At 47.7% G+C, this 69048-nt stretch overlaps 8 protein-coding genes and 1 pseudogene across 10 annotated transcripts; 4 read left to right on the top strand and 5 right to left on the bottom strand.

Moving 5' to 3' along the window:
• Positions 1-6081: 6081 nt before the first annotated feature.
• Positions 6082-7575, bottom strand: LOC136479153 (uncharacterized). Its single transcript, XM_066477112.1, has 3 exons — positions 7339-7575; positions 6628-7184; positions 6082-6544 (listed from the first exon to the last, which is right to left on the bottom strand). The coding sequence occupies exons 1-3, from the start codon at positions 7573-7575 to the stop codon at positions 6082-6084; spliced, it is 1257 nt and encodes a 418-aa protein (XP_066333209.1).
• A 6994-nt stretch (positions 7576-14569) lies between these two features.
• LOC136481266 (uncharacterized) lies at positions 14570-19623 on the top strand. 2 transcript variants are annotated; one of them, XM_066478630.1, is made up of 9 exons: positions 14570-14925; positions 15016-15140; positions 15953-16062; positions 16137-16193; positions 16559-16702; positions 17837-18130; positions 18235-18304; positions 18410-18502; positions 19375-19623. In XM_066478630.1, the coding sequence occupies exons 6-9, from the start codon at positions 17898-17900 to the stop codon at positions 19486-19488; spliced, it is 510 nt and encodes a 169-aa protein (XP_066334727.1). In that variant the 5' UTR covers positions 14570-14925; positions 15016-15140; positions 15953-16062; positions 16137-16193; positions 16559-16702; positions 17837-17897; the 3' UTR covers positions 19489-19623. The 2 variants fall into 2 exon arrangements, with proteins under 2 accessions (XP_066334727.1, XP_066334726.1); XM_066478629.1 differs by having other exon boundaries at positions 14571-15140.
• A 5362-nt stretch (positions 19624-24985) lies between these two features.
• LOC136481267 (ethylene-responsive transcription factor ERF095-like) lies at positions 24986-26120 on the top strand. Its single transcript, XM_066478631.1, has one exon. It carries the CDS (start codon positions 25109-25111, stop codon positions 25760-25762), a length of 654 nt encoding a protein of 217 aa, XP_066334728.1. The 5' UTR covers positions 24986-25108; the 3' UTR covers positions 25763-26120.
• Positions 26121-27836: 1716 nt separating this feature from the next.
• Positions 27837-39581, bottom strand: LOC136483355 (cysteine desulfurase 1, chloroplastic-like). Its single transcript, XM_066480380.1, has 10 exons — positions 39326-39581; positions 38694-38827; positions 38151-38310; positions 37596-37782; positions 37187-37332; positions 37021-37093; positions 36824-36887; positions 36220-36319; positions 35968-36126; positions 27837-28211 (listed from the first exon to the last, which is right to left on the bottom strand). Exons 1-10 carry the CDS (start codon positions 39512-39514, stop codon positions 28041-28043), a joined length of 1383 nt encoding a protein of 460 aa, XP_066336477.1. The 5' UTR covers positions 39515-39581; the 3' UTR covers positions 27837-28040.
• Positions 39582-39701: 120 nt separating this feature from the next.
• LOC136483356 (mannan endo-1,4-beta-mannosidase 8-like) lies at positions 39702-41563 on the top strand. The gene is made up of 5 exons (XM_066480381.1): positions 39702-40103; positions 40326-40520; positions 40657-40779; positions 40864-41075; positions 41201-41563. The coding sequence occupies exons 1-5, from the start codon at positions 39702-39704 to the stop codon at positions 41547-41549; spliced, it is 1281 nt and encodes a 426-aa protein (XP_066336478.1). The 3' UTR covers positions 41550-41563.
• An 806-nt stretch (positions 41564-42369) lies between these two features.
• On the bottom strand, positions 42370-45201 carry LOC136483357 (methylesterase 17-like). Its single transcript, XM_066480382.1, has 5 exons — positions 45176-45201; positions 44059-45083; positions 43523-43663; positions 42957-43085; positions 42370-42649 (listed from the first exon to the last, which is right to left on the bottom strand). The coding sequence occupies exons 2-5, from the start codon at positions 44281-44283 to the stop codon at positions 42386-42388; spliced, it is 759 nt and encodes a 252-aa protein (XP_066336479.1). The 5' UTR covers positions 44284-45083; positions 45176-45201; the 3' UTR covers positions 42370-42385.
• LOC136479154 (methylesterase 17-like) lies at positions 44811-45329 on the bottom strand. Its single transcript, XM_066477113.1, has 2 exons — positions 45234-45329; positions 44811-45083 (listed from the first exon to the last, which is right to left on the bottom strand). The coding sequence occupies exons 1-2, from the start codon at positions 45327-45329 to the stop codon at positions 44811-44813; spliced, it is 369 nt and encodes a 122-aa protein (XP_066333210.1).
• LOC136479155 (methylesterase 18-like) lies at positions 45224-46089 on the bottom strand (annotated as a pseudogene).
• A 5019-nt stretch (positions 46090-51108) lies between these two features.
• LOC136483358 (uncharacterized) lies at positions 51109-56119 on the top strand. 2 transcript variants are annotated; one of them, XM_066480385.1, is made up of 4 exons: positions 51109-51139; positions 51379-51860; positions 52356-52543; positions 52631-56119. In XM_066480385.1, the coding sequence occupies exons 3-4, from the start codon at positions 52426-52428 to the stop codon at positions 55729-55731; spliced, it is 3219 nt and encodes a 1072-aa protein (XP_066336482.1). In that variant the 5' UTR covers positions 51109-51139; positions 51379-51860; positions 52356-52425; the 3' UTR covers positions 55732-56119. The 2 variants fall into 2 exon arrangements, with proteins under 2 accessions (XP_066336482.1, XP_066336480.1); XM_066480383.1 differs by having other exon boundaries at positions 52359-52543.
• Positions 56120-69048: the final 12929 nt, after the last annotated feature.

The raw sequence follows: 69048 nt of genomic DNA on the forward strand, positions 1-69048 counted from the left end.
GTTTGGCAATACCGTCGCCGCCTACGCTTCTGCCTACGCTTTCGCTCACGTGGAGTCCTTAGGATGCCACCAGCGCTTTGCCCTCGACCTCGACACCACAACCTCGACCCACTCCCACGCTGACTCCTCGGAGGAGGACGAGGCGTGGACCAGAGCGGACTTCTCCAGGCTTCGTGATCTTGGAGCTGCTATAGAAGGAGCCGGTCCTACTCGACCTTGGCCTGGAGCTCTCGGAGCTGCTCTAGGTCGAGGCATCGAAGTTCCTCGTGGGTGGGGTTCTCGTTCCGTGCTACCGGAGGCTCGGTGCGTGGAGGTGCAGGGTTGCCTGCCCCCTCGCGGGGTGGGCAACGACTACCTGCCCCCTTCATCCTCATCGCCTGCGCTCAGCATCCCGAACTCGACGTAGAAGCACTCACGAGTGGGATCATAAGCGCCTTCGTCGTCGGAGTCGGAGTAGCCAAAGCAGTGAAATGTTAGCTTCGTCACGCATAGACGATTAAAGGGTCTAAGCGATCTTTTCGGCTCTTGCTTAGGGAACCCCTTTTTATGGTACCCGACAGTAGCCCCCAAGCCTCGGGGAGAGTGTGAGCGCTCTTCCTAAGGTTTTGATGAGACTTGGCTCGCGGCAGCTCCTGACGGGGTGGTGTTTCGTACTCGAGGCTTCGGTGGGTGCGCTCCGAAAAGATCACTTAGACCCTTTAAAAATCAAAGCCAAGAGACAGCTACTGGCTAACCCCCACCTTGTCTGAGGCTATCGATTCTCCGCCTCGCTCGAGGCCTTGTATGTAAGGCCTCAGACAGGGAACCAATTCTCCGCCTCGCTCGAGGCCTCACACGAAAGGCCTCGGATGGGGTACCGATTCTCCGTCTCGCTCGAGGCCGGCTCGTAAGGCCCCGGACAGGGAACCGATTCTCCACCTCGCTCGAAGGCCGGCTCGGCAACAACCCCGTCACCTCTGCCTCGACCGATCTCCCTAATAGAATGTCATGTCCAACTAACGTGACCAACTACTCCCGCGACGTCAGCCGGACGATGGCTCGACACAGTAGAGTGGCCGACAAGATGGGAAGACGCATCAACACCATCCTATCTGGGACAGGACGGGGCAGGGGTTACCGGCCGCTGTGCTCGGTACTGTGCCCACGACTGACGCCCGCACTGCACTGTGCTACCTAACCCCTGCTCTGAGGACAATGCGGCATGGGGAGTCAAGTCCGGGTCACTGTAAGCCTCGGAATCAGTATACAGGACCAACTGCCCCCTCCGAGCCTTGGCAATCCACATCAGGGTCTCAGCAGCCTCGGGATTTGTGCCCGCCGAGCCCCCCAGGATGGCTCGGCCTCGGCACCAACTGAGCCTCGGCTCTTTACGTTGTCGATACACAGCGACCGGCACGTCGTCCGCCATGCCCTACACCAAGCCATCACAGGGCCTCCCATGTCGCATAGGGTCGGGCGTGACCGGCGCGTCGCTCTAGTGCATCAAGGACAAGATCGCTCCACCGACCATGCTGCCATAGTGACAAGCTACAGGGCTCGGCATGCCGCCTCCACTCATGAAACAACACGTAGCAAAAGCATGTAGTGCCCCTATGCCTCCATTCGACTATAAAAGGGAGTGACCAGGGCCATTTCTAGGGGGAGTTTAGGTCCACAAACACGCTCACATGCACAGACGAAAGAACTCACGAAAACACACACTGACCCACGAACGAGCAACTCACGCCACTAGGCAGAGACCTGGGACTAGCTCCCTCTCTCGCCCAGCTTGTAACCCCCTACTACGAGCACCTCGGTGCAAGGAATACAAGATCGATCTATCTGACTGGACGTAGGGCACCTATTGCCTGAACCAGTATAAACCTTGTGTCTCTTTGCATCACCATCCGGGATTAGGGGCACGCAGTACATTTCACTAGTTGGTTGAGGACCCCCTGGGTCCAAAACACCAACAGTTGGCACGCCAGGTACGGGAATATCCCCACCTGATTCCTTTCAGATGAAGGAACTGGGCACCGAGCCTGTTACGGTCTAGGGGTTCGAAGGCTGGGCCCCCGAGGGTTTCGACAGACGCCCTAGGACAAACAGAGTCAGGGACGACTATGGGCGAGCCCGTACATGGCTGAGGCCCAAGCAAGCGAACACATGGGATGCCCTAAGTCGTGTCCGAGACCGGCAGGGAGGTCTCTGAATGGGATCCCACCGTAGGAAGGCGCCGAGCCCTCGGGGCCAATCGAACGGCCCTAGGACCCACTGGAGAAGCCCTCTGGTACTTTTGGAGTGCGTCTCTAGATCGCTAGCCGACCCCTATCGAATGGGGCACGGGCCTCCACTCGGACTTACCCGATAACAGCTCACCGGAAGTGTCACCGCTCGCGCCCACCGAGGGTAGCCTGGCATATTCCACCCCTCCTTCCGAACGAAAAGGATGCGTGAGGGTCGCACAAAAAGCCAGGGAAACTCCTGATCACCCTCTCACTCCGTGCAGAGGCTCGGGGGCTCTTCCTGCAACCAAGCCGAGACCCGGCGACCCAAGCTCGCACTCGTGGACTCGGCAAACGCAATAAAACCCTTCGCTCAATATGAGAAAAGCCCCTGGAGGAATAAATCCACACCTCTAGGGCCTTGGGGGCTACACCCGGTGGGTGCGCTCGTGCGCACCCACCGAAGCCTTGAGTACGAAACACCATCCCATCAGGAGCTACCGCGAGCCAAGTCTCGTCAAAACCTCAAGAAGAGCGCTCACACTCTCCTCGAGGCTCGGGGGCTACTGTCGGGTACCATAAAAAGGGGTCCCCTAAGCAAGAGCCGAAAAGATCGCTTAGACCCTTTAAAAATCAAAGCCAAGAGACAGCTACTGACTAACCCCCACCTTGTCCGAGGCTACCGATTCTCCGCCTAGCTCGAGGCCTCGCACGTAAGGCCTCGGACAGGGAACCGATTCTCCGCCTCTCTCGAGGCCTCGCACAAAAGGCCTCAGACGGGGAACCAATTCTCTGCCTCGCTCGAGGCCGGCTTGGCAACAACCCCGTCGCCTCCGCCTCGACCTATCTCCCTGACAGAACGTCACGTCCAACTAACGCGACCAACTACTCCCACGATGTCAGCCGGACGACGGCTCGACACAGCAGAGTGGCCGACGAGATGGGAAGACGCATCAACACCATGACGTCCAGGACAGGACGGGGCAGGGGTTACCGGCCGTTGTGCTCGGTACTGTGCCCACGACTGACGCCTGCACTGCACTGTGTTACCTAACCCCTGCTCCAAGGACAATACGGCATGTGGAGTCAAGTCCGGGTCACTATAAGCCTTAGAATCAGTGTACAGGACCAACTGCCCCCTCTGAGCCTCGGCAATCTGCTTCAGGGTCTCGGTAGCCTCGGGATTCGCGCCCACCAAGCCCCCCATGATGGCTCGGCCTCGGCACCAACTGAGCCTCGGCTCTTTACGCTATCGACACATAGCGACCGACACATCGTCCACCATGGCCTACACCAAGCCATCACAGGGCCTCCCACGTCGCACAAGGTCAGGCGTGACCGGCGCGTTGCTACAGTGCATCAAGGACAAGATCGCTCCACCGACCATGCTGCCACAGTGACAAGCTACAAGGCTCGGCATGCTGCCTCCACTCACAAAACAACACGTAGCAAAAGCATGTAGCGCCCCTGTGCCTCCCTTCGACTATAAAAGGGAGTGGCCAGGGCCATTTCTAGGGGGGAGTTCAGGTCCACGAACACGCTCACACTCATAGACGAACGAACTCATGAAAACACACACCAACCCACGAACGAGCAACTCACGCCACTACACAGAGACCTAGGACTAGCTCCCTCTCTCGCCTAGCTTGTAACCCCCTACTATGATCACCTTGGTGCAAGGAATACAAGATCGATCTCTTCGACTAGACGTAGGGCTTCTATTGCCTGAACCAGTATAAACCTTGTGTGTCTTTGCATCACCATCCGGGATTAGGGGCACGCAGTATATTTCACTAGTTGGTTGAGGACCCCCCGTGTCCAAAACACCAAGCCTCCCTCGGGGTCTAGAAGGGGGGCGGTCTCCCTAAGTCCCAGGCACCATTTTTTAATCGTTTTTCGAAAAAATTCCTACGCCAAACCCTCCAGCGTGCTCTGACAAATCGATTGTAAAAAACCTAATGACCGAAAGTCTGTCTCAGGGCCAAAAGGCCGGCCAAGCCGCGAGACGGCCTATGCCTCCGGGCTACGGCACTCCCTCACCACCTTTTTGCCTGAGGGGCAGCTTAGGCTCCATGGAAGTTTTTTGCAAAGCGATATGTTCAGAGACGAGACAGAGGGCAGAGGCTCAGAAATACCATAAAAAACGATTAAAACGCGTAGGCGCATAAGTGCTTTAAAAAAGGCCTCGACGGCCACAAGCGCCACGGCGTGATAATCTTAATCCGTTTACATGGCCTCTTTGGCCTAGGTCAAGGCTCAGGGTCGCCAGCGTCGGCAGATGGCATGGGAGGGACCACCTCCTCTTCGAACAGCTTGGCCAGCGTCGTGCCAGGGCCCTCAGCCGCCTCCATCAGCTTCGCCACCTCCACGTCGGCCTCCTCGTCATCCTCAGCTAAGACATAGCCATCACTGATGGCCTCGAGGTTGACACCGGCGTAGTGCAAAGAGACGACGGCTAGGGCACGCTTGACGCTCGTGTGCAGCGCCCCCCGGAGTCGCTCGCGCGCTTGGCCGCTCAACGTGGTCAAGCGGCTCTTAAGGGAGCTGCCTGACTCGACCCCCTCAACCTCCAGGGCCTTGTAGATGGTACGGGCGGTGCTCTACAGCACATTGTGCTCCCTAATCTCAGCCTCGAGCACCACCTACACTGCGACAGAGGCCTCAGCTGCCTGAGAGACCTCTTTCTCCAACCCTACGCCAAAACAAGCAGGATGGGGTTAAGCGCAAAGGAAAACAAGCCAAACAGGGGCGGAGGCCTATAGGACTCACCCTCGGCTTTCTCTTCCCAGTGCTAGGCCTTGACCCGAGAGGCCTCGGCTTTCTCTTTCCAGCGCTGGACCTCGACCCAAGAGGCCTCGGCCGCCCTGGAAGCCTCCTTCTCCAGCTCTACATCGCATCGAGGAGTTAGGGGTCGAACGCAAGAAAAACAAAGAAAACAAGGGGGACGAGACTCACCCTTGGCCTTTTCCTTCAAAGCTAGGGCCTCGACCCAGGAGGCCTTGGCCACCTTGAGGGCCTCGGCCAGGGCACCTTCCATCAGCAGGTGCGTGCCCTGCTCCTCTCCCAGCTGCCCGGTGACGGCCTTGGCAGAGGCCTCTACTTGTTCGGCCTAGGACCTGAAGGTGTCCCGCTCGCCGGCCGCCTGGGTGAGCTCCTCCTCCAACTCCTTGATCCACGTCGCCAAAGGGGCGGCCTGCTCTCGAACAGTGGCCACCTCGGCCTTCGCATTAGCACAGCGAAGGCGGAGGTCCTCCACCTCCGCGCTCCGTGCCGACAGAAGCTCGTTGGCACCGGCAAGCAGGTCCTTCTGCTGCCGGAGCTGGTCCCAGATGCCCCTCTCCCGCCGTAGGAACAGCGACTTCCCGAGGGACCGATCCTCGAGCTCCTGGATAGGCAGAACAGACGTCAAGCGCTACGAGAGAACTCGGGAAAAAGACGACACCACACGAGAAAAGAAGGCGCGTACCTGGGTGACGCCGGGCAGATCGTCAGCCATAACGGACAACACTGTCTGCAGTGACCACTCCGCTAGATGGCGGTATTGCTCGGAAGTGCTCTAGCGCCCCCCCTCGGCCATGTCCTCAAGAGCGAACAGAGGCTCCCCCTCATGGTCGTCCCGGCTCTGCCACAAGACACGTGGGTGATCCCACCCATGGGGCTTGGGTTGTACCCGCACGAGGGCCGAGCTTCCCTTGCCAGAGGTCAGAGCCAGCTGCTCCGTGGTGCTGGCCGCCTCGGCATCCGCCACCTCCTTCCCCCGAGAAGTATCGTCGGAGGAGATCGAATGGACCTCCACTTCCTGGGCGCTCTCCTAAGACAGTGGTGGGCCTTGGACCGGGGGTGGCACTGAGGCTTGCCCCGCCTCCATCTCCGCTTCCTAGGCCGCTGGCTTTGCCGTGCCCATGCCGGCCTCCGCCACCCCGGCCTCAGTGGTCCCGGGGGCTCCGGCCTCCGCCACCTCGGCCTCAGTGGTCCTAGGCGCTCTGGCCTTCGCCACCTCGGCCTCGGTGGTCCTGGACGCCTCGACCTCCGTCGCCTCGGCCTCAGAGGTCTTAGGGGCCTCGACCTTGGTCTTGGTGGCCTCAGCGACTGAGGGCGCCTCGGCTTTATCTGACCCGTGGGCCTCGGCCTCGCGGGGCGTAGGCTCTTCCTCCGCTTGCTCCGTGGCTGCCCTAGTAGCCTCTCCCTGGGTGACCAGCTCCTTCGGGTTGGCCCTCGCCGACGCCATGCCACGTTGTATGGTGGCCTGCGCCTCCACCACCCATTGAGCGGTGGAGCCCGTGCTCACCTTGAGCGACTTACGCGGCGCCAGGGTAGGCACCTCCCCCTGACGCTTCCGGCTGAAGGCAAAACACTCACTTGGTCAGCATACGACCAGAAAGCGAGCGGGAGACGATACGAACTTCGCTGAAAAAACACTCACCTTGAACGGGGACACAACCGCTTTGGCACTACGTCCCTCCTCCTTTGCAATGGTGGTGGTGGCGGCGGTGGCACGGCCCCCATGTCCGTCGGTGCCGGCCGACCCTCGCCGGACTCCGGCGTCCCCTCGACCCTCTGCGGGGGTAGTTGCGTCGCCCCCACCGCCGCCTGCTCCACCTCCACCGTCGAGCCCACCAGGCTGACGGCGCGCTTCCCTAATGCCCGGGCCTCAGGCGTGTCGGCCTCAGCCCCGGGGCGGGCGATTGCCGGCCCTGAGGCGTCTCCTCCTCCTCCTCCTGGAAACACCGGGCTGCTCGCCGATGCCCCGAGCGCCATCCCTCTGACGTCAGGGAGATGGTCCAGGGTACCCCGCCCCACCTCGCTCTCGTCATCGTCGCTCGAGGAAGCCAACAACGACGGTGATGGAGACGACTCCAACAGGAGACCATCGTGCCTCTGCTGCCGGCGACGCTTCTCCAGCTCTTCGCGCTCAAGGTTCTTCCTCTTGTGCTTTGCCTCCTTGGCGTCCTTCCGCTTCTTTTGCACCTCAGCATGTGCCTGGTTCACCGCCCACCACTTTGCGTCCTCGGGAATGGGCGGTGGGGAGGCTCACACATCCCTCATCCCCTGCAGGAACGGCGAACACAAATAAGGGAACAGGAAACGGTGAGGAACGAGGAGGTCTCAGGGGCTACAGTGGCGAGTGACTTACCAGGGAGAGGTACCCCCACGATGGGCGCATTGTGATAGGGGTCAGACCACCGCTCTTCAGCCACCCCTCCACTATCTCCCTCACCCGACGTAGAATCTCCTCGTCGGAGAGGGCGACGACAGACATCCGGATGCCCTCAATCGGCTCATCTGGTGTCATGTCGAACAGGCGCCGCCACCGAGCCATCAGCAGCAGCACCCTCTGGCGGTGGAAGGCCGCCACGACAACAGCCGCCATAAGGCTGCGGCTCCGTAGCCTCTCCAGTCCCTCCAAGAGTGGCTGTAGCTTAGGCTAGTCCTCCATCGAGACGCCATACCTCCACTTCTCTGGCTAGCTCTCCACGACCCGCCCGGTGTAGGGGGGAAGTCCGCCGTCGTCATTGCGGAGGTAGAACCAGCTGTTGTACCAGCGGCGGTTGGACGACACGAGCTAGGCCAGGATGTAGAGGTGCTGCTGGTCTTGGTGCACTTGGAGAGTGCAGCCGCCGGCCCTCATCGCCTTCCTCGTGCCCATCGGCTTGGTAGTATGCCCCGCCCGGAAGAGGTGGAGCCACAGCTCCTAGTGGGGGGCAATGCCCAGGTACCCCTCGTAGACAGCGACAAAGATGGCCGCCTGCGCAATGGAGTTGGGGTTGAAGTTGTGAAGCTCCACACCGTAGTAGTGCGGGAGCGCCCACATGAACCGGTTCGCCGGCAGGCCGAGACCATGCTCGTGGAAGGACACGAAGCTCATGATGTAGCCAGCGCATGGCCTCGGCTCCTGCTCGCTCACCGGAGCAATCCACTAAGGCCTGGTGGGGTCGGTAATCGGGCGGAGGAGGCCATCATCGACGAGCCACCGCAGCGTCTCTACGGACATGTCGGACGGACGCCAAGGATCCACCGGAATGACAACAACGCCGCCGGCCATGAGTGCAGTGGGAATGTGGCTACGGCGGTAAGGCTCGCCCTCTCCCTCTCTTCCTCCCCCTTCTCCCTTCTTCTCCCCGGTGCTCTCTGTTCTTAGCGACGGCTCGAGGGCAGAAAAGGCGAATGCAGGCAAGGTAAGGAGGGGAGGGGCGAGGCTCATCACATATTTATGCAGGAAGGGGGTGAAATGGATGGGCAATGAAACCGAGGAAGTTTCCCTTAGATCTGGCGCAGTTAATCCAGATCCAATTAAACCGCCCATGCGTCCACCTTTTCCTCATTAATCACGCACACAGTAACGTCCCATCCACTGACATCACATCGCATCCGACTGCAACAACGGCAGGTGCCATTCTGTCTCCCTGAGAAACCACCTCAAAAGGCGCACCTGCCATTGTCAGCCGATTGGAGGGGAATATCCCCACCCGATTCCTTTTAGACGAAGGAACTGGGCACCGAGCCCGTTACGGTCTAGGGGTTCGAAGGCTGGGCCCCCATGGGTTTCGACAGCCGCCCTAGGATAGAGTTAGGGATGACTATCGGCGAGCCCGTACATGGCCGAGGCCCAAGCAAGCGAACGCTTGGGATGCCCTAAGTCGTGTCCGAGACCGGCAGGGAGGTCTCTGAATGGGATCCCACCGTAGGGAGGCGCCGAGCCCCCGGGGCCAATCGAACAGCCCTGGGACCCACTAGAGAAGCCCTTTGGTACTTTTGGAGTGTGTCTCTAGACTGCTAGCCGACCCCTATCGAATGGGGCACGGGCCTCCACTCGGACTTACCCGATAATAGCTCACCGGAAGTGTCACCGCTCGCGCCCACCGAGGGTAGCCTGGCATATTCCACCCCTCCTTCTGAACGAAAAGGATGCGCGAGGGTCGCACAAAAAGCCAGAGGAACTCCTGATCACCCTCTCGCTCCGTGCAGAGGCTCGAGGGCTCTTCCTGCAACCAAGCCGAGACCCAGCGACCTAGGCTCGCACTCAAGGGCTCGGCAAAAAACCCCTCCTTCTGAACGAAAAGGATGCGCGAGGGTCGCACAAAAAGCCAGGGGAACTCCTGATCGCCCTCTCGCTCCGTGCAGAGGCTCGGGGGCTCTTCCTGCAACCAAGCCGAGACCCAGCGACCTAGGCTCACACTCGAGGGCTCGGCAAACAACCCCTCCTTCTGAACGAAAAGGATGTGCGAGGGTCGCACAAAAAGCCAGGGGAACTCCTTATCGCCCTCTCGCTCCATACAGAGGCTTGGGGGCTCTTCCTGCAAACCAAGCTGAGACCCAGCGACCTAGGCTCGCACTCGAGGGCTCGGCAAACAACCCCTCCTTCTGAATGAAAAGGATGCGCGAGGGTCGCATGAAAAGCCAGGGGAACTCCTGATCACCCTCTCGCTCTGTGCAGAGGCTCGGGGGCTCTTCCTACAACCAGGTCGAAGACAAGCAACCCGAACTCACAGGGAAAAATGCGATAAAAGGCACCAAGCCTGTTACGGTCCAGGGGTTCGAAGGCTGGGCCCCCGAGGGATTCGACAGCCGCCCTAGGACAACAGAGTTAGGGATGACTATGGGCGAGCCCATACATAGCCAAGGCCTAAGCAAGCAAATGCTTGGGATGCCCTAAGTCGTGTCTGAGACCGGCAGGGAAGTCTCTGAATGGGATCCCACTGTAGGGAGGCACCAAGCCCCCAGGGCCAATTGAACGGCCCTAGGACCCACTGGAGAAGCCCTCTAGTACTTTTGGAGTGCGTCTCTGGACCGCTAGCCGACCCCTATCGAATGGGGCATGGGCCTTCACTCAGACTTACCCAATAACAGCTCACCAGAAGTGTCACCGCTCATGCCCACCGAGGGTAGCCTGGCATATTCCACCCCTCTTTCCGAACGAAAAGAATGCACAAGGGTTGCATGAAAAGCCAGGGGAACTCCTGATCGCCCTCTTACTCGGAGCAGAGGCTCGGGGGCTCTTCCTGCAACCACGCCGAGACCCAGCGACCCGAACTCGCACTCGTGGACTCGGCAAACATGATAAAACCCTTCACTCAATATGAGAAAAGCCCCTAAAGGAATAAATCCACTCCTCCAGGGCCTCGGGGGCTACACCCGGTGGGTGCGCTCGCGCGCACCCACCGAAGCCTCAAGTACGAAACACCATCCCGTTAGGAGCTGCCGCGAGCCAAGTCTCATCAAAACCTCAGGAAGAGCGCTCACACTCTCCCTGAGGCTCGGGGGCTACTGTCGGGTACCATAAAAAGGGGTCCCCTAAGCAAGAGCCGAAAAGATCGCTTAGACCCTTTAAAAATCAAAGCCAAGAGACAGCTACTGGCTAACCCCCACCTTGTCTGAGGCTACCGATTCTCCGCCTCGCTCGAGGCCTCGCACGTAAGGCCTCGGACAGGGAACCGATTCTCCGCCTCACTCGAGGCCTCGCACGAAAGGCCTCGGATGGGGTACTGATTCTCCATCTCGCTCGAGGCCGGCTCGTAAGGCCTCGGACGGGGAACCGATTCTCAGCCTCGCTCGAGGCCGGCTCGGCAACAACCCCGTCACCTCCACCTCGACCGATCTCCCTGACAGAATGTCACGTCCAACTAATGCGACCAACTACTCCTACGACGTCAGCCGGACGATGGCTCGACACAGCAGAGTGGCCGATGAGATGGGAAGACGCATCAACACCATGCCATCCGGGACAGGACGGGGCAGGGGTTACCGGCCGCTGTGCTCGGTACTGTGCCCACGACTGACGCCTGCACTGCACTGTGCTACCTAACCCCTGCTCCGAGGACAATGCGGCATGGGGAGTCAAGTCTAGGTCACTGTAAGCCTCGGAATCAGTGTACAGGACCAACTGCCCCCTCCAAGCCTCGGCAATCCGCTTCAGGGTCTCGGTAGCCTCGGGATTCACGCCCGCCGAGCCCGTCACAATGGCTCGGCCTCGGCACCAACTGAGCCTCGGCTCTTTACGCTGTCGACACACAGCGACCGGCACGTCATCCGCCCTGCCCTGCACCAAGCCATCACAGGGCCTCCCACGTCGCACAGGGTCGGGCGTGACCGGCGCGTCGCTCTAGTGCATCAAGGAGAAGATCGCTCCACCGACCATGCTGCCATAGTGACAAGCTACAGGGCTCGGCATGCCGCCTCCACTCATGAAACAACACGTAGCAAAAGCATGTAGCGCCCCTGTGCCTCCCTTTGACTATAAAAGGGAGTGACCAGGGCCATTTCTAGGGGGAGTTTAGGTCCACGAACATGCTCACACGCACAAACGAACGAACTCACAAAAACACACACTGGCCCACGAACGAGCAACTCACGCCACTACGCAGAGACCTAGGACTAGCTCCCTCTCTGCCCAGCTTGTAACCCCCTACTACGAGCACCTCGGTGCAAGGAATACAAGATCAATCTCTCCGACTGAACGTAGGGCACCTATTACCTGAACCAGTATAAACCTTGTGTCTCTTTGCATCACCATCCGGGATTAGGGGCACACAGTACATTTCACTAGTTGGTTGAGGACCCCCCGGGTCTGAAACACCGACACTAGTTATCTGGTGATTTATCCTACGTAGTGAAGATCAGTATACCGTGACATATCATATATAGACATATATGTAAACAAAACTAAATTAAGGAAGAACACAACGAACCATAAACGTTTGCGGTCATGATGGATTGATTTAATGTATTTAACTTGGTAGCCTTAGCCTTCATACACGATTATGTTGATATTTACGACGTAGCCCGAGATGTCTCCTTCTTATCATCAGATAATGCAGCATACTTCTCTTTAGCACGTTGATGTCTAAGTCGATGCTATGTTCCAAATTTCTGGTGTCTAAGTTTCTCTCCTCTACAAATCTTAATAATTAATAAAAAAAGTATATATTGATCTTAATAATTAAAGATTGATATGTAAAAACTATCCTATTATGACTGTAATAAGCTACTTATCACCCCTTGTACATTATTCACCTCACTAGATGGACAAAGATGCAACGACCAGGGAGACAACCATCATACTACTACAAAAATGATTTTTAGAAACATGACCATTTTTACTATAGAGGCGGCTCTTGATTTAGCCGCCTCTAGAGTGCCCTGTGAATCAATCCGCCTCTGTAGATGCATATTCAGAGGTGGCTCACTATCCAGTCGCCTAGAGTTACCAACCGCCTTTAAAAATGCACTCATTTTCATAGGCGGTTGGTAACTCCAGCCGCCTCTATAGAGCCAATTGTAGAGGCGACTGGATAGAGAGCCACCTCTCGTTCTACTATAAGTAATACTACCCTCGCCCACTGCGCCTCCTCCTCTCCTACAAACCCTAGCCTCCTCTTCTCCAAACCCCCATTGTCGCCTCCATCTCCCCTCGCGTGTGCGGCAATGTCCAGCCGCCACGGCTAGAACACGAAGACACAGACACGCAATGCCAAAGGCCAATTTCCCCTCAAGCGGTGGCACCGGCGGGAGCGGCTGGATCTCGGTGCGCGGTGAGTTGTTATACCTCATTGACTCCGGCGAGGAGGTCAAGCCATCCATAATGCGCCTTGCCTTCAATGGCATGGCAGAGTCCTCCGTTGGGCAGGGCAATGGAGCTATGACGACAACCCCTACCGTCGGGCGGAGTAGAGGTGCGGCGATGCCGACCCCTGCCACCAGGCGAGGCAAAGGCATGGTGGCGCGGACCCTCACTGGGCGGGGCAAAGGCACCAACACGCAGGATTTGTTGCCGTCCCTCAAGAAGCTAGGTCCTTTGAGCGTCGGAATCAAAAGGCTGCCGACAACGATGAAAGGTGATGGATGGTGCTCAGGCAAGAAGAAGGTTTGCATATTTGCCACCTTTGTTTGGGTTAGGGTTTTAGGGTTCATCAGATTCAAATGTTCGCTTCACTGCTCCTAGTTTGTTAGAGTTTTAGGGTTTTATGTGCTTCATCAGACTTGCTTTAACTTAACTGTAATTTGATGATAATTTGCTATGACTTAACCAAAATTTGATGATAACTTCCTATGACTAAACTATAATTTGATAATAACTTGATATAACTTGTAACTTAACTCTAATTTGATGATAACTTGCTACTGACTTAATTGAAACCTTGATGATGACTTCTTATGATTTAACTGAAATTTGATGATAACTTGATATGACTAAACTATAATTTGATGATAACTAGCTATGACTTAACTGTATTTGATGATAACTAGCTAAGACTTAACTGTTATTTGATGATAACTTGCTATAACTTAACTGTAATTTGATGATAACTTGCTTTGACTAAACTGTAATTTGATGATAACTTGATATAACTTGCTTTAACTTAACTGTAATTTGATGATAATTTGCTATGACTTAAGTGAAATTTTGATGATGACTTCTTATAACTTAACTGAAATTTGATGACAATTTGATATAACTAAACTGTAATTCGACGATAACTAGCTATGACTTAACTGTAATTTGATGATAACTTGATATGACTAAACTATAATTTGATGATAACTAGCTATGATTTAACTGTAATTTGATGATAACTAGCTAAGAATTTGATGGCAACTAGCTATGACTTAACTGTAATTTTATGATAACTAACTATGACTTGACTGTAATTTGATGATAACTAGCTAAGACTTAACTGTTATTTGATAATAATTAGCTATGACTTAACTGTAATTTGATGATAACTAGCTAAGACTTCACTGTTATTTGAAGATAAATTGCTATAACTTAACTGTAATTTGATGATAACTTGTTATGACTTAACTAAAATTTGATGATAACTTGCTATAACTTAATTGCAATTTGCTGATAACTAACTATGACTTATCTCTAATTTGATGATAACTAGCCACTATGCCAGAAAAGCTTATCAGTGACACCTTGATTAGTGACTCAGAAACAAAACACGTCACTATAAGAATATTAGTGACGTGGGTAAATGAGAAGAATCACTGATTAGTTGTTGCCCATACTCCAGGAACAAGACGCGTCACTAATAACAATATATCAGTGACTCTTGCAAAGAAAACGCGTCACTGATAAAACCTGTGACGCGTATTGCTTAGCCGCGTCACAGATATATGGCTGTATTGGTGACGCGTATTGCTCAGGCGTGTCACTGATAAGGCAAGTGACACGTTTTGCCTAGACGCGTCAATACAGGGACATATCAGTGACTCTTCTCAACAATCCGCGTCACTGGTACAGCCGGCTGGACAACAAGTCAGATGTATTTGGCATTTGGGCTGCAAGGCAGGACCAAGTAATACGCGCAGGCCCAAGTTGGGTACATACGGGTTGCTCAAAAAAAAAGTTGGGTACAGACGGACTCAACTCCGTTCTCCACAAGCCGCCGCCCCCGTCTCTCTCGTCGCATCCCTCTTCGTCTCCTCTCGTCGCTCCCCCACCGCAGCAATGTCACGAGCAGAGATCACGACTCCGCCTTCCCCCGGTGCTACTCCGAGGTCCCAGCCCTTCCCTGCAGCCCGTCCGCGCCCCCCCTCGCGCCACCCCCGCCGCCCGGTCTCATGCTGGCTGTCCGCTACCTCCACACCGATGCGGCTCCCCAGCGCGCGGACAGCAGGTTGCCGCCCCTCCGCGACTCCACGACGCCGCGGCTTCCCCGCATCTGCACCGGATCTCGTAGGGGCAGGAGGCGCTCCATCCAGTCCTCCACTACTCCAGGTGTGGCCTTCTCCATCCCCATTCGTCTCACATCCCCAAACCCTAGATGGCGCATCAGCGGTCTAACGGTTTCGTCCTACTCTTCCGGAGGGGCGCTGGCAAGGAAGCTGGATCTGAGACGACAAGGACGTGCATGAACTCGCACTACTCTCAGCCAAGTTCAGGACCTCAATTCAGTCAAGCATGTCGGCACCAATATTCCATCAGGCGAACATGTAAGTAGCTAATCAGCCTGTATCTTCTTTGTTCAGTTGCAACAGATTGTGTTTTGTTTAGGCCAGTTATCTTGGCTTTTTGAACTAATCAGTTCATTTTTTTATGCAATATATAAAAAATTGTATGAAACCTGAACATATGCGCAGATGGCAATTTGATAGCTAAGTATTGAAACTAATCTTTACTTTGCGCTACATACATATCTAATTCAGTTTTAAATTTTAATTGAGTTGGAATTTCTGTAGTGTGGCATTAGTTAATGGGATTGCTAGCTTAGTTCCTGATAGAGCGGTATTGAGTTGCCTGATCCATGAGCATTATTGGCATGATGCTGTTATGCAGCTCAGCCAAATTCATAAATCGTCCATATTTAGATAACAGGGCAGGTCCTCTGGAACACCATCTTTTGATTGTATATATATGAAATAGCAGGTCCTCTGCAACCATATGGGTTGCTTAAGTATTACTTATGGAATGATTGTTTTTTGCTGACAAGAGGTACTTGATTACTGCCTTGATGAACTGAGTTCTAGCATAACTGAGCATGAAGAAACCCGGATGTATGGTTGTATGTTGATGAATCGGCTGAGGGTTCTGCTTTACAGTTTTAGTTTGAGTTCTAGTCTAATAAACAAGCTTTAGAAATTAATGCTGGTATACTAAGTATATGCACACTGAACTGCCACACAACAGTCTTCAGCAAGAAGCACACTGTGATTAGATGCATCATCATACAAGAATATGTAATGCTGAAACTGATTAGTTTATTTTTACATAATCAACAGACCATATATTTATTCTTTTTTTTCAGTGCACCGAGGAAGCTCATCGTCCAGTAGAATGTGTGGAGTGGAATGTGAGTGCTCAAACTGAATTAGGCACCTGAAGTACTGATCTATAAAGGGACAGTTCTTGTGCGAGGTATAGTATTGAAGACATTGACCTGTGAGCACATGACTTGTAGTCAGCCTATACTTAAATTTTGATGTTTGCAGGGCTGCAGGTAGCTATGTTGGCTTCTAGCTGGTAATAAACCACTCTAGCAAATGCAGGTAATTAACGAACATGCTTATCTTGTAAATATGTGTTAATGAAGTTACAACTTTGAGTAGTATTGCACAAGTTACAACTTTCGAAATCCACACCATTCAGTACGCACATTGTGCTGCTCTGTTTACTAAAACCCACGTAGCAATGCTTCAGTGCCTCAAAGTAAACACCAAACAAGGTTTGTGAATTTAGTTTTCCATTTTAAGTCACACACTCTTTTGTCTGGTCTATTGCTGCTCTGTTTATTAAAACAATGGCTTGCATTTTCATGGATGCACCAGTGTTTGGATGCCTCAAAGTAAAGAATAAACCAGGTTTGAGAGTTTGGTTTCACAATTTTCGTCTAATTTTCTACACTGCAATGCAGGCCTTACTGTTTCAGCTCCAGTGTACAGTGCCTGCTAAGATATACAATCATTTCTTCCTGTATATACGGGCAACCATTTTCTTTTCTCCAATGATATTGGAACAAAAAAAGAGTCCGACAGCCATGACCATAACACAGTAGCAGGTTAACTCACTACTTGACAATTCTATATGAGATTATTCTACTTCCATATTTCATATAGAACACTGCATGCTCTGTTGTTTCTTTACCCTTTTCGACAGTGCCTATCCTTACTATGTACCATCTTCCAAAGAACTGTACTTATTCAATATTCATCTATATATGTAGTGTTAAGATCTTTTTGTTCTTTCATCGATGGAATCTGATACAGCTAGTTTCAGGTGCCCTTTTTTAAAATTAGGCTTTACGGGAGCATGGAGCCGTTTTACAGTTTTATTTTACTTATATTTAAACTTAGAATTTGCCATGGAGCAGTCAGCCTATAGTACCATTATTACTGTCAACAGTTATTTATGCTTATATGCTTAAACTTTGCTGATTATTAGTCTAGCTCTTGCAAATTAGAGTATTCTAGTCATGTGTAGGTACAAGGCCTCTGCCTCGTCAATGGTTTAGGTACAAGGCTCGTACCACTTGTTTGACCTGTGGATTTGTTTGCTCCATCATACCACTTTGAAACGACCCGGATTTTCCACGAAGGGGAAATCCACGGATTCGAAATATAATGTGATAGTCCCAAGAGATCACCCCATCACATTATCATATAACAGTTGATATTATAGTCATACATCGTGAGATTACAGGCTTACAAGATATTACATTACTTGGGAAAACACCTAATACATGGTTAGTCTAGCGGGGGCATATCTAAACGTCATCAGAGCTGGCGAAACATGTACTTACATTTAAAGTAACCATCTAATAAATAAATCATCCACCTATGTCATTATGAAAACTATCTATATCATCCCTACATTTGTATCTAGCCATCTCCATATAGAGTATTTGGTAACTAAAATTTATAACAATCAGGCAAAGATAGAAGGTATATATATATATATATATATATATATATATATAATGTACTATGAGCAGTACAGACGTTAAACTTCAATTTTCATGCTCTGCATCATGTGTATTCTAGCTGACCCAGATAAAATGCAATTAAGCTGGTTGAAGTAGCTGACCCAGATACATATGCTTGCAGTTCATCGGCTGTTCTGTACTCATTTTCTCTAGGCATATCCCTTTTGGTTTATGTACTCATGTTGTCTACATGTTCTTTCTTATTTTTAGATCACTGGTTGTGGAAGCTAAGGCTAAGGACATTCATGTGGGCTTTCTAGATCCACGAGTGATGTCACTGGACAGCATAACATTTGATAGAGACAAAGTTCTGCAGTATGTACAAAAGGCCTTCACCAAGTATACCAAGAATGACTACATAATGTTTGCCTACAACTCTGGCGGCTTAGCTGGTGATCATTGGATCGTCGTGGTAATAATTCAAAAGTGGAATAAGGTCATATACCTTGATTCCAACAGATCTGAAAACCATGATTTCAGCGTGCTAAAACTGTTGATTGACGAGTGAGTTGTTTGCTTACCTACTATTGACTTGTTTCATAAGTGCCAATATCATTGAACCAACATAATGAGCCATATATATGTGTGTGTTGTACTCTTACATGTAGGGCTTTTGCAAGACACACAAACAAGCTGAAAGACAGACCACAGCCATTGAAACACGCTTTTAAATATGCGGTAAGTGCTTCCAAAAATAAAAGTCAATATTGTGCCTCTAGTATATTAAGTACTGTGTTCAACTTCCATTTTCAAATTATTGTGTTCTATATATATTTGTCGCAGTGCCTTCAACAATCTTCTGCTAAGTCATCTGGCTGGTATGCTGCACACCACTTGTTTTTAGCTATGAGAAAGACAAACTTGGAATACTCTGAGGTATTCATATCTAAACTTTGGATGTGCAAATATAATGGCCCATGGTTGTTTGAGTGTGTGTGACTGTGTCATGTCCTAGTATAGTTTTTAGCCCATGGTACTTGTTCTGCTACCTGTCTTTTTCTATCTCAAGAGAAGAGAAAAGGTGGAGGCTTTATTTGTATTGCTACCTGTCTTTTCGTTTTGGGGAGTGATCTGATGAGGGTGGAGGAGCAGGTGCCAGCTCTGTGCTTTTGCAGCTGAACCTCCTTATGCTCCAGGTAGTTTAGTGATTGGATTAGGAGCATGCAGCTAGCTAACAGATTATTTTCTCTGATTGCTTATTTGTTTCCTAGCACTCGGATATAGTGTGGCCATTGTCGCAGTGGCCAGTTTGTGTTTCAATTTGAGTATCATTATTCGGTAATAGTGGCACTAGCCGATTGCTCATAGTCTTGATGAAAAAGTTTGTGTGGCCTCAGCATTCTGTCTTCAAATCAGTCTCAAGGAAACAGTCCTGCGTGTCCAGAAAAAAGTCTCAAGTAACAGTTGTATTTCAAACCTTAATGCGATTTCACTACATTTGTAGGCTATTCCCTTGATGTAGAAGAAAACTCTGCAGTTTCTTTTCAGTGGAAACATGCACAGTACTACTTTAGTCATAAGCTCGAATGCTCGATGCTTTACGCTGCCTATATATTTTACTCAGTGATAGACATAGGCTCAACACCATCTGCTTGCTAATGAATTTCCACATCTGCGGATGTTCCTATGTCCCTTGATTGTTTGCATCAAGCTTAGCAACTGTGATTTTTTACATTGATTGTCTATATTGTCCTGTACATTGTACTGTACCATGTTTTCTTTTTTACCAAAGTTCTATCTTGACACAGGAATTTGAAGTGTTGACGACGCCCATCAATATGCTCATGATTAGAGAAAAGCTAGCCAGGTTCTTAGTGGAACAAGTCATCGAGAAGAAAGGAGAGTTCCATCATGACCAGTGATGTGTGTTTGCCATTATCAGTGTGAGTCCAGTGATGTAGTGTGTGACTAAATAAATTAAGCCCAATGTTTAGATGGATTTCGAACAAGTTGTGATGGATTTTGAACAAGTTGTGAACATTTGATATAAATGTCAATCTGTTGAACTTGATGTCTATCTCGTGTGAACATGTTACATATTGATGACTTGTTCTGTGAACGATGTGGGGTTCTGATGAGCAATGTGTACATTTGTTATATGCTATCAGTGACACATTAGACAGACATGAGTCACTGATATCAAATTATCAGTGACGCAAATCAGTGACGCATATTCTTAGTATGTGTCACTCATATATCCTTATTCGTGACGTGTGTTACCACAACGTGTCGCTGATATAGACTTATTAGTGACGCGGGTTCCCACAGCGTGTCGCTGATATGGATTTATCAGTGACGCGTGTTCCCGTTTTCAGTGACGCGTGTTCTGAATAAGCGTCACTCTATTTCCTTATCAGTGACGCGTCTTACAGTTATCGGTGACGCATGTTCGCGTTATTAGTGACTCGTGTTCTAAATATGCATCACGGATAGTTTTCTATCAGTGACGCGTTTTTACGCGTCACTAATGTGCCCTTATCACAGACGCAAGAATAGTGACGCGTGTTTTACGCATCACTGATGACCCTCTACACGCGTCACTGATAAGGTTTTCTGGCATAGTGAGCTAAGACTTAACTGTTATTTGATGATAAATTGATATGTTGTGATGATATATTCGTATGGATGAGGTGACACTAGCTATCATGTTCTCCCCTTCTCATATTGAGCCTGTTCTCATATTGAGCCACCTCTTTCCCAAAACTTGCTATGGCTTACCTGAAATTTGATAATAACTTGCCGTAACTTGCTAAGTACCCTTTCTTAGCATTTTGTTATATTAGGCTTTTGTGACTAGTGCCAACTATGATTTCTTTTTCAAGTTGTCCTTCTTCATTTGTCTAAGGCCACAAGCAATTAGTTCTTAGTCCTCTTTCAGTTTGATTCATGTATCTTAGGACTGCCTATAGAGTTTCCTATATAGTTGCATTGGTTCTACATTTTCAAAGTTTCTTGAACTTCCTGGTCTATGTGCATTTTGAGTGTACATTTTCACAGTTTTCTAGGTTCACAGTCCACTAAAGATGTTGGTTAACTTGAATACTGGTGAAAACTGAACTCAAACTTTATGATAACTTGTTATAAATTAACTGAAACTTGATGATAACTTGCTGTAAATTAATTGAAATTTGTTGATAGTCCTACATCTATGTGTATTGGCTGCTTGGAATGAAATATGTTTTTGACCACATACTTCTGTAATGAAGGTATCTGCTGAGTGAGGAGGAGAAAACCGAGGAAGAGGAGGATCCTAAAAGGAGTCTGAAGAGGACGACGATGGCTTGCGAGACATCTGCTGGAGGCTCATGTTGGCGAGGGACGACATTAACGACCTCTTTGATAGGAACTGCAAGGCAATGAAGCGTCATGACAAGCTCTACATCCAGATCATTGACGACTGGGAGGAAGAGAAGAAGTTTTGCTTGTACAGTGGTGGCTGCGCGCATGATGTAGTGGTTGGTGCATGCATGATGTAGTAGTGTCTGAAACTTAGTACTCGGAAGTGGCTGCATGCATGAGAAAGGATGTATGGTATGCTTGGAACCTATATATAGATGAGAGCTATATATATATATATATATATATATATATATATATATATATATATATATATATATATATATATATATATATATATATATATATATATATATATAGTGGTTGGTGCATGCATGATGTAGTAGTGTCTGAAACTTGGTACTCGGAAGTGGCTGCATGCATGAGAAAGGATGCATGCTTGGAACCTATATATATATATATCATGCCATCTATTTACTAGTTATGTGTAGTTTATCTATGTGTATGTATCTGGAATTGAATCTTTTAGTTGTGTGTATGTTTTGGAATAGTGGTATGTCAGAAATGAAAACAGAGGCCTATAAAACTTATTTGTAGAGGTGGCTCTAGATCTCAGCCGTTTCCGCAAAATAAATTTGTAGCGACGGAGGAAGATCCACCTCTATAAAAATACATTGCTAGAGGCGGCTGGGTGCCCGCCCGTATAAATCGTTTATTTATAGAGGCAGAAAAGTAGAGGCGGCTAGGAGAACCATCTCTATAGTGGCTTTCCAGCCGCCTCTACTGCGAAAAACTGTAGTAGTGTCGCTTGAGTTGCTCTCCTCTACAAATATCAATAACTATTAAATACTATATACTTCATCCGTCCACAAAAGAATGCAATTCTCGCTTTTTGAGAAGTCAGATAGTTTGAACTTTGACTAAACTTATATAAAAAAAAGTACTAACATTTATTATACAAAATAAGTACCATTAGACTTGTTCTAGAATATATTTTCATACTAAATTTATTTGGAGACATAAATGCTAATATTATTATTTACTATAAATTTGGTCAAAGATGAGCTAGTTTGATCGATACGGATCCCATAATTGCATTCTTTTTGTGGATGGAGAGAGTATTAATTTTAATAACTGAATGTTGATGCATATAAAACTTCCTGTTATAACTTGAATTAATAAGCTACTTACTCCGGCGGTTGTTGATAATCCCCTTGGGTGCAGAGATTTTAGATTAGTTCGGGCTCTCATAGGACAATTATTGGTAGATCAAGTATAGCGACCTTCATGTGTTGTCCAAAGTCAGGATCGTTTCTGGTGACAACATGGCATACAAGAACGACAAATCAATCGGCATGATCTCATCCATGGTTTCAGCCGGCTTTTAAGTTTATTCTCTGTCACATAACACTGTTGAATAAGCCGCAATAAACCAGGAAAACCACCGGCCGAACAGGGTAGCCGGCAGCGATCCGATCATCTCTTCTTCTATTCCATTCCATACATAGAAGTGGGGCATGGTCGCCATGAACTTTCTTCATTGTCATGTCACGCCGTGTGGTGGTCAGACGTGGCTTTCTCAGAGCGCGTTCCAGCCATGGCACGCCTCGGTGGCGACCGGCGCGTCGAAGGCTCGCTCAGGCCACACAACGCGTGCAAGGCCTGGGCGGAGCGAAGTCGGGGGGGGGGGGGGGGGGGGGGGGGGGGCAAGCCCGGCAACGCTCCGGTACTTCACACAAGGCGGGGGCCTGTAGGGCGAGGACTGCCGCTCAGGCACCTGGCAACAAGGCCGACCAGCTCGCGTGGCAGATTCGGCCCTCGCGCTCAACCTCGTAAGCTACCTCTATTTTCCTTGTTCCTCGCCGTCGATTTCGTTCGCTTTTGCTCGCTGATTCGGCCCGGCGTCGGCGATGAGTGATCAATACTTATTTGATCTTGCCATCTTGGTGTTGCAGACCAAGCATGCAAACTCGGAGGTGTTGGTGCACGTACTGATTGTTGGTTAATAATTAATTAATTCATAACCAATCAGGAGGTGAGAGGTTTGCATTTTTTTCCTTTTCGCTGAATTCACTCATCGGGGGTTTTGAAAACCATGACAAACAAAAGATGGCTATCAGGTTTTTCCTGGATGTGTAAGCCCATTCACCTAAGAGCATCTTCAATTTACTTGGCAAATCTTGTGATTTGCCAACTCCCAAAATTATATGTCAAGTAAAAAAACAATCCATCTCCAAGAGTTTGGCATTTTTGACTTGGTAAAATAAAAAAACCCGTTAACAAAACGAAGAGGCCCGCTAAGCGAACGAAGAGCCCCGCTAAGAAACGAAGAGCCCCGGATGCCAAGCCGTATACGCGCGCGCGGAGGGAAGATTTGCCAAGTTGCTATTGATGCCAAGTTGTTTTGCCAAACTGTTGGAGGCTATTGTTTCTTGTTTTGCCAAAATTATATGGATGCCAAGTTGAGATAGCAAATTCTTGGAGATGCTCTAATCTCTGCTAGCTGTGTAATAGCAGCTTGTGTGATTGTACTACTAACTTATCGGTGAAGAAAGTTAATGAGAATATATGCGTGTGTAATAGCAGTCATGTTCGCTCGAACTTATCAGCTCGGCTTATCAACAATGGTACAATGTTTTTCTTTCACGACAAAACAGTATCAGCTAGCTTATCAGCCGCAGAAATCATCAGCCATACAGGTTTGCCTTATTTGTAATGCTGCATGTTGTCAAATTGACTTATTGTATAACGGATGTTATTGACGCAGCAAGGAAACAGAGAGGCATGACTCAAAACCAATGGAGGGGCAAACATGTCTTTTTTGCCTTAGATTAGACTTAACATCGTTAGAGGTAGGGATGAAAACTGGAAAAACTCGTCCTTGTATTTGTGTGATTACGTTTTCGTATTTGTGAAAATAGAAGATGGTGTTTTCGGTCTCTTTTATTTGGGATCTCGTTTTAATACGGGATGGACCTGTATCCCTTTTTCAATCTATGCTTGATGTGCGTAACAATCACGTGTCCTTGATTTATGTTAATACACTTATTAATCATCAAATATGCATGTAACATGTTAACACACATGACATGCAAGTGAATATTAGATCGATCGTTATATGTGTATAATATTGTGTGACTTTATACATGTATACTTGAGAATATTAGATTATGTGATCTTAATTTAATTTTCTGGCTCTTCGTCCGTATTTGTTTATTTTTTCAGATGTCCGCATATCCCGATTCTGTTTTCGATCCTAGCTTTTTGAACCCAACCCTGCTTTCGTAAAAAAAGATATAGAAAAGGAAACAGGAGAGAGGTTTCCATGTTGTTTCCGTCCGTTTTTATCTCAGTTAGAGACCCGAAATCACCTAAGTGTCAGCTACTCCCTTCCTTCCATACTGAAATATAAGGAACCAAGGGTTTAAAATCGGTACAAAAGCATAAGATATTCTAGGTCCTCAGCTCCTCTCTCTATCTTTATTAACCGAGCACCCCTTTCCTTTTAAGTACAACTTATCTTCCCTTCTAATTCTTGGCAAGAAATAATACCATGTAAATATTCCTTTTAAACTAGGAAAGCAATAACCGAACTACTCACACTCTCCTAATTAGTGAGGGGGTAATGCGGTATTTTGCCAAGCTCTTTATTTTGTTTGATTGAAAATGTCTTCGATTCCTTGTATTTTAGGATGGAGGGAGTATAGGAAAGAAAAGATAAAATATATGACATATATAAAAAAAAAGATTTTGAATTTAGGTGCTAAATAGAAAAAAAGAGAGTTTTTGTGGTGTCATACACAGAATTTTCTGTTGAACAAAAAGTCGTAAAAGAGCATGCTTCAAAAAAAAAAAGTCGTAAAAGAGCATGGCTGACGTGGCACAAGCCTCTACTCCAGTCGGTCGCTCTCCTCACCTCACCTGCTCCGCACCGCACCAAGTCCCTGACACGAGGGGCCGGACTTGCAACGGGAACCACGGGCCATCAGTGGATAGACGGACTACCAGAAATGCCCCCGTGCCAAACGGATTCTCTTCCCCTTCGTCTGTACACAGCGTCCGTCGTCCTCTTTCGTCTCCTCTCCTTTCCCCACTCTTCTCCCTAAAACCCTCCCAAAACCACGCGCTCCTCCGATCCGCACCCACCCATTGATCCGCTCCCCCCACCACCCGCGCGATCTCGCCATGGACGACACGCACCACCACCTCCGCCCGCGCCACGCCGCCGGGGGCCGCGTGGTCCGCGTCCGCTTCGCCGATTCCGACGCCACCGATTCTGATTCCGACGAATGCCACCGCCTCCTCCACCAGATCGGCCAGCCGCTCCCCTCGTCCCCCGCCCCCGCCCCGAAAAGGAACCGCCTTGGCGACCGGCCGTTCCGCGGCGTGCGGCGGCGGCCGTGGGGCAAGTACGCGGCGGAGATCCGCGACCCGGGGCTCGCGGGGAAGCGCCGCTGGCTCGGCACCTTCGACACCGCCGAGGAGGCCGCCGCCGTCTACGACGCCGCCGCGCTCCGCATCCGCGGCCGCCACGCCGTCACCAACTTCCCCTCCTCCCCCGCCGCCGTCGCGCCGGCGCCTGCCCTCGCCGCTCCTCCCGCTCCGTCCCCGGCACCTGAGGCCGAGACCTCCTCGGCGTCCACGGTGGTCGACGCTGGCGCTGGCGGCGACGACGAGGTCACCGGGGTGCCGCCGCCACCGCCGTCGTGGTTCGGGGAGGGCGGCCCGCAGGAGCTCTTGGACTTCGGCCTGCCCCCCGCGGCGGCGAAGCGGGGCCAGTGGGAGGAGGAGTTCGGCGATCTGGGTGACCTCGACCACCTCTTCGACCTGCCTCTCTGACCCACCAATTTTGCCCTCTGAAAATGGGACGGGACGCCGGTGAGAATTTTCTGTTTATAGTATAGTTGGAATCGAAATGAAATCCAGAGATCAAAAATCTTGTTTTTGTTTGCGCGGCGGTGACCGGTGAGCGGTCAGTGAGTGAGCAATTCAGTTTTGATTATCTGACGAGTTGTTTTGAGAGCGCATTGTTTCTGGCTAGTATGAGAAATCATGCTGAAATGCAATTATTATAAATTTATCTCCAATGATGAAATTCGATAGGTCAGTGCAATGCAACAGCTTTTGTATGACGATTGATCTGTCGTCGGATCATTTGCCTTGGCAAACAAAAAGATGGGTGTAAATAGTATAAATAAATTCAGTAATTCAGCAAAATGCCTTTTATCAGTCGTCAGTGTCCAACACTGGTCAGTTCTTTCATCTTCAGTGATCAGTTTAAGGCCCTGTTTGTTTGTGCTCATACGCTCGTTCGCGATGGGAGAAGCCGGATACGCCCGCCAAACGGCTCGCGACGGCATCCATCGCAAACGTGGCGTCCGCGTTCGCTTTCCTTCCCGCAACGGCGATTGGAAAAGCGCGAAGGGCTGCGATTTGGAAATCGCAAGCGCTTTTCCTCTCCCTCCCAACCTGTGCGCGCTCACGACGCCGGCTTCCCTCCCCGCCGCTGCCTAGCTCTTCCCACCCCGCCTCCCTCCTTCATCCCCTCCGGGGCCAGATCCAGCGCCAGCTCTCCTCTCCGCTGTCGCCTCCCTCGTCCGGACCGGCAGCCTGCACAGGGCTCCCTCCGGACCGGCAGCCAGCGGCCCCTCCCCGCTCCCCTCCCCTCAACTGGACACTGGATCTCACACCAGAGATCGCGAATACAAGCGTGCCAATTTCTAGATGTCAGCTCGCAGAATTAGCTATGTTCACCGAGGTAGCAATAACCTCAAGGGCACGTTTAAATTGCAAAAAATTTCAATCCGATGAATAGTAGCACTTTCGTCTTATTTAGTAAATATTGTCCAATCGTAGACCAACTAAGCTCAAAAGATTCATCTCGTGATTTTCAACTAAACTGTGTAATTACTTATTTTTTTACCTACATTTAATGCTCCATACAAGCGGCTAAAAATTGATATGATGGAGAGAGAGTAAAAAAACTTAGAATTTGGAGGTGATCTAATCAAGGCCCAAGTTAGCTGTACACATCACCACTGACAGAGTCAGATTAGTAGTAGTACAAATCATTGTGCCAACAGTTCACTGTCGCCTCATCTTCCTGTATGCTGTTCGTTTTCGACACGCTGGACGCTGTAGTACAGCAGCTGCAGGTCACAACATTATAGGGAACCCAACCCAAATTGCCCAATCCTGCCTCCCCAGAACCCCGCTACACCTACACTTGTGCATCATCTGCTTGCACTTGTTTTAGCGTTGGTGATGAATTCACGAGGGCACCAGCAGTGGCGACTCATAAGCCAGCAGCTCTAAGCATTTTTTTTTTCATATTTTAATAGAAGAGAGAGATCAAAAGCTAAACTCATACACATATTCTAAGATCATGTGAGAGTGTCATGTGAGCCTAATCATACTATAAGACATTGCTAAAAGCTAGCACCGGTGGAGAGGTTGGCTTGTCCTAATATGCTCAAACCCAGCCCAGGCATGTGAAAAGCGACACCTAATGATTCAGTGCAAGCATGGAACCCAAGCAAAAGGAAGATGCAGCACTAGAGCACTATGGTCTGTCTGTTGTGTAAACAGTGGACTTAGTGTTGCCTGTATGGACTCCGAGTTGCAACACCAAATAGCTAATTGAACAAAACTTCCATCTTACTATACTAATACATAAAGCAACAGCAAACGGCTCTGCACCGTATGTGATGTAAGTAATATGGAGTATGTACAAAACAGGCTGCTAAAACCAGGATCGCACATCCAGAACAAGCTGAAATAATTTGCCATGCAAACCTCAGCTGGATATACTTCACGGCAAGTTGTTAGAGTCATGTGCAGTGCAGGACACAATATAACACAGAATTCTGCTGCATAACAGTGACCTAGGACTTCTCATGTGGATGCGGTATACTGGTTAAAATGGTCGTTTGCACTCTCTGCATTCTGAACTTCGTTTAACAAGAACAGACAAATAAGGAAGAACAGTTTGAGAAGATGTACACTCTGGATGTTTCCTTTGTACCAAATATATGTATACTTTTTTTTGTACAACAGCTCAAATGAGAGTGATGAAACTGCCAGAAGGGGAGAACTTAGGAGTACTAATCAAACCACACTAGTATCGAGTCGTGAGGAAATCAATAGTGGATTTAAGTGCATTGATGAAGGTATCCACCTCATCTTTCGTATTGTAGAAGTGAAGACTTGCACGAGCACTTGCAGTGATACCAAGGGTCCTATGCAAAATCTGTGCACAATGATGGCCTGATCGAATTGCTACGCCGTGCTGAAACAAAAGGGTCAGCAAATCAATAATGAATTACCAGTGCTGATGAAGATTCGTTTCATGGAATAAGCAGAAGCATCATACCACTAAATCATTTACTGGAACCATTTAGTTTTGGTAACAGTTATTTCAGGGCAAGTCAACCAGACAACACGAAATCAGAGACAAACAACATGGTATGACAGGTGATTGCTCGTTCGTTGCAACAGATTTCAAATAAAAAAGTGTATAAAGTTTTAAGCTCTAATAGTTGAATCTATACAATAGTATAATAAGCGTGCAATCCAAAAACTCCGTCTCCTCTCACAGAACACTGTTACCGGCACAGTCAACGCGCGATGTGTTTTCCCTGCTGAACAGTAACGGGTTTTCGTAAACAGAAACCGGGTTTTGGAACAGTAACGGGTGCTATGAACAGCATTTACCCGTTAAGGAACAGTACCACCCTGTTTTTCCCTTTTTTTTTTGGACACAATACAAATATTTTTTCCCCACTATTACCCGCGCAAAGCGCGGGGTTCCCTGCTAGTGATATCAGGATGATTCTGCTGCGTCATCATCACCGAGGTGGCGTTTGGATTAGGGGAATGAGAGGTGGGGTGGGACAGGGAACCGATCAGGGAAATGGGAAATACAGGAGATAATCTTATCCCGTGTTTGGAGGGGAATGGGAAATGGAGGAAGAGGAATGGGAGATGAGAGACTCTTTTCCGATGTTTTAAACCCAACGGCAGGGTTACGTATACTAGTGTCGGTGTTTTTGGACCGGCGAGCCCTCAACCAACTAGTGAAAGTGTACTGCGTGTCCCTAATCCCGGAGGGTGATGCAAAGAGACACATGGTTTATACTGGTTCAGGCAATAGGTGCCCTACGTCCAGTCTGAGGGAGCGATCTTGTATTCCTTGCACCGAGGTGCTTGTAGTAGGGGTTTACAAGCTGGGCGAGAGAGTGAGCTAGTCCCAGATCTCTACGTGGAGCGGTGTGGATTGCTTGAGATGTTGATCTCTTGCAGTGAGGGAGCGTGCGTATTACAGAGTGTTGCGCATTGCTTGCGCGTGTGTCTGTCTGAGTGATGTCTCCGCCTGTGTGTGCGTCCAGCGGCGAAGCTACGTCATGGGTTGTGGGTGCGGCTGCACCCATAGAAAAACGAAAATCCAATACTATATTCAAATTTTTACCATGTTTGCAACCCAAATTCAAGTATCTATCTAACAAGCGCACCACCCTTTGATTCGCTCTAGCTTCGCCACTCTGTGCGTCTGTGTTTTGTGAGTTCGTCTGTGCGTGTCTAGAAATGGCCCCGGTCACTCCCTTTTATAGTCGAAGGGGGAGACAGGGGCGATACATGTGTACGCTGCGTGGCGTTTTGTGAGCAGAAGCGGTGTGTCCGTGCCCTGTAGCTTGTTACATATACAATTAAGCCACAACAAAACTATATAGGTGGTGGAAGGCCATCAATTTATCATCTGATACACAGATCATTGCATAGAATATGCGAATGTAAGAACCAACTACCATCACAGCATCAACTGTGTCAGTAAAGAAAATAAATTGTAAGAACAAATTAAAGCCACCGCTGGATGCTGAAAGTTGCAATTTCTCCTTGTGATCGATTTAGAATGTCTAAAATTTTATCTACTCTCGAATTACATTTTGTTAGTCGCTGAATTCTCATTCTTGGTAGTAGAAGAATTCTTACTCTCATCGAGAGAGGATGACACTAGGAGTTGGGACAATTTTCTTATCTATTTCTCACACAAGCTCACACAAATGCCATACCAACCTGAGGGGTTGGGGTTACATATTTATAGGCTGCTAGCCAGCCAAGCATATGCCAAGATGCTAGTCTAAGATGCTAGTCTAAGATGCTAATATGCTGTCCTAGCTAAGATGTTGTCCTCTAGTCTAAGATGCTGTCCTCTAAGATGCTGTCCTCTAGTCTAAGATGTTGTCCTAAAAACAAAAAAACAGCCACAAGGACCATGACCATGTGAGCATCATAGCCCCACAAAGACCAGCCACACATGAGACTTATCCATCATTCTCCCTCTAAGTCTTGTGCGTCGTCTTGTGGGAGAGTTGAACCATCCCGGTCCTGGAGCAGAGCTCAAGGAACTTGATCCTTCCAAGGGGCTTGGTGAACAGGTCCGTAAGCTGGTCCTTGGTGTTGATGTAGCTCGCCTTGATGCTCCCTTCCTCCAAACAGCCTCGGATGAAGTGGTACCTCACCCGGATGTGCTTGCTGCGTTCGTGGAACACGGGGTTCTTTGCCAGGGCCAGAGCGGACTTGCTGTCCACCCTGAGCTCCACCGCTCTAGTGTCTCCGCCGAGGAGATCACCAAGCAGTCGAGCGAGCCAGAGCGCCTGAGTCGAAGCGGTGGAGGCCGCTATGTACTCGGCCTCGCAGCTGGACAGGGCCACCACCTGCTGCTAACGAGGCACTTGCCGAGGAAGAAGAGGATCCCGCTCGTGCTCTTGCTGGTGTCGATGTCGCCGGCGTGGTCGCTGTCGCTGTACCCGACGAAGTGTGCCGCCCCAGGACACCTCGGGTAGTAGAGGCCGTGGTCGAGAGTCCCCGCAACGTAGCGGATGATCCTCTTCACAGCCTGCTGGTGCTCCGTCGTCGGTCGCTGCATGAACCGACTAACGTAGCCGACGGAGAATGCCAAGTCCGGCCGTGTGTGGGCGAGGTAGCGAAGGCTCCCCACAAGACGCCGGTACTGCGTAGCGTCCACCTCCTCCGTCGTGCTGTCGCGGCTCAGCTTCAGCCTCTCCTCCATCGGAGTGAGAGCTGGGTTGCAGTCGGTGAGCCCAGCTAGCTCAACGACGCGCTTGGCGTAGGCGGTCTGTCGAAGCGTGATCCCAGAGTCATCCTGGTGTACCTCGATTCCCAGGTAGAAGGAGAGAGGCTCCAGGTCACTCATCTGGAAGGTGGCCTTCATCTCTTCCTTGAATGCCGCCACCTCCGCATCCTTGGTGCTGGTGATCACCAAGTCGTCGACGTAGACACCCACCAGCAGGGCATTACCTCCATTGCCCCGTCGGTAGATGGCCGCCTCGTGCGGGCTTTGCTCGAAACCCATCCCCTTTAGCGTGGAATCCAGCTTGGCATTCCACGCCCTCGGTGCCTGCCGCAAGCCATAGAGGGCCTTGCGCAGGCGGAGCACCTTGCCCTCCTTGCCGGGGATCGCAAATCCCGGCGGCTGGTGCACGTAGACCTCCTCCTTCAAGTCGCCGTTAAGGAACGCCGACTTGACGTCCATGTGATGAATACGCCAGCCCTCCTGGGCAGCTAGCGCAAGGAGGAGTCGCACGGACTCCATCCGTGCCACGGGAGCAAAGGCGTCGTCGAAGTCGACCCCCTCCTGCTGCACGAAACCTCGTGCCACCAAGCGAGCCTTGTGCTTGACGATGGCGCCGGCTTCATCCCTCTTCAACTTGTACACCCACTTAAGGGTGATCGCGCGGTGACCACGAGGAAGATCAGCAAGCTCCCAGGTGCGGTTCTTCTCAACCGCATCCATCTCCAACTGCATCGCGGCGCGCCATGCCGCGTGTCTCTCGGCCTCTGCAAACGACCGAGGCTCGCCGTCGTCACACGCAAGGTGCAACTGCGCCTCCAGGTCGTGAGGCACCGGTCCCGGCACCGGCTGGTCGCCGAGAAGGTTCTCCACCGTACGGTACCGCAATGGCTCGCCGTCGTGGTACGCGTCGACGCGCTCCTCGTCGTGAGAGAGCGGAGTAGCGAGCTCAACCGGGCCGTGCTCGACACGAGCTAGTGGTGGAGTAGACGTGCCCGGAGTGGTGCCTGTCGGTGCTGGAGTGCGTGGCGTTGCCGGCTGTGGTGGAGCCGGCGAAGAGCTCATCGCAGCCGAGGTCTTGGCTGGAGAGCGTGGTGCTGTCGGAGTAGCAGGTGCCATGGTCGGTGGAGGCTCGGAGACGGGGGTGGACGCGCTCGCCGAAGAAGAACTACCTACTCCCCCAGCTCCCTCGAAGTGGACGTACTCGACAGTGAAGTCGTCGTACGTCGGAGCCGAGCCGTCGTCCACTGCCTTGTCCCACGCCCATCCTCGCCCTTCGTCGAACACAACGTCGCGCGCCGTGCGCACACGCTGTGTCTTCGGGTCGAGGATGCGGTAGGCCTTCGAGCCCTCCGCGTAGCCGATAAACACTCCCGGAGTGCTCCTGTCGTCGAGCTTGCTGATGTGGCCAAGCTCCTTGGCGAACGCGAGGCAGCCGAAGACCCGCAAGTGGGAGACCGCCGGCTTGCGCCCATGCCAAGCCTCGTACGGCGTCCTGCCGTCGAGCGCCTTGGTAGGCGAGCGGTTGAGGATGTAGACGGCCGTCACCACCGCCTCTCCCCAGAAGACAGCCAGCATCCCCCTCTGCTTGAGGAGGGCCCGAGCCATCCCCACAACCGTCTGGTTGCGCCGCTCGACGACGCCGTTCTGCTGCGGGCTGTACGGCGCGGAGTAGTGGCGCTGAATGCCCTCGTCAGCGCAGTACGACGCGAATTCAGCCGCCGTGAATTCGCCGCCGTTGTCGGTGCGTAGCACGCGCAGCTTGCGGCCGTACTCCGCCTCCGTAGCAGCCTGCGCGCGTCTGATGGCGTCCACAGCCTCTCCCTTGCTGCCGAGGACCATCACCCACATGTAGCGGGAGAGGTCATCGACGAGCAGCAGGAAGTAGTGTCGTCCTCCTGGTGTGGCCAGTGTCACCGGGCCACACAAGTCCCCGTGCACGAGCTCGAGCCTCTCCTTGGCTCGAAAGCTCGCCCGCTGGGGAAAAGGGAGTCGCCTCTGCTTCGTCAACACGCAGACGTCGCAGAGCTGCTCCACATGGTCGAGGCACGGCAGGCCTCGCACCATCTCCGTGGCACTGAGCCGCTTTAGGGCCTCAAAGTGAAGGTGCCCGAAACGCTCGTGCCACTGCCACGCCTCATCGTCCCGACGAGCAGCGAGACAGAGGGGTTGTGCCACCTGCACGTTAAGGACGTAGAGTCGATTTGCGCTTCTGGATACCTTGGCAAGAAGGCGACGACGACGATCCCAAATCCTCATGACTCCGTCCTCAACCACCACGCGCGAACCGTTCTCATCCAGCTGTCCCAAGCTGATGATGGAGTTCCTCAACGCGGGGATGTAGTAGACTCCGGTGAGCAGCCTGTGCTCACCAGACACGGCGGTGATGATGGAGCCGACGCCCTTGATCTCCACGCCGGAGGCATCCCCAAACTTGACGGAGCCTCGGACGCTAGAGTCAAGCTCGGTGAAGAACTCCCGTCGACCGGTCATGTGATGGGTGGCGCCGGTGTCGAGGCACCACCCGTCAGTCTTGTCGTTGCCGGAGCTATTGCCGAGGAGGGCGTGTGCTTTTGGCTCGTCAAGGTGGAGGAGAGCCGCTGCGGCCGGTGCCGCTGGAGGTAGCTCGATGCTGGCATGTGCCATGAACAGAGCCGGCTCCTCCTCCTCCGCCTGTGCGACGTGGGCCTGGCCGCGTCGTGGCTGTCGACAGTCCTTGGCCCAATGGCCAAGCTGGCCGCAGTTGCGGCAGGCGTCGTCTCGTGCCGGCTTGTGCCTGCCGGCGGCGCCGCCCTGGGCGCCTCCGCGGGCATCACCCTCGGCACGTCCTCGCGCCCCGGCCTGGGCGTCTCTGCGCGCCTTGCGTGGCTTGCCACGCTTGCGGCCGCCTGTCGCGGAAGAAGGCTCCCCCTTCCTCCGGTCACCTTGGCTGGCAAGCCACTGCTCCCGAGTGAGGAGGAGCTTCCCGCCAGTGGTGATGGGCCCCGAGAGGGACTGTGGCTCATCGCTGTCGACGACCTTGAGGCGACCTATCGCCTCCTCGATCGACATCGTGGAAAGATCCAGCAGAGACTCGATCGAGCGAGCCATCTGCTTGTACTTCTCAGGGACGCAGCGGAAGAGCTTTTCGACAGCTCTCTCCTCGCCGTAAGTGTCGTCGCCGAACTGCACCATCTTCTGCAACAGAGTGTTGAGACGGAGAGCAAAGTCATCAACGTCCTCACCTGGCTTGAAGGCCAGGTTCTCCCACTCCTTGCGAAGTGCCTGCAGTGTGGACTTGCGGGCGCGGTCGCTGCCGATGCGTGCCGCAGCGATGGCGTCCCAAGCCTCCTTGGCAGTCCGCTTGCTGGTAAGCGAGAACTGCATCTCGGGCGGGACTGCAGCGATGAGAGCATCCAGCGCCCGTCGATCTAGGTCGTAGTCGACGTCGCCATACCGGACTGCCTCCCACATGTGCCGCACCTGGAGCTTTACCCTCATCACCGCAGCCCACTCGACGTAGTTGGTCTTGGTGAGGGTAGGCCACCCACCACCGGGACCGACGTCCCTGACAACAGCCTGGAGCCCGTGGTAACCACGGTACCGATCCGGGGAGAGAGAGCCACGCTGCCTGTGAAGGCCGCGCTCTCCATCGACCCGTCGGTACCGATCCGGGGAGAGAGAGCCACGCTGCCTGTGAAGGCCGCGCTCTCCATCGACCCGTCCGCCATCGTTGCCGTGCACGCCTCCTCCGGGAGCGCCACCGGCGCGTCCGCGCCTGTCTGGGCTGCCGCCGCGCTCGTGGGCGTGCACGGCTGCCCCAGGAGCGCCACCGCCGTGCGCGCCTCCTCCAGGAGCGCCGCCGGCGCGTCCGCGCCTGTCTGGGCTACCGCCACGCTCGTGGACGTGCGCGGCTGCCCACTGCGCCGCCCGCGCTCGCGCTGCCTCCCTCCCTAGCAGCTCGAGGTCCGCGTCGGCGGTGTCGTCAGCGGAAATGGAGCTGCCGATGCTGCCGCGCAGAGCCTCGACCTCCGCTGCCGCCGCACGCGCTGCATTCGCCGCCGCCGCTGCCTCCGCCTCCGCTCTGGCTGCTGCCAGCTCCGCCGCTGCCAGCCTCGACGCCCTTGCCGCCGCCGCAGCGGTCTCTGCCGCCGCTCGCTCGCGTTCCTCTGCCGCGGCAAGTTCGGCCTCCTGCCGACGCCGCGTGCTCGAGGCGACCGAGCGCTGAGACTGCCCTGCGGACATGACGCGCTACCGGAGGGCTACTGCGTGGGGAGAGGGCTGCTTCAGACGAGCTAGGAGAGGAGTGAACAGGAGCGGCCGGAGGAGCTGCTGCTGCCAACAACTGGGGCTGTTGTGGGGCTGGGAGAGAAGATGAGCAAGAGATGCTCAGGCTACAGGATAATACGGCTCCGATACCAGTTGTTAGTCGCTGAATTCTCACTCTTGGTAGTAGGAGAATTCTTACTCTCATCGAGAGAGGATGACACTAGGAGTTGGGGCAATTTTCTTGTCTATTTCTCACACAAGCTCACACAAATGCCATACCAACCTGAGGGGTTGGGGTTACATATTTATAGGCTGCTAGCCAGCCAAGCATATGCCAAGATGCTAGTCTAAGATGCTAGTCTAATATGCTAATATGCTGTCCTAGCTAAGATGCTGTCCTCTAGTCTAAGATGCTGTCCTCTAAGATGCTGTCCTCTAGTCTAAGATGCTGTCCTAAAAACAGAAAAACAGCCACAAGGACCATGACCATGTGAGCATCATAGCCCCACAAAGACCAGCCACACATGAGACTTATCCATCACATTTAAAAGCTAGGCAATGCAGAAGAGCAAGAGCAGATCATAGAAAGATCAGTAATATGCAACAGGAACGGAGTGGAGTTATAAAGTTATCTGAGAAGTCCTGTTATGCAGTCTGAATAATGAGCTCAGAGCAAGACTGACAAAAGTACACAACTAGAGCATACCTGCAGATCAAGAATTTCTGCAATATCTGTAGGATGAACATTCTCAATATTGAAGGAACACAGCGGAGCACGGTGAACAGTTTGGGAAGGTGCTGGACCATATATCTGAATATTTGGAACAGAAAGAAGGCTTTCGTAGAGATATGTCCCCAACTCTTTCTGGACAGCAAAAATTAACAGGAGTGAGAATGCTATCACAGGAATAGCTCTTTCTATGGAGCACAATAGGAGCAAGATAGATGTCATATTGACCTCATATTCATGGATCTGCTCCATGCCGATGCATGATAAATAATCAATGGCTGCTCCCAATCCTATAGCTTCTCCAATTGCAGGAGTTCCAGCCTCAAATCTTTCCAAACCATATAGTAAGACATGAATCAAGAGCATTATAAGAAAACAATAACAATAGGAGACATAAATGAAGAACATTATAACAGGGAAATTTGTCTATGCATTTCTGCGATTTTGTCTATAGCACACTCTTTTGTCTGGGACAGGGGTCATACAGAAAAGCAAATTTAACAGTGTCCTACTGACAGATCCAATTCTATTAGTATCCTGGATACAGATTTCCCCAATAAGAGTGATGTGTGGCCTGTTAATAATTCGGGTACAGGTTAACCATGGATATTCAATGTGTGCCATATCAAGATGGAAATAGTCAAATTCCACATCAGAAAGCTGCAAACAAAAGCAGAATCAATGTTTGATCATTAACTTGTAAAAGGTGTGCCCTGTTGTCTAGTAACTTTTCTATCACTTAAGATACTACATACACTGTAACGACTTTCCTCAAAACATATGATAGCACCCAATGACAGATCTTGAAAGATCAAAGCAATGAGTTCCTCACCTAGAGGGAGGCTCGGCGTATGTAGATTTGTCTTGGAATACATCTGCAATCATTTCGCCACCACCTGCAGCAAAATCAATACAAGCCTAAGTAAAATGCAAACAGGAAACTGAGGCTTACCCAATGCTGTAGATTTAGCTACTGATTTTATCCTCTGACAGTGAGTGAACAAGTTCATTCACCTTGCAGTATCTTACCTAAGAAAGGCTCCATAGATGACAAAATCTCAAATTTACCATGCAAAAATCCAACGCCTGTAGGGCCACACATCTGAGAAGTTCAGCCCATAATTTGTGAAGGTCAATTGTTGTGTATTCCAACATGACTAGAAATTAATTTATAACAGAAATTTTATGATAAAACCTTATGAGAGGATGCGACAAGAAAGTCTGCGCCAAGTTTCTGAACATCAACTGGCATATGGGGAACACTTTGGCAAGCATCTACAAGGACTTTAGCTCCAACTCTGTTTGACCATGTTACAATCTCCTCGATAGGAAGCATGGAACCTGGAAACCATGAAGGAATGTAGTTGAATGCGGCTCAAATTGTAGTTTTAAGATAATTGATAGGAATAACATCAGTTGCATATTTACTTTCAGCCTCATTGGGTACGAAAGAAACTACAAATTATCATATAAAGTTCTACACAGCTATTTGATTAACAATTATGTCATTAATACCAATATATTAATAGCTTTTCACAAAGACCATAAGTTACAGTATAATTATCATGACCTTTAAGAATATTTCAAATAAGGCATTAGCTTACCTAGAACATTTGCGACATGATGAACAACAACTATCTTTGTCTTGCTTGACAGAAGCCCTTTAAACTGCTCAATATCTGGGACATTTTCTCTAGTCAATCCAACATACTTTAAGGTAGCTCCAGTCTTCTGGGAAACAAATTGCCATGGAACAATAGCACTATGATGCTCCGCAACTGTAAGAACAATCTGGCCAAGAAAATAGGGGAAAAAAGGTTCTTATCAAGAATATACAAAATACTGCATGTTTCCCAAGAACACGTACTAGGTCATACTACTTGGTACAATTTGGGATCGACAAACCAGCATTGTTCTCTAGCAGTCATTAGATGGGCACTTTACTAACAAACAAACTACAAAGGAATGAGTGGGACTTTTAAATTTTATTTATTGTTGTTTTTGTTGTTACAATTATTATTTTTGCATAAGGCCAAAACCCAAAGTAGTGATAGAGGCACAACTTCTACGGTTGCATGAATCAATATAGAAAGTTAGGATCATAAACAGCAGGTACAGTAAACGATAATGTAACAGCAGGAACGAGATAGAAGCCTCACTTCATCTCCTTCTTTCAAGTTAGACAGTCCCCATGAATAGGCTACCAGATTGATAGCTTCAGTAGCATTTCGAGTGAAAACAATCTCTCTGCTATCAGCTGCGTTGACAAAATTTGCAACTTTTCTTCTTGCATCCTCATATGCATGAGTAGCCTTCGCGCTGGTGCCAAAGAAATCAGCATGTCAGTTAACTTACAACATGTGTACTGTGTACACATATATTGGTACCGGCTTAAACACCCAAAACTCAAACAGATGAAGGAGCTCATGCACATTGGCCAAAGAACACCATGAACCGACTAATCTAGCTTTCTTTGGATAGTGTTTCAGTTGATTATTTTGCGCATATTACTGAAGAATCAAGGATCAAGAACATTAAACACTACATAGTTTTACTTCTATAGAATCAAAATTTGGTATTTGAGATCCACATGAAAGAGCTTACCAAAATCAACAACAAAGCGTTAACAAAATGAAGTGAAAAAAAGGATTTATAGTTTAGACACACTTCATGGAGAAATAACATATAATTGTATATACTACCTGAGTGCATGAATACCACGATGAACATTCGAATTGTACGATCGGTAGTACTCATCTAATGTTCTCATCACACTACAGGGTTTCTGTGATGTTGCACCATTGTCGAAGTAAACTAATTTGGCACCATCGAATTCCTGCAAGTTCCAACAGTAAAAATGAAATCAGAGTCTCCTAAGTCCTAACTAAAATGTTACTAGAAGCTACTAGTATCCAACAGACAGTAAGACTACTTTGCGCACCGTGTCCCGTGGTATGGCACTGATTCTCTAACGAGAAGGAAAAGAAAAACCTTATGATAGTAGTAGCAATTCACAAGCTACTAAATCCAACTGCTGGAGTTACTCTAAGAATGTAAGCATGGTTGTATTTTCACCTCGAAAGTTACTAACTTCTGAACATCCAACTGCTGGAGTTACTCTAAGAACGTAATCATGGTTCTATTTTCACCTCCAAAGTTACTAACTTCTGAACAATCAGAAGTTCAGAACCGATGTGCAGCTGCCACACACACAGAGTCTGAGTAGCAGGAACTCAAATGAAGACTAACTGAGCTCAAAGGCTTAAGATTGATTGAACTGTAATATAACCCGAGCAAAGCGGCAGATAAAACGGGCGTAGGCAGCACGACAAACCTGGTGAAGGATGGGGAAGTCGACGCGGGTGCGGTGCCCCAGCGACGAAACCGGCTCCGCCTCCCGCGACGGCGCCGCCACGGCCGCTGCGCACCAGCCTCGCCTGGAGGGGGTGGGCTTGACGAAGCCACTTCCGACACCGGAGGAGCCGGGGAAGCAGCACCGGAGCGCCGCCGCCGTCGCCGCCATGCGCGCCGTCGCGGCTCTCTTGATGAATGACGAGAACGATAGCTTTTTTGTTCGGTTGCGGCTTCTTTCTGCCGCTGTGCTGTAGGTCCCACGTGTCAGCCTCCAAACAAGAGCAAGCCTCGAGATGCCGCCGTTGGGGCGGGCGTTGACCGGCCTGACCGTGGCCGGACCCACCTGTCACCCACCCATGGAATCGGCGTGGGAGTGGAACAGCCCGACGTGTCCTCGCCTGGCGGCGCCGCCGCTCCGAGCGACGCCTCGCGTGTCGCTCCTCCGCTGCTTCCTCCTCGCGGCCTCCTGCTGCATCCCCCGCGCCATGCCGCCGGGCGCCGGCGAGGGCGAGTGGGCGGCGGTGGAGCGCCGGGGCCCGCACCTGTGGGCGTCGGGGCGGCCCTTCGTCGTCCACGGCTTCAACACCTACTGGCTCATGTACTTCGCGGCCGACCCCGCCACGCGCCCCGCGGTCACCGCCGCCCTCGCGGACGCTGCCCGCGCCGGGCTCAACGTGTGCCGCACCTGGGCCTTCAACGACGGCGGGTACCGCGCGCTGCAGCTCAAACCCTTCTCCTACGACGAGGAGGTCTTTCAGGTGCGCGCCCTGTCGCTATTCCTGTAGCATGCGCGGCGCTTGTTCGATGAAATGCTTGGTGCATGGGCCTCTCGTCTTCATATCATTTATTATTGTCAATCGTCCAGCGTTTGTACTACATTCCCTGTATCTCTCAAACAGAGACTCATATCTGTGCAGTAGTACTAGTTACTAATTAATTAAGTGACAACTAAGCTTAGAATTCCATTTATTTTGTTACAGGCATTAGATTTCGTGATCAGCGAGGCAAGAAACCATAAGATGAGGCTGATACTGTCACTGTGTAATAACTGGGAAGATTATGGAGGTAAGGCACAGTATGTAAGGTGGGGAAAGGATGCTGGCCTGGATCTTACTTTCGATGACACCTTCTTCTCTGATGCCACAATCAAGAGCTACTACAAAGCTTTTGTTAAGGTAAACGTTCCGCTTGCATGGCTCAAAATGGAGAAGCGAGTCTCAATATATTCATAGCTTCGTGATCTTAATTCTTATCAACATCTGTTTTTAGGGCACTTTTTTTTTGTTTGTTCACCGTTCTTTCATATCTTAGGCTGTTTTGACAAGAAAAAATACAATCACAAATGTCGCCTACATGGATGACCCTACGATTCTTGCCTGGGAGCTGATTAATGAGCCACACTGCCATTCAGATCCATCAGGCAACACATTGCAGGTCCTTACTTTGCTTTCTATTTGTTACAGCTACAGTTATGTTTCCTTTTATTTTTCGTGTTTTAACACTTGGAGTTTCTTGTAGGCATGGATAGAAGAGATGGTGTCATATGTGAAGTCTATAGACCCTGTGCACCTTTTAGAGATCGGCGTTGAAGGGTTTTATGGTCCGTCGACTCCAGAACTTCTGCATGTGAACCCAGATGCTTATTCTGGAACTATTGGGACGGATTTTATCAGGAACCATCGTGCACTGGGAATTGATCTGGCTTCTGTTCATATTTATTCTGACAATTGGTAAGTCCTCATGTAGACATGCTCTTTCCACTGTGAGTTCTGTAGCTGACCAGCTATAAATGCTTCATCTAGGCACTTCATGAGATTGAGTTGATTATCATGACTGAGTGAGATCCTTTTGCCAGGTTGCCTCACTCTGAAGAGGACAGTCACCTCCAGTTTGTGAAAACCTGGATGCAACAGCATATTGATGATGCAGCCAACTTGCTTGGGATGCCAATTCTGATCGGGGAGTTTGGGGTATCACTTAAGCATGGAAAGTTTGGCCATAAGTTTCGCGAAGCTTTCATGGAGACAGTCTACAGTACTTTTTTGAGCTTTTGGAAGAGTGGAGTGATTGGAGGAGGCTGCCTTGTTTGGCAGCTTTTCCCTGAAAGCACTGAGCACATGGATGATGGTTATGCAGTCTTTTTTTCAAAATCACCATCCACATTAAAATTACTTACAGATCACTCGAGGAGTCTAGAATCTTGAAAATGTGTTGCCTCCCTACTTATAAGAGTATATGACACAGTCCATGCTTTAAGTTTTTGCAAGCCAAAAAACATGTCCCAGAAAGTTGAAAGTTTAGTGTTTAAATTGTAAGGCACGTGTGATTATGACAATAATATGTACTGGCCTCTGGATCTGAAAAATAATGTGTTTTCATGTAAATGAGAGGGTAGATATTGAACTTTGGAATGAAATTTCCTGTGTCATGCACTTACCGAATTGCATTCCACCTATATCCTTATACAATGAAGTGATTTCTTTGTCACGTCCCGTATTGTTGTTTGAGTCTTTATGTGTCATGAGGTGATTATCTATTATGAAACTTACTGAAGTGAAAATCTATTGTTCGAACTTTTAGGGATGTCAGAAGTTTGCTTACTTTATACTTTATGAAAACAAGAATTCTTGAATTGCTCAAAAGAGAAAAATAATAACTCTTTAAAGGTCTCAGTTAGATTAATAAAGACTGGCCAAAACTATACATTGTTATCAATCACCGGTGCAGTTAAAAGTGCTTCCAAAGTAGCATCTATATTTTACGTATTTTTCTGTATGACATGTAAGAATTTTTGGAATGGAAATTATAAAGGCTCTGACTTGAGTGAATTGTTCAAAAAAACTGAAGGTAAGTGTTTGCGCTGAGCGATGTTTTACTTGCAGTCTTGCAGCATTAAACCATTTTTGCAGATATGCCTTGAAGATTCACTGAGAAGGATGTTTGACAAATCTGAGGTCCTAAATCTTGTGGTGATTATTGTTTGTGGGTAGTGTTACAAGAATTCGGGCAACCCCAGTCTGTAGCTTTCTGCATTTGCGCATCATAGAGATTTGACTATTAAATTAAACAGCTGTTCTGGTGCAGAGAAGAAGGGACTGTGATCTGTATCTATGACCAAAACCTCACTGGGTGGCCACTTCTTGATCATGGAATCTTGCTGTTGAGGATCCAGCATGTGGTCACGCTCCGTCTTTATGAAAATTCGTTTGATTCGGTTCAATCTCTCATCATCTCCTTCAAAGCTTGCTGTACTGATAGCTGTTGCAGGCCACGGACGCATCAGCATTGAAGCAAGTACTGATTCCTGTACCAGATAAAAATTAGGATGTAAGTAAACTCTGCATCATTATTCACCTTTCATTGGAGCACATGTTTAGTTCAGGAAATGAATGCTCATGAAATAGAAAGGGAAATAATAAATAAATATCCTTTTACGATGAATTATGCTAATACAATGTTTTGATTTTTGTTACATAATCAGTCGTTTAGTAAAGAGGGTGGCTTTGGTGAGCACATCCCCACATATTACAATGTGCGGTGAGATTATGTTTTCTATTCTTGCTTCAATGTTTCTCCCAAGGCACATTTCATACAATATAAATATATAATACCTCTTCAGGGCTTTGTTGTGATAGTCGATCACGCTGGAATTCTAGCCTCAAGGCAATGGTTGTCGGAGGATCATCTGCTCCTGCACCAAGTGTCAACTCAATCTCGTTCTCAGGCAAAGTTGGTAATCCCTGTTACATGTTAATATGAAAAGGATGTAATAATCATACACTGTATTATAACAGAAGATTAATCACAGTAAATTCATCACGAGCTAAGGTAAGTTCATATAATTGTTTCAGAGTTCTTCTCAAATTTCCTGAACTTTCTATTTCGTGTCTCTGCATATGACTATGCTGATAATAAGTCAGTTTTTAAAGAACTCGGTGCCTGGTTGACATTTCCACCATATTACCTTACTTTTGATCAAATACAGTTTAGTAGCTACTGCAACTAGGTGGGTCTGTGCTCATATGAATTATTACATTTCTCTTTTTATAATAAAAACCTAAATGTTTGCACTATATGTATATGTTTGTTTGATGTGTAGTGTATGGCTTATATTTTTGTCATTTACTAGGAGGTCTATGCTTTACGAAGAGAGCAAATAGATTCTTAAAAACATTACATCTTTCTTATCTTCATCAGCTTGAAATCCAAATGGTAGCATTGTAGCCGCCACAAAAAATGATTGACTGATCCTGTCAACGAATTCGTGCATTGCATGGATCACACTCAGCCCTCCTGCACCATGTCCGACTAGAATAACCTGGAATTGGACTGAAATGAGTTAGCATGGCACACCAATTTTCAACATTGTTCTAAAATAGCTCCTTAGCTAGCTGCCTTAAGTATGTTTGCTGGAGTCACATAATTTCTAAATTTTGTTGTACAGCACTGTTGTAAGGTATTTCCTCAGGTGCATGTTATCCACTTATCCTAGATACAGTGTCAAGGATCATAGCTTAAGCACAGCTTATGATTCAATTGAAATAGGTCCCACTTACTTTTGTGTAATATGATACACCTTTTATTCAAAATAGCATAAAACATTTTGCCTATGGCAATTTACACTGCAATCCGTAGTACTGATATTACAAATTGTGGCAACATATCATTACTCATATTCAATGTGTTGGCAAAAAGGAAGAACAATGCACGTACCTTCTCCTCCTCTGGCAAGGTTGAAATGAGGTCTATGAGCGGCTTGTCATACTGCTTGAACGACCGGATTGTGTTGGGATCAGTAGGATCGACGCCACCTCCGGCAAGGTCAACGCATGTAACACAGTACCCAGCGCCCTCAAGGAGCCAGCGCAGCTTGAACCAGCACCAGGCTCCATGCCCTTCACCATGAACAAGCACAAAGTGCTCCTCTGCCATTCCCATCAGTCTGGCCTCTGCCTACCAATCTAATAAGTTTAACTATTTGATGGACATGCAGCAGGGGAGCTGCATTTTCATGGCCAGTCCAAATGAAATGTCAAACCGACAAGGCGTCCAGTGATTTCCATTCTAAATAGAGAGTCTCATGACAGCAGGTGTCTACGTTTCTGGCATGCAGAGTTGCCTAATATGGTAGATGATCAGGATATAACGTGTGGACCAGCTAGTTTTTCTCCTCTTTTCCCTTGTGTGTGACTGATAGGTATATATTTAGCCTTCTGTCCTCATGTTTTTTTTCCTCCTTGCGGTCTTACATGCACTTATCATCACTCGCTCTCACCATGGTACATGCATGTATTCATCAAATTTGCATTTCAGAATATATGTCCTATGGTGGTGGGCTGACAGCCATTTATGGATAAATAAACAATAACTTGATTGGCATACTGCATACATATAGCACCACTGAAAGAACAGAACAGGTGGAGCCTCCAATGGGACTATGAGTACGCTGCACCAGCGTTTACAGATCACATTGACTTCAGGATCAGCTCGAAGAGACGCTCCGGCTCAGAGAAGAAAGGGCTTTGGTCAGTGTCCATCGCCACCACCTCGCTCGGCAGCCACCGGCGGATCATCGCCTCCTGCTGCTCCGGCTTCACCATGTGGTCATTGGTTGTCTTTATGTACACCCGACGCACTGCGTTTACTGAACTCTTGGCGCCGTCATCGACATGGCCGAACCTGGCAGTGCTCAGAGCGGCCGGCCACAGGCGCAGCAGAATGGATGCAAGTGTGGAGTCCTGCAGAAATGTTGTTCATGGTGGTGAGTTCGTTCGCTGAGACTTATCTTGCTTCCACAAATGAATAAGAAAAAATGGTTCATTATATTAACCTCATGGGAGCATTTGCTGATACAGGATTGTGCGCTGGTACTCCTCTCTCAGCGCCACACTCGTTGGAGGGCGGTCGTCTCCCAGACTGAATTTCAGGTCGTACACATCACCAAACTCGGATAAATCAGGTGCCCCCTGTTGGTTCCAGTCCATGTTTCAGAGAATACTTACAATACTACTTACTTTCTGTTACCAGATATAAATAAGAGTTGAACAAAGCAATAAGCATAGGGGAAGTGATGAATCACATCTTTTATATCTTGTTCCGTTTGGTACCCAAACGGGAGCATGGTTGCTGCTATGAAGATGGCTTGCTTGATCTTGTCTCTGAACAAATGCATCTCATGGGTGACGCTCAGTCCTCCTGCACTATGCCCTACCAAAATTACCTGACAAGCAACAGTAACACTGGAAATATCAACCGGTAACAGAACTAATGGACACAAGTTTCTAATACTAGTATTTGGAAGGTAGGCGTACATCAGTTTAGTTTCTGCATATATATGCGAAACTGTGGTCGTCCGGCAAATGGTCACTCACCTTGTGGCCGTCCGGCAAGGCGGTCATGAAGTCGGTGAGCGGCGCGTCGTACTCGTCGAACGACCGGACGTCGTCCGGGTCGACGAGGCTGCCGGCGGCCCGGTGAGGTCGATGCAGGAGACGCGGTGGCCGGAGCCCCGGAGCAGGCACGCGAGCTTGAACCAGCACCAGCCGCCGTGGCCGGCGCCGTGGACGAGGACGAAGTGCTCGTTGTTGGCCTTGTAAACCTCGCCGCTGGCCTCCATCTTACTTGCAGCTTTGGTTGTTTGCAAAGTTATACTACGATCGTGTGTGTCTATGCGTATGCACTATTGTGTATATATGCATGAATATATACGGCCATATGTAATACTCCTATGTTGCTTACGTTTGAGACAGGCATTTGCAACCAAATGTGGGTTGAAATGGTCAATCGATCGATGTGCAAATCAGGCCAAGCAGATGAGCGTACGGAATCGGCGAATTGGAACAATCGTACGTCACGTAATCACATTGTGCGCACGTGTGCAGCTGCCCTAAAGTTTATGATATATATGATCGTTCCTAGGGTCATAACACCAAATTAGACTGCAATTTGGGCATATCTATTTTTTTAACAAAAAAGTACAATGCAACAACTACATTGATTTGTTTGCAAGTAGGGGCGTAGTTTAGCTTATGTCAACCTGGGTAGCTTGTACGCCCTCCGTTCCATTGTTCTTGTCGTTTTATAAAAAATGGCACGGTCTTCAAACACATGGCTTTGACTATAACTTTTCTATTACAATATCAAAATATCAATAACTATGTAAATTTATGAAAGTGCTTTTAAGACTAATCTATAGAAGCTATCTTATCATCTTAAAGCTTTATGTCAACGTTTTAATTGCTATACATTGTTGAATAGTCCCCGGCCCCATCGGATTGGAATATGTTTTTTTTATCCAATCGAAATATCTTATCTTTTCTCTAAAACAATTTACCTGTATTGGCAAGCCAATGGAACACCACCATTTCTATGATTTTCCTTTTATTAGGTAGCGTGCCCGTGCGTTGCTATGGGATAACTAACAATTTATACTAAAAACACACGGATCGTACGATAAGATAACAATACTATTAAATTAAATACCAACGTTAAAGTAACATTTAATCCAAAAAGCAAAGTTTATGAATTTAACACAGTTACGGAGTGCGCGGCGTCACAGGCTCACAAACTCTGGAGCTTCCAGAGATTGGGTCGAATCCAACCTAGAGCCTCGGAACCTTGCATCTTTTCCTGGACGGGCTTCACTTCGGATGCGCCGGTAGCAATATCAACGATCTCCAGTCGATGGACCAAGTCGTATGGATCCCCATACAATGGCTCAGACATATAGATTTTGTTCTCCTTGTATTTGGATACACTTGTTCCACTGACGCTTTTATTGAAATGTTTAGACACGAACAGTATCTGATCACCGATGTCCTTCACCCTGGGCCACTCCGGCGTACGGTCGTGGAGGTTGCACTTGTAGATCGCGCTACTATAGGTGAAAGCGCTGTCTCGTGGAACGTGCTCACCATGGCACCCACAATATGCAGCTCACCGTTTGATTCTAGGTAGCTGTGGTGGCGACAGCGATGGCAGCAGCGTCGCGGTTGGAGTAGCGCCGGCTGCGTTGCTGCTGCAGACAGAGATTTCTCCAGTGCAGTCAATCGCCAAGAACTTGTCTTGGCAGTGGACGATGGACCCCACGGAGAACTCCAGTTTGGTGTCGAGCAGCGTCCATGTGCTGTCAACTCCAACCCGGCAGAACACGACCTCCGTGGAGCACCCAAGCATGGCCATGGCCACCCACTGGCGGCCGGCGGCGTCAGGCGGCGCCGAGAGCACGATCTCACGGAAGAACATGTCCCTCATGTCTTCTAGCTTGATGGCTCTGCCTGCGGCATCCGCGTCCCCGTAGCCGTTGGTGGGATGGAGGACCCATCGGCCGTGGACCCTAGACACGCGTTCCGATGAGGACGCCGCCGTGACTTGTTCACCTGTTGGCGAGAGCTCAACGCGAGGGGCACGGGCATCAGCGAATGGATTCAGCAGCGTCAGGGACGTCGCCTCGTCCATGAGCGCCAGCCACCCACATGAGGAGCCGCACGCCACCTTGCCGCGCACGTCGGGCAGCGTCTTGGACAAGACTTTCTTCTCCGGGATGCAGTAGAAGCTGACGCGGTCCGAGTCGGGGTCGAACAGGAGCAGCAGGAGCGGCCCGAAGGTTGCGAACGGGACGGCGGCGCGCCATGGGGAGCAAGCGGATCGGAAGGACGCCGTGTCGTGGCCTGATGCGAGACGCTGCCCGATGGACTCGAGGAGATCCTCTGGCAGGCCGGATCTCCAGTCAGGGAGAGGTAGGGACCTTCTCTTGGGATTGGGAGGCTGAGCCATGGAAAACAGATGACATCAACTATGGTTCACGCAAGAAACAGCAAGCGAGGGCGATGGAACACGTGAGCGTGAAACCAAATGAAAAGAGGAAAAAACTGTCCCTTTTGCAAATGCAAAGAGGGGAAGTAATTAAATGTAGGTAGATTTGGCAAGGTTCTCAGAAATGCAAAGATGTTCCTTTTGTCTTAATTCTCTTACCTTCTGTGTTAATTCTCTTTCCTTTTGCTCATTGCCATGTATGCTGGTGCATGCAAACATGCAATGTGTATATGGATAGCACAATAATTTTCTACTTCCTATTTTGCCGTGATTCCTCTATCACATGATAGGCAATATTCAATCAAGGAGAATGGCATGATCAATCAGTAATTAAGATGTCGTGGGATCGCAGGCGTGGGTAGATGGACGAACCAAAACAAATGTCGCACCAAAAAATATCCACACTTTATTCTTTTTAGTCGTAGGAGATTAGTTTTAGAGCAAAGTTTTAGGTGCCAAAAAAGAAAAAGAAAAATCAAAGACAAGCGAATGGCTGTGTGGGCCATGTGTGGTTTAAATGGGCCTGCACGTACGGAAGATAACACTTTTTGGTGCCCTTTGAGGTTACCTAGTTGGGCCAAGCCCATGACAGAAACATGGGCTTTTGTTGGATTATCAGTACCTAGCTGAGCTAGAGCAGATTATTGGTCAGCCGTCACGGTCACGAAGAACAGAATTGAGGGTACGGTGACAAGCTGTGCTGCTGTGCAACGAGTCCCAATTAAATGTGTCGGCACAACAACCAGTTCATGTGTGCTCACTGCTCAAGTACAGTTCTCTATTCCATTTTGGAGGAGTCACTTGCCACAATGTCGGTGTTTTCGGACCATGGATCAGTAAATTTGTATTTACGCGTCTGGTTTAGATGGTGTGCTCGGAGGATCCAAGGGTTTATACTGGTTTGGCCGGAACGTCCCTACGTCCAGTTTACTGCTGCTCGTGTTACAGACACTTAGTTTGCAGTAGGGGTTACAACCAGGCGAGAGAGAGAAAGGATCCCAAGTCTCTGGTGGAATGAGTGAACGGGTGCTGAGAGCTCGATCGCTGCTTAGCCGTGTGTTCGTATCGTGCTCTTGTGTTTTTATCTCGTGGTTCGCTTTCATGCGGATCTAGATCTCCTTCATGGGGCGCCCTGCTTCTCCTTTTATAGGCCAAGGGAAAGCGCAGGTTACAGCGGAGGAAAATGAGAAGAAACCAGAGAGAAGAAGGATTCCAGGATCGCCGGGCCCTTCTTCTCCTTCATGCGGGTCCCGTCGATCCTATAGATGTCAACAGGGACATCTCCACGTCGCGGCCCTGTTCACCACTGGCGTCATGTGCAGGCGTCATCTGCCGGTCATGGCGTTCCATTCCGTCCCGGCGGATGTCGTGGTGAACTGACGCGTCTGTTAGCATTCGTACGAGGGTTAGGCAGAACAGCGCCGGCACGTTCGACGCTGTTCTTGATGTGAATACTCAGGTATGGCCCGTCACGACCATGAGTTACATCGAGTCGTGCCAGTTTCTTCCCTGGTGTCAGAGTTTTGACCCAGTTCCATATGCTTGGACCTGGAGTTGTTGGCGGCGGTATGGGTCTCCGTCGGACGAGACGGAACCCGCATCCTTGGAGTCGGGCGAGACGGAGCCCGCACCCGAGGGGTCGGGCAAGACGGAGCCCACGTCCTTGGGGTCGGGCGAGACGGAGCCCGCACCCGAGGGGTCGGACGAGACGGAGCCCATGGCCTTGGGCGAGCCCCCCGCGGCCTTGGGATCGGATGAGACTTTTTAATACGTCCTGCTTCATCCGAAGAAGTCAGCGTGTGCGCTAACTTTTTTGCTTTGTGTATTCTTATTATTGATATCCGACACATAATATAGCCTATAGAGAGTTCGTTAATCGATTCCGGCCCTGTTCATTTATCTTATAAGCAGTAGTATTTCAACGAATAAATAATATTTTTTTTTATAATAAATTAGTAAATAGTATTTTGAGTCATGACTTTTTTAGTAAAACGAACAGGGTCTCAGTCTTGGACTGTTGGTTGGTTGGTAGGCAGTCAAACACGTCGATCTGGACGGAATCCAATTACATGTGTGGTTGCGTTTGGGTAAATAATTGAAGGCATTAAATAATGAAGTACTATCATAGGACATTGATAGTACAGTACCTACGTTCCGGCCATTCCTGTTTTTTTATTCATTTACCAGTAGAGAATGTAGGACAGTATAAATCACGAAGAATTTGTTTTTTTATGTTTCAAATCATGAGGAATTTGTTGGGACGGAGGGCCTGATTGGGTCGCTTCTAAATTTTGTCATGTCAAAGATTTGACAAGTCATGATCTTGGCTAGTATTTGATTTGCTATCAAAACTTGCCAAACTCTCATATTTAGTTTGCCAAATCTATGGTAATTTTTTTACCCAACTTTTGGCATGGCAAATTTTGAAAGTCAACCAAGCATGCCCGGAATTTATTTGATGGAATGATTTGACTGTGCCGTGTAAATCCCTGACTTAGAGCATCACTTCAACGGTTTTTCTGAACCCACTCTTAGTTCTACTTCCACCGTTCTAAATTATAAATTGTTTTAATTTTTTTGGTTCGTCCATTCAGATATGTATCTAAACATATTATCATATACATAGATGCGTAACAAAATAGATGAAAAAAGGTCATGTTATTGAAAACTATCAGAGGAAAACAGCGATCTTCTCTACTAATTTTAGATTTGACATGTGATTTTTTAGAAACAGCTAGAGTCCATTAACAGCAACAACACCACACGACTGTATTTCTGAGTCAACCCTACGAGATGCCTTGAGGAAGAGGGATTATCTTGTCCTTTTCTTATTTGATTTTGACTTGGACGTAAATTGACCGCAGCAGCAGCAGAGGCACAAGCACAACAGCCCCATGGTGACAAGTCCGTGTCCGGGGGCGGCTCACACTCACACCACCCGTGCTGACACGCAACTTGCAAAGGGCGAAGTGAAACCAAGGTGGTTGGCAAATTTTTTGGCGAAATGCTACGGTAACATTTTCGTTGTTATTTAGTAATTAGTGTCCAATCATAGTCTAATTAGGCTTAAAGGATTCGTCTCGTGGATTTCGTCTAAACTGTGTAATTAGTTTTATTTTTTATTTATATTTAATGCTTCATGCATGTATCTAAAGATTCGATGTGACGAGAAATCTTTAAAAATTTTGGCAAAATGAAGTGAACTAAACTGGCTCCCAGCAAGCAAGCAGGCGGTCAGGGTCGTCAGAGACAGGGACACGGGGACGGGGGGACGGAGCCCGCCGCACAGCAAAGCTCCGACCTTGCGCCGCCACGTTCGTCTCATCCCTCCCACCCTCTCCTCCACTCCTCACCTTCTCCTTGGCGCCCTCCTGCAGTGCACGCACGGCTGCACCCCGTCCCATTTCTCTCTTCCCACCTCCTCTCCATCCCCCCTCCCCTCCCCCTGTCTGTCTGTCTGTCTGGGAGGCGAGGCGGCGGGGCTGGGGCTCTTCTTCCTCCGTTCCTCAATCCTCCTCCTCCCCCCGAGTCAAACTCCAGCCAGCCTCGACCAGGCCGCCGGCAGACCGAGCGATTGATCGGGGGATCGAGGAAAGGAGGGAACAGGCTACAGGCCCAACTCCAGCACACTGCACACCAAGGAGCAATCTTCAGGAACAGGATCATCATGCCTTCTTGCCCGCAGCGAAGAAGAGCGAAAGGTTCGTTTTTTCCCACCACAACTCTTGCCGTTCGCTCGCTGGGTTGCAGCACTAATACTATTTCTGGATGCTCCTCTCTCCAACCCAACCCTAGTCCCTAGATCTGCTACCGCTCCAAGCCATGGCTAGCCTGCCTGCGTGCGAGCCTCGCTGCGATTATTGGTGGTTTACTTATGTGCCGGGCATTTTGTTTATTTATCCCCAACTGAAATCTAGATTGAGTGAGTTGTCGTCGACTAAATTCAGTCCAGCACTCCAGACAGCTCCCCCCCCCCCCCCCCCCCCCCCCCCCCCCCCCCCCCCCCCGAGAAAATAAAATATCGCTCGTCTGTTCTTGATCTTGGTCCGGATTCATTCCTAGACTAGATATATATATTTCTTGTGTCCATTCTGATTGCCTCCCCGAGTACACAATCGAGGGGATAGTAACAGAGTCATGGCACTCTGAGTAGGTACAGAGTGGCACGCTGATGTAGCTTTGTTTGTCTGCACCAGCAGGGGATTGATGCCATTTGACTCCACCGCGTGCATCTAGCCTCCGGAGCTGATAGACCGCGGGGAAGCCATGGCCATGGAAGCTCACAGCCTCCGGTTCGTCAGGTGCCCCAAATGTCACCAGCTCCTCGTCGAGTACCCCTCCATTCCTGTCTACAAGTGCGGCGGCTGCGGCACAGTTCTCAGAGGTACGAATCGTTCCGTCCATCTTTCATTTCTACGTTTATGGAAACAAACAAACAATCTGATTGGTATATGTTGTGTCACCGACGCAGCGAAACATCGGACTGCCCCTGCAGCACGAGCTGGTTCGGAATCTAGGGAGCGCAGCACCGGCTCTCCATGTAGCCTGAAGGGATCCTCTATCCAGAGTAGCGGATCAATCTGCTCGGACGAACAGAGAGCTGTGTCCTCTGTTGATCAGCCTCATGAGGCCACGCCTCATGGAAGCGTGTCCTCCACTGCCAACAACATCGACTCCTGTGATGGTGCAGTCCATGAAAGAACTATGTCTGCTGAAGATAGTGGTGTAACCCATGCCAAGCATCCGAACGAGAACATGTGCTCCTTAACTGATGATGGGAATATCCAAAACTCTGGGGTTATGGTCAAAGAGAGAGAGACACATGGTGAAGACGATGGGGCTGGTTCTGGTTCGGATTTGACTGAAAGAGGCGAGAATGTTGACACTGGTGAAAAGGCCAATGGAGGCAAAATCGGTGATATTGGCACTAGTGAACTAAGCATGACACTGTATGAGAAAAGCCAGGCTGCTCACAGGGAGGAGAAGCCGCGCACGTATGAAGGCATGCATGTTGAGTCTCACAAAGCTCTGATCGAAGAGTTGGAGAGGTCTCTTTCATTTAGTAGTGATGATGAATACTTCTCGGACGAAGCAGAAAGCAGCGGGCTTAGTGATGCTCTGCGTAACCAAATGGGTAGCCGCAGGTTCAGAGTGAATGATGCCCCCCGAAGCGATCCACATGGTCGATTGATTGAAGAACTAGAGATGTCTTTCAGCGATGAAGGAGAGCCATTGGAGCAGCATGGGATGGGTGCAGGTAGAGTTCATGGAAATGTGCTTGACAAGGATCCACAGGCCCTGGGTGCTAAAAGTGCACATCCATGTGAAGAAAGCCTCTCATCATTTGACAGTGGACATCTCAAATCTGAACAAACTTCTCACCAGGAAAGCAAGGCAATAAGAAATGGCAACCAAGGAAATGAGCGTATTGAAGATAACAACAATACTGCCAACTCTGTTCATGGGAGTGAGCATATTGTGATTGCTGACGATGAAATTGCAGAGAGATTCCATGAGAAAGAGCATGGTAAGGATTGCCAGCCTGCAAACACAGAAAGTGCATATCCTTTTGAAGGAAGGACCTCTTTAGTCGATGATGGCAGCATCGAGGTTAAGCAAAGTTTTCAACTAAATGACCTGACAGCAGATGTCAATCGAGAAATGGAAGATGACAAGATAGCCAATGATAATCTTGTGCCTGCAGATTCCCATGAGAAAGAGCATGGGAGTGATAATCTTGTCCTTGTGCCTGCAGATGAAGACATTGCAGAGACAGTTTGTGTAAATGAAGAGCTAACAGCAGATGGCACTCAGGAAATGGAAGATGGCTACATGGAAAATGACGAAATGACCAATTGTGTGCATGGCAATGATATTTCTATGCTTGCAGATGAAAACATTGCAGAGAGAGTTCATAGGAATGAAGATTTAACAACTGATGTCACTCAGGAAATGAAAGAGGGTTGTATGGAAGACGTCAACATGACCAACTGTGTTTATGTCAGTGATAATCTTGTATTTGCAGATGAAGACACTGCAGAGAGAGTTCATGGAAATGAAGAGACAGCTGATGGCGCTGAAGAAAATGAAGAGAGCTGTATGGAAAATGAAAATGTGAATGTTGCTGTTGCAGATGAGGACATTGCAAAGAAGGTTCATGAGAATGAGCATGGTAAGGATCGACAGTCCATGGAGGACGAAAGTGCACATCTGTATGAAGGAGTCATCACTTCATTCAGTGCCGGATACGCCAAATCTGAACGAAATTTTCAACAAGATGAGCCAATACTTGATGCCACTGAAGAAAAGGAAGAGGATTTTATGGAAGATGGAAATACGGCCAGCTGCATTCAAGAAAACAGGGCAGCTGTTGCTAGGTTCTCAAGCTTGCCAAATAAGAGGAATCAGTCCAAGTTAGCTAGCTTTAATAAGAACAAAGAACAAATGACCTACAGACCTAGAGGTAGCCAGCTTCGTCAGGGACGGTCACTTGATTCCGAAGATTTCCACTCAATTCAAAACTTTATGGAGTCACAAATGGATGATACCTCAAGTTCTCTCTCAAGTGGTTCTCCCAGTCGGGGCGATTTGGTGCACAGAACAGCAAACAAGTTCAATAATAACATTAGACATGAGCGCCTCCAAAAGATGGATGAACTAAGAGATCAGCTAAGTAGGCTTTCAAGCCAGAAGGGCTCTGAGAGAAGTTACCAGAAGAGAGGCCTAGAGTACCAGCAACAATCCAATAGCTATGATGTTGAGCACCATCTTCAAAGTGTTGATGGTGATTCCGTTCCAAGTTCCTGTGCTCTAGAATCCTATTATGGTCATGGAAGGCCGCCAAGGTACCCACCACCAAATCCTTTCTCTCCAACCCATACATACACACATTGCCATTTTGGACATGCTCAAACACGCCTACCACACAATTATGACCCATGGGAGTTCAATTCATATTATCAGTCCTCGTACGCTGAAAGTACAATTCTGGACCATGAATCACTTAGGTCAAGTTACAAGGAGCAGAAACGAGTGGTGAGAAAGCATATTTTGCGGCCTCTGTCAGGTGCTTCCCCATTCACTATCTGCAATAGCTGTTTCAATTTGGTTCAAATGCCATCAGATATCTACATATCAAAAGCAAAGGTTGGCAAAATGCAATGTGGCAAGTGCTCCAAGGTTCTGGCATTATCATTTCCTGCAGTATACAATGCAAATGCAAAGAGTAGTGTGGATGTGGCCCAAGAGTCATACAACCTGGATGATAGCATAGTCGCTAAAAATGATGATATTGCTTCTTATTATGCTGAGTGCCTCACAGGGGGTCCTGTTAGTATCAGTGAAGATTATGGAGCATTGTACACAAGAAGCTTGCCTACTCAAGCTGGATCTAGTAGCCTTGCTGCTACAAAAAGTGGCAAGAAGGTTTCTGACTCGGCACTCCATCGACTCATGGGTTATGATTCAGCTAGCCAGTTGTTACGTCACAGCAGGGTGTTTGAAGATGGATATGAGAGCTTCGAGTCAATGGTGCCAGTTTCCAGCAGAGTATCCAGAAGAAAGAACAAATAAGGTTTTACTCTGAAGTGTGAAACCTTTTGCTCCCTTTGCATGTAACTTAGGAAGGAGAAACAATTTTGGAGTGTGGTCCAACCGTACCGCAGAAGCCCTTTCTATGATCTGAAGGCAAGTTGGCATCTTGCCATCAAATAGTTTCATTAGTTTCTCAGAGAAGTTGGAATATTTGAAGCAATTTAGTTTTGTCATATTCTTTAGTTATGGTGTATAGATATTACTTATTCTTGTTGTAAATTTGTTCATATCTGGTATAATGACAATTATTAATACCACACTGTTGGTAATCTCGTGGTCAAAATTGATCATATAGTCGGTATACTGTTAAGTTCAGGTCTTTCACAACTCCTGCATGTTGAATTAAGACTCAGAAATGAGAAATGGGAGCGGTAGACATTGTATTGACACTAACATAGTTCATTTTCATTTTAGCTTTTCTTTTCCTCTGTCACAAGAAAAATGTCCAAGACCGACGGTAGCATGCTAACAGATCAAAGGCAGGTTGCACATTATTTGTGCTGGCTCATGTGTGGAAGTGAGGTGGACTATCCAACCAACCACTAAATTTTGCAGGTGCATGTGGCTTGTCTGTAAAGACATGCACGATGTGTCTCATGATCGCAGTCGCAGCAGACAAGGCTGCTGCTGGATCTGATTGCAATGTCAAAGGCAGAGGCTGGCTGTGGACAGGCTAATACAGCCATTCCTGATGGTGTTGAGATACTATAACCCCACAATGCCATGAAAAAAGGTAGGTGATGCAATGATGACATCCTTGTGATGAGCTTGTTCTGCAAGTGTTTTGTTGGATTCCATATACTGTTTTGCATGGGAGCATGATAATGTGAGAGCATAACAATCATTTTTATATTCCTAGGATCTGGTTTGTTCATGTGCACCATGTGTAATCTTCTGAAAAGAAATGGGGGAAAATATGAGGTGGTTTCTTTCTAGTTTGTTGGCCCTCTGGCCACTGGTTTAATTTGGTACACCTTTGCCCAGAGAGTCCGTCTTTTTCATGGGGCCTCCTGCAATGCAAATATATACAATGCAAGCCTGGCAATGTAAAGGTGTTGTGGTGCCTACTGAGAAATAGAACGATGAAGTATAACTATTAGCCTAGTGATGAAGAAAACATGGGGCTGTTGGGGTCTGTTCACTGTTGTGATGGTCTTGTGTGTTTCTTGGAGTACCTGGATGCTGCACACTGTTAATTTCAGACTCTGTGATCACTGAAGCATTTTGTGTTTCATAGAGATGATTCTTTTTCAACTGTTACTGTAGCTTGTAGCAGAACTGCTAGCTGGGCCTTGGCAGAGGCACACCGCAGCAATAGCACTGTAGCAGCCGTTTGCAGGAGTGGCGTTGCTGCGCATCGCTGCTATCCCAACAGCTTGTTGTGTGTGTGGAAAAGTTTAGGCAGAATAGTTATTTTGGTCCCTCAACTATTTCTCGAGGCTTAGTTGTCCCTAAACTTTCAAAACGGCCGTTTTAGTCCTTAAACCCTACTTTTAGGCTTAATTTTATCCTAAAACTATAAAGATGATCGTTTTAATCCCCGAACTTTGCATTTTGGGCTTGATTTCATTTATAAACTATCAAAGTGTATTTTGTTCTTTAAACTTTTATTTTCAACACAACGTTGTCTGCGTTCTACGTGGAACGTTATACTGTTGCACCTGGTTAGCTCGATCACCATCAACGATTGGAGATAGAAAAATAATATTCATCAAAAAACTCTTTCGTGGTCATTAATAATTCCAAGCTGTTATTTGTAGTGTTACCTTATAATGGTACCATTTATATATATCCGGGAGCAATTACAGTTGCATCGAACACTATTTATTCATTAAGAATACATGGATATATTGAAACAATAGCAGATCTATAATTTTGATAATTTATGGATGAAATTATGCCTAAAATATAAGGTTCTCTTTTTGAATAGACAAAATTGAGTTGAAAATAAAAGTTAAATGCACTTTGATAGTTTATGGATGAAATTGATCCCAAAATACAAAGTTTGAGGACTAAAACGATCATCTTCATAGTTGTAGGATGAAATTGATCCTAAAACTAAAGTTTGAGGACCTAAATGGCCGTTTTAAAAGTTTAGGGATGAAATTGAGCCTCGAGTAATAGTTGAGGAACCAAAATGGCTATTATGCCAAAAGTTTATTAACCAAAGGTAGCATTTCATGAAACGAACAGGAGTTTTCAAGAGGAGCAAATGAAAATTAAAACATATTCTGGGTTCATAAATCAAGTAAGTCAGAAAATTTGGACTTTGTCCTAAATGTCAGCAAGTTGATTTCTTTGCCCTAAAAGTCAGCATGTTGGTGCCAACCCCCTTATCCTACTCATCCAGTCATCCGCGTGCCTCACTCCACACACCATTGTGTGACCACAGGTTGAGCCGCTATCTATCAATGATGCCATATCCCGTTGATCGTCTTCCCTCCACGCTCGCAACCCTCGCCCCAGTCGCAGCATCGTCGACAGTCCTCTCAATTCGGAAAAAAAATTGGTGCATACTATCCACCATGCCTCCCTGCATACATACCATAGATAGTTGCCATGTGTCCAGTTTGACCAATCCAACGACGTGCACCCGCTTGCCTCTCATGTGCTTGGCTCTGGCCTCCAGGTTCTCGTCCATGGTTTGCGGGCTGCATGCGTCAAACGCTTGTTGGTGGACACGTGCCGCACATCAAAGTTGCGTATGCATGGACGTTGTGTGCATCCAGTATGCACTAAATGTTTTCCCCTCAATTTGCCATTGCCTCCATGAGTCCACGTGCATCTCCAACCCAAGCACCGCCCTCCATCACGAACCACCTCTCTCTTGCAGCAGCCCAACGTCGCCAACTTTGTCGTGTGCTACCGCTAGCCATGGGTGAGTCAAGCACCGTTGCACATGGTAGGCATGGCTGCCAGTGTCAGGAGCTTGATGCGAAGGAGGCGGACCCTCCTTGAAGGATGTGACCAAGCCCTTGGATGGGCTTCATGATGTCCTAGAGCCTGATGCGTGTGATCTGTGAGAAGACCCCATGGGCGCGCACAGAGGGCATAGGAGAGGACGGCGCCGATGAGGATGCCGAGTATGGGGGCTCGCCGGGGATGATGCAGTCAACGTGGACAAGAACAAAGTCAAAGAGGGCAGTCAAGCTTGTAGAAGTGGCGGGAGATGAAGGAGCAACCATTGAGCACTTTAATGTTAGCGATGTGATTGAAGATGATGTGGAGGAGCAGCGGAGTGTCTTGGGGGGCATCTTTTTTTTTGAAACTGAGTATAATCTCATTACTCAACAGCTAACAAATCATTAGCAACAATTACATAAACACTTTCAGGGATGGAACTCATGACTTGTTCCTCCCTAGGATTACACAAATAACCCAACACGGCCAGCTCATGAGCGGCTTTGTTACAATCCCTACTCTTAGAAGAACACCCAAAACTAATAAAACAAGAAGACACTAGGGACTTTATCTCCGCAATTAAAACACTGACTGCAGTTTTCTCATAATCATTTGTGTTTAGCGCCTGAATCACCATCTTTGTGTTTGTCTCCACGATTAGCCAGCCAATACCCAGATCTACTGCAGCTTGTATTCCTTGGAGGCAGTCAATGAGTTCAGATTGGAATGTATTTAAGAGACACTCTATCTTCCCTCTTCCTGACACTATCACATCCCCATCACAGTCTTGGATCAAATAGCCCCAACTCCTTTCCAGTGAACTCGGCAAAAAAGATCCATCACAATTAAGCTTCAAAAAGCCCTGTGAGGGTTTCCTCTAATACTCCTTTCTTCGGCGCACACTCTTGCCCGTCAAACTGTTGTCGGTCACAATTGCAGTGTTCTCTTCTGCATATGATCAGATACATCGAGCAAGGAAATCTGCTCCTCGCCTCCGACCTTCTTCTCTAATTATATTTCTCTCCTGCCAAATATACCACATGGTGATGATCATCATCAGCTTTTGTTCTTCCTTAGCCTTCAGAATTAGTTCGACTGTGTCCTTGACCAACTCAAAGGATGACTATTATGAGCCAAACGCCAGAAAAATGTTTTACCTTGCCCAGGATTTCCAGCTTCCAGATTGCTTTCCAAATAAAATTAGATACTACAGCTTGTACTCGAAGGTTGAGGCAATCAAAAAAAACTTTGCTTTGCAAGCATAGCAAGATTAAAGGCATGCATGTCTCAAAATCCCAAACCACCATCCTCCTTAGGTAACATAAGCTGATCCCGACTTAACCAATGAATCTTGTTCTTCTCAACCTGCTGGTTCCACCAAAAGCGACAAATCATAGCACTTATCTGATCACACAAAGATTTAGAGAGATCAAAACATCCCATAGCAAAGGTCGGTATCGCCTGGGCCACTACCTTGATTAAAATCTCCTTGCCTGCCCATGAAAGAAATATCTCATTCCACCCTTGCATCCTTTTCCAAATCCTTTCTTTCAGATATACAAAAATACTCGTCTTGGAGTGTCCCACATGTACCGGCAACCCCAAATATCTCTCACTCATTGTTTCTTTTGTGACCTGCAAAATGTTAGACACCACTTGTTTCTGTTGAGGCTTTGTATTCATACTGAAAAGCACTGCTGATTTCACCTTGTTTATCAGTTGCCCTAAACATTGTTCATACAATTGTAGTATTGTCTACAGCTGCCTATTATCCCCTTCGGTCGTACGAATCAAAATTAATGAGTCATTAGCGAACAAAAGGTGAGATATACTTGGCACACTGTGACAGATTTTTACCCCCGCCAGAGAACCATCACACTCTCCTTCTTTCAATAGGGCAGAAAAAGCTTCAGCACACAATAAAAATAGGTAGGGTGATAATGGGTCCCCTTGTCTCAAACCTCACCGCGGGACAAAAATATCAGACAAATCTCCATTCACCTTTACCCTATACTTCACTGTCGACACACATTCCATGATAAGACCTATCCAAGAATCATGAAAACCCAACCTTCTCACCATTTTCTCTAGGAAACACCACTCTACTCGATCATACGGTTTACTCATATCAAGTTTTAGAGCTGCATACCCCAATTCACCTTCTCTTTTATTTAGTAGATAATGAGTGAGTTCATATGCGATAAGGATATTATCAGAAATCAAACATATGCGATAAGGATATTATCAGAAATCAAACGCCCTGGCACAAAAGCACTTTGATTTGGAGTAATAATTGTAGGCGACACCTCTCTCAATCTATTTGATAAAACTTTGGAAACTACCTTGTAGATGATGTTGCAGAGACTTATCGGTCTCAAATCTGTGACCCACTCTGGCTTCTCAGTCTTTGGGATCAAAGCTATGGTTTCCTCGTTCCAACTTGCAGGGATCCGACCACCTTTCAACACCTCCATGACCTCCCTAGTCAGCCAAACACCCACCACCACTATGTAAAAAATGATTTTTAGCAACGGGACAAATTTTTTGTAGGGGCAGCTGGTGATGGAGCCGCCCCTACAGTGGCGTGCTCGGGAGCCCAGACACCAGCCGCCCCTACAAATGGAACAGCAGGGGCGGCTGGTGATACAAGCCGCCCCCACAAATGAGTCTGATTTGTAGGGGCGGCTCATTCACCAGCCACCCCCAACGTTGTTATTTGTAGGGGCGGCTGGTGATTGAGCCGCCCCTACAAATGCTCCCATATAAATACCTCCGATTTGTAGGGGCGGCTCAATCACCAGCCGCCCCTACAAATGACCCACATATAAAACAACTGCAGCACCTTCTTCCTTCTCGGGTCACTCACTCCAACCCATGAAAGAAAGGTGGGGAGGCCTTGGGCACCTCCCAAAAATTGCTCTACTAAGGGGGGAAGGTTTTGGTCTCAAATCCTTTAGTGGAGAGGTTGTAGAAGGTAAGAAAATGCTATTCCACACTTTTTTTGAAGTTTTAATGGTTGGTTAGTGAGTAATTAAAATTTTATTTTTCTCTCTCTTCTATGGTGCTTGAGCTACTTATGAAGCAAATTAGACCCAAGTTTTAAATGTACTAGGGTAAATTAGGGAGGGGAATAAGATCATACCCTTATTTGGTCCATGTTTCTTGATTTTAGTGAACAATTAGTTAGTTTTATGCATGTTTCATGTGCATGTAGATCTAGATCTAGGGTTTGGTTTTTTTATTAATTTTGTTTTTGTAAATTTATGTTTGATAAAATTGGACTAGGGTTTGTATGAAAGATATTGGGTAAAGTATAATTGTTGCTAATTGTTATCTTTGAAATTGTTTATTGTAATCAATAAATATGTATTTTAATTATTTATGGATAAATGGGCCATTAATTAATTTTCCTCTACCATGGTGTGTTTGTATGCTTCATGTAATTATATTAGATTTATATTCATATATATCTGAAGTATATACAATTATTCTCAAGTAATTATTAATTTGATTCATTTTTATATATATCTGAATAAGTAGTCCTTTAATGTTTGTTGTTGTTGTTGTAAAAGATGGAGTACAGGAACTCTTGGATGTATGGTTCATTAAGGTTCAAGGCATGTTTCCGTGAAGAGGTGAATAAATTTATTGAAGCCGCAAAGAAGCATGCAACGACATTGAAAGAGAATAAGAATACAATTATTTGTCTCTATAAAGATTGCAAGAACCGTATGGCATGGATAGATGTGAGTATCATCAGATCACATTTAATTGTGCGAGGATTTGTTGAGGACTACATAGTGTGGATTCATCATGGTGAAACAGTTATTGTTAACGACGAGGATAAGGAGGAATACGACGACGAAACCATAGAATCCATGTCCCAATATTCAACAGAGCTTGATGCGTGAATGGATTTTAAGTTTGGCAATGAACAAGGTGGTGGTGCTGGTGGTTGTGATGGTAATGATGAAGGTGGTGCCAATAATGATGGTGGAGCACGTGTCGGGGATGAAGATGATTTGGAGGACATGATTCGAGCCCTTGGACCAGAGATTTTACTAAATAGCTCGAAAGGTCTAGAAAATTTGGAAAGGGTGAAAAAAGCATCGAAAGAGACTATGTATGGTGTTGGAAAGGGTTGTCCGACACATTGGACATTGCTATGTTTTGTGCTTGAGCTGCTCATCCTAAAGGCTAAGTACGGTTGGTCAGACTGTCGTTTCAATGATCTATTACATCTCCTATCATGGGTGCTGCCACAACCAAACTCAGTTCCCGCCAACACATACCAAGCGAAGAAGGTCATAAGTCCATTGACAATGGGGGTTGAAAAAATCCATGCATGCCCCAACCACTATATACTTTTTCGTGGTGAAACATTCAAGTCACTATATAAATGTCCCCGGTGTGGGGCCAGCCGATACAAGAACAATGACCTTTACAGTGGTGATGAAGCCTCCACGGGGAAAAAGAGGAATAAGAAGGGTACAAAAAAGGTGGTACAAGAATCTCAGCCCCTAGAGGACACTCTATTAGGCAACGATGCAAAGCAAAGAAGAATTCCTGCCTTGGTAATGTCATACCTGCCAGTGACCGATCGCTTGAGACGTATCTTCCTAAACCCTAAAGAAGCCGCACTCATGACATGGTGGGATGATGAGCGCAAGGTGGATGATGATAAGATTGCACACCCGGCTGATTGTAGTCAGTGGCAAAGGTTTGATGAGAAGCACAAAGAATTCAGCGATGACCCAAGGAATGTATGGTTTGGCTTGAGCACCGATGGAATGAATCCCTTCAATGAGAGGATGAGCGACCACAGCACATGGCCAGCGATCTTGACCATGTACAACATCCCAACATAGTTGTGTCAGAAGAGAAAGTACCTTCTCCTCACTATTCTTATTTCTAGCCCTAAAGAACCAGGCATTGATATAGACGTGTTCCTCGAGCCTTTGATGCAAGAAATAGAGAGGCTATGGAGGCATGGGGAGTAGATGTACGATGCATTCTGAAAGGAGGACTTCATATGTAGAGCAATAATATTTGTTACTACCAATGATTACCCCATGCTGTTTGCTTTGTCTAGACAGATCAAAGGAAAGACGGGATGCTTGATTTGCTTGGATGGTACTATATCGGTGTACCTGGATGCATCCAAGAAGATAGTTTACCTAAGGAACCAACGCTTCTTAAAGACAAGTCACAAGTACTGCAACAAATTGTTCTTTAGATTTTATGACAACGCTCCGGAGATTGAACCCCCTTCGGAGAGACATCATAATGGAGAACACATGTACAGAATGGTGAAAAACATACACATTGTCTATGGAAAGAAGAATCCAGATGAGACGAACAGAGATAGAAGCACATCTCCTATAGAAGGCATACCTTTCAAGAAATAATCAATCTTCTTTCAGTATCTGCCTTATTAGCTAGACTTGGAGGTCCCCCATGCCATTGATGCTATGCACGTGCAGAAGAATGTCTTTGAGAGTCTCATTGCTACCTTTATAGACATAGGCAAGTCAAAGGATGGTCTGAAAGCACAGAAAGACATGGTGCAGCTAAACGTGATGCCACAGCTTCACCCGATACCTGAGGCTAATGGAAAATACACTCTGCCCACGGCGTGCTTCAACCTAACACCAGATGAGAAGAGAGCTATATGCACTTTCCTGAGGGGGTTCAAAGTCCTGACTAGGTTTTCAGCAAATGTGAAGAAGCTAGTGTCGATGAAGGACTTGTCAATAACACACTGCAAGGCTCACGATTGCCATGTGATGCTGACAGTTTTTCTACCTATTGCAATTAGGGCTATAAAGCCAGAGTTCTTGAAAATGGCCATCACCCACATATGCTACTTCTTTTCGAAGATCTCACAGAAGACGATTGACAAGCAAGAGCTGAGTGACCTACATAAATTTGTGGTGGAGACACAAAATCAACTGGAGATATGTTTACCTCCTGCTTTTTTGATATAATGCCACATCTCATGATTCACATGGTTCATCAGATATAGGCGCTGGGCCCTTGCTACTTGCATAAAATGTGGTCCTACGAGCAGTTCATGTCGGTTCTAAGTCGATACGTGTATAATCGAGCATACCCAGAGTGCTCCATGATAGAGGGTTACAGTACTAAAGAAGTCGCCGAGTGCTGTCAAGAGTACCTAAAAGTACAGAAAGGGATTGGTAAACCCGATTCTCGTCACAAGGGTAGGCTGGCTAGGAAGGGCAACCGTGGTAGAAAAGTGTTCATCGACCATGATTACAAAGAGGTGAGTCGGGCGCATTATAGTGTCTTGCTGAGTACACAACTGATGCAACCGTACATTGATGAACACTTGGATATCATTATGGTGGAGAGAAATGGCCGTTCGGATGATTAGGTCATGAAACAACACAAGCAACGACTAACTACATGGTTGAAGGACCAAAACATACTGCCTGGAGAAACCATGGACTCTATTACCATCAGTAGGTTGGCGGAGGGGCCATCGAGACAAGTGACATCTTGGAATGCTTATGACATCAATGGGTATACGTACTATACCCACGCAAAGGATAGTAAATATATGAACCAAAACAACAGCGTTTGAATAGAGGCTCTCGATGGATTGGGGTGAAAGATCCAATACTTTGGCATCATTGAAGAGATATGGGAACTTGACTATGGAAGGGATATAACGGTGGCCCTGTTTTGATGCAGCTGGATCAAACAACACCAACTGAACGAGATCGGATTGAGAGTCCTGGACCTCAAGAATCTAGGCTACCAAGATGACCCTTGGGTGCTCGCTTCACGTGTCGCACATGTTTTCTATATGTCTGACCCACAAAGTAACCTCCCCCCGAAGAAGAAGATAAAGCATGTGGTTGCCTTTGGAAAACAGCACATTATTGGAGTTGATGGCGTGGACGATGTTGAAGCTTACAATAACTACGATGAGATGCCGCTATTCATAGACTTTCCTAAGAAGATCAGTATTGTGGAAAAGAACCTATCCAAAGACATATTGCCATGGGAACAAAAAGGTGTCAAGGAGAAAGTCGTTACAGCGGGCTAGCTAGTTGTTGAACGTGGAGTGTTTGTGTAAATGTGTGTTTGTAAGACTTCATTTATGCATGCGTGTGAGACTATATATTTATGTATGTGTGTAAGACTACATATTTTTGTATGCATGTAAGACTATATTTATGCATGTGTGTGAGACTACCCTTTGCAACATCCAGATGAATCTATTTGAACATCTACTCTATTACTACTAAAACTTTATGAAATCACTTAACACTTTATGAAATGAAGAAATGACCAAAATAAAAGTAGAAGATCTTGACGAGTTATACAACTTTTATATTCATCATCTTTACAACTGAAATCATTTAGTGTTTGAAAATCAGGTTTGAAGCTATCATTTTCTAAAATTCAAAATTTGAATTCTTCAAAATTAGTGACAAAGATAGATGACTAGACTAAAATGATAGAGCATGATTTTAGAAAATTTTAGGAAAAAAACTCATCACATTTGGAGTTAGTATGAGGGAGAAAAACTAGTTACAAGTTTCAGCCACAAATTAAAAAGAGAAATCACACTTGTTCATCATTGATAATCATGAACAGTTGTGATTTTTCTTTTTAATCTCTAGGTAAAATTTGTAACTAGTCTTTCTCTCTCATACTGACTCCAAATGTGATGATTTTTTTCTAAAATTTTCTAAAATCTTGCCCTATCAAGTTAGTGTGTTGATTTGGTCATTCTTTTCATTTGACAAAGTTTGAGCACTTTAAATTTTTAAATTTAAAAAAATGACAAGTTCAAACGAGATTTTCGACCATTAAATGATTTCAGCTGAAAAAGTGATGAATACCAAAGTTGTATAACTCATCAAGATCTACAACTTTTATTTTGATTATTTCTTTATCTGACAAAGTGATAGTAAACATTGTTCACAAATCAACATGTTTCTCGTATAGTTCATGAAACTATGAGTCATATGTGAATTTGTGAACAATGTTTACTAATACTTTGTCACATGAAGAAGTGACCAAAATAAAAGTTGTAGATAGTGATGAGCTCAACAACTTTTATGTTCACGACTTTTATTGTTGAAATCATTTAAGGTTTCAAAATTTTGTTTGAAGTTGCCATTTATTGAAATTCAAAATTTCAACTATTCAAATTTGGTCAAATAAAAATATGACCAAAATAAAAGTTGTACATATTGATGAGTTCTACAACTTTGGTATTCATGAATTTTTCATCTGAAATCATTTACTCATTCAAAATATTGTTTCAAGTTGAAATTGTTTGAATTTCAAATTTTAAATCGTTCAAACAAAGTCACATGACAAGATGACCAAAATAAAAGTTGTACATGTTGATGAGTTATACAACTTTTATATTTACAACATTTTCATTTTATTTCATTTAATATCATAAAATTATAGTCGAAGTTTTAAAATTCAAGTTTTTAATTTTTGTTTTCTATATTGTTTTGACTACAATTGTCTTTATATATATTTCTGTATATATAGAATAATACAAAATATTATATTTGTGCATATATACAATTGTTTTTATATTACTTTGTATTTTTGTGATATAAAAAATATAGAATTAATAATTAAAAAATAGAAAATATTTGTAGGGGCTGTTGGATCAGGAACCGCCCCTACAAATGCATTTGTAGGGGCGGCTGGATCAGGAACCGCCCCTACAAATGCATTTGTAGGGGCGGCTGGATCAGGAACTGCCCCTAGAAATCGTCCTGAGTATAAATACAAGGGCGCACAGGTGAAAACCTGTAGGGCGCTCTCTTCTTCCTCCAACGCCGTTAGACTACCCACTTTTTCCCTGGCGCCTCGTCGACGCCGACTCCCAGACCTATCCCGATGCCCGCGCCCCGTCTCCACACACCCGGAGCTCTCTCGATGCCCACGCCCCCTCCCCGCACCTGCGCGCCCCATCTCCACGACGGCTAGGGTTTTAGAGCTCCCGGTCGGCGGCGCTAGGGTTTCCGACCTTGAGGTGCCACGGGCCTGCTCCCCGCCCTCCTGTGGCCTAGGTGCATCGGCGTCCGTGCTCCCTCCCGCGGCGAGCGGCCATGGTGCCCGAGCTCTTCGGCGTCCGCACTCCTTCCCTAGCGTCCACACCTCCAACAGCGGGTGGCTTCCACGCACCTCCACCGGTGTCCGCACTCCTTCCCGTGCTCTCCGGCGTCCGCGCACCTCCACTGGCGTCCGTACTCCTTCCCATGCTCTCCGACGTCCGTGCTCCTCTACAGCTTCCCCTACACCTGATAGGTAATTTGGATCCACCTTGAGTTAATTTGGCTTTTGTGTTAATCAACCTTGTTGGCTCTGTGATAGTTTATTTATTTACTTAAAAGCAAATTTGGTGTGGTGTTTGGTTCCAGTGCAAGCAGAAATGCCCTTGTGATTGTTGCTTTTCTCAAGTCCTATAGATATAGATCGACTAAGACTGGTGACTTAGTTTTTGTAGGATCCTGTTTTTCTGATGATTGATGCATGTGTCATGTGTGTGCTTCTATGTGTACTATCGAATCTAGTTTATGTGCCAATTGGGGACAATTAGGTGGCTACCACCTTTGCATCCCATTCACTGAACAGCTAGCATGACAAGATGATCGAGATGCCAGGCATTGCTCCTCTAAACAAAGACAACATGGCAGATATATATAGCCTATCAATCCATAGCTTAGAGCTGTCCCTGGCTACAAAGCTATCACCTGTGCACCAGCTGCATGTGCGGCTGCTTGAGCCGCAGCTGCTGTTCATTGAGAAAAGGATGGAAATAAAATATTAGAGTATGGTATTATGCAATTAAGGAGTAAAATATGTGCTTGTATATCTCGAGAAAAATCATGCACACATACACAGAAAATTAATCATTTCAGTTTCTCATAAATTGCATATGCAAAGGTTTTCTCTCTATTACATTAGAGGCCTTGAGCTACAGAGCAGTTTGCTATTGTCCTATATGCAGCTATGATATTTAAGCCCAAAATAAAATGCTTGTGATATAAAAATTGGCAAAGCTTAGGCAAGATCTCCGCAGGTAAGTTTGAAAAAGAAAACCTATCACTCACATGTCAGCTACCAAAAGCTTCCAGTTAAGCTGCACCACAGAAATCAGGTCACAAATTTGCTAGATAAGTTGAAGCTTAGTTTAGGCCAATCACTTTTGGTGCCATATTGCTAATGATAGATTAGTATGAGCTAAAGTGCAATAAAAACATGGACGATTTCAGAGGATTGATACGTAACTTATGCCTACCTTTCTAGACTGGTCATGTCATTAGTCAAACAAAGTTCAGGGATTCCCATTAGCTAATTAAGGTGCAGGCCTTGTTGCCTAATTTGGAGACA

Source organism: Miscanthus floridulus, chromosome 9 (genome assembly GCF_019320115.1).
Source record: "Miscanthus floridulus cultivar M001 chromosome 9, ASM1932011v1, whole genome shotgun sequence".
Taxonomy (NCBI): domain Eukaryota; kingdom Viridiplantae; phylum Streptophyta; class Magnoliopsida; order Poales; family Poaceae; genus Miscanthus; species Miscanthus floridulus.

Bases quoted from the DNA above. Each gene is read 5' to 3' on its own strand.
- LOC136481266 (XM_066478630.1), top strand. From the start codon at position 17,898: ATGTCACTGGACAGCATAACATTTGATAGAGACAAAGTTCTGCAGTAT. The intron at 18,131-18,234 runs GTGAGTTGTTTG...TCTTACATGTAG, and splicing joins CTAAAACTGTTGATTGACGA to GGCTTTTGCAAGACACACAA. The intron at 18,305-18,409 runs GTAAGTGCTTCC...TATTTGTCGCAG, and splicing joins AACACGCTTTTAAATATGCG to TGCCTTCAACAATCTTCTGC.
- LOC136479154 (XM_066477113.1), bottom strand. From the start codon at position 45,329: ATGGACTGGAACCAACAGGGGGCACCTGATTTATCCGAGTTTGGTGAT. The intron at 45,084-45,233 runs GTGGCGCTGAGA...ACATTTCTGCAG, and splicing joins ACGACCGCCCTCCAACGAGT to GACTCCACACTTGCATCCAT.
- LOC136483355 (XM_066480380.1), bottom strand. From the start codon at position 39,514: ATGGCGGCGACGGCGGCGGCGCTCCGGTGCTGCTTCCCCGGCTCCTCC. The intron at 38,311-38,693 runs GTAGTATATACA...CTTTGGCACCAG, and splicing joins CGTGGTATTCATGCACTCAG to CGCGAAGGCTACTCATGCAT. The intron at 28,212-35,967 runs GTATGCTCTAGT...CTTTTGTTTCAG, and splicing joins CAGAAATTCTTGATCTGCAG to CACGGCGTAGCAATTCGATC.
- LOC136483357 (XM_066480382.1), bottom strand. From the start codon at position 44,283: ATGGGAATGGCAGAGGAGCACTTTGTGCTTGTTCATGGTGAAGGGCAT. The intron at 43,664-44,058 runs GTACGTGCATTG...GTCCAATTCCAG, and splicing joins CCTTGCCAGAGGAGGAGAAG to GTTATTCTAGTCGGACATGG. The intron at 42,650-42,956 runs GTATTATATATT...TATCTGGTACAG, and splicing joins CACAACAAAGCCCTGAAGAG to GAATCAGTACTTGCTTCAAT.
- LOC136481267 (XM_066478631.1), top strand. From the start codon at position 25,109: ATGGACGACACGCACCACCACCTCCGCCCGCGCCACGCCGCCGGGGGC.
- LOC136479153 (XM_066477112.1), bottom strand. From the start codon at position 7,575: ATGGCGGCTGTTGTCGTGGCGGCCTTCCACCGCCAGAGGGTGCTGCTG. The intron at 7,185-7,338 runs GTAAGTCACTCG...GCGGTGAACCAG, and splicing joins CGTGGGGGTACCTCTCCCTG to GCACATGCTGAGGTGCAAAA. The intron at 6,545-6,627 runs GTGAGTGTTTTT...TTTTGCCTTCAG, and splicing joins CGGTTGTGTCCCCGTTCAAG to CCGGAAGCGTCAGGGGGAGG.
- LOC136483356 (XM_066480381.1), top strand. From the start codon at position 39,702: ATGGAATCGGCGTGGGAGTGGAACAGCCCGACGTGTCCTCGCCTGGCG. The intron at 40,521-40,656 runs GTAAACGTTCCG...TTCATATCTTAG, and splicing joins ACTACAAAGCTTTTGTTAAG to GCTGTTTTGACAAGAAAAAA. The intron at 40,780-40,863 runs GTCCTTACTTTG...AGTTTCTTGTAG, and splicing joins CATCAGGCAACACATTGCAG to GCATGGATAGAAGAGATGGT.
- LOC136483358 (XM_066480385.1), top strand. From the start codon at position 52,426: ATGGCCATGGAAGCTCACAGCCTCCGGTTCGTCAGGTGCCCCAAATGT. The intron at 52,544-52,630 runs GTACGAATCGTT...TCACCGACGCAG, and splicing joins CTGCGGCACAGTTCTCAGAG to CGAAACATCGGACTGCCCCT.